Here is a 60,312-nt window from a genome sequence, read left to right on the forward strand (position 1 = left end):
CAGGTGCAGAGATAAGACTTGAACTTATCTATAATGCCTTTAGAATTTCCAGTGATAATCAGATCGTCAACGTAAACTAGAAGATGAATGTGATTGTTGTCTTTTTCGTAAGTGAATAAAGAATAGTCCTTCTCATTCCGGACGAACCCATAATCGACCAAGGCAGTTTCAAGCTTGGCAAACCAACACCGAGGTGATTGCTTAAGTCCGTAGAGGGATTTATGCAAGCGACAAACCTTGTTCTTGTCGTTAGTACGGAAACCAGGTGGAAATTGCATGTACACTTCTTCATCAAGATCACCGTGAAGAAATGCGTTGTGTACGTCCATTTGATAAACTTACCAATCCAACGAAACAGCTTGCTGAAGAAATGTTTGAACGGTAACCATTTTTGCAACAGGAGCGAAGGTTTCTGTGTAGTCAATACCTTCAGTTTGATTATTTCCACATACCACCAGACAAGAGTTGCGTCTTCGTATTGTTCCATATGCATTGAATTTCAACCGAAAGACCCACATACAGTTGAGAGCTTTCTTGTCTGGAGGAAGATCAACAACAGTCCATGTATTACTATCTGCGAGTGCAAAAATTTCATCAGCCACTGAGTCGCGCCAGAGTTCATCTTCAGCAGCCTCTTTGTAGCTCAACGGTTCCCGAGTTGAAGTGATGGCTAAAAGATATGTTTGATAGCCATTGGAGAACCGAGCACTGGAGATATAATTTTCGATAGGATATGGCGTTGGAGAAGGATATGGCTGATGAAGAAGAGTAGTAACGTAATCTGCAAGCTTTGTAGGTGGCTTTTTGATTCGCTGACCTCGTCCTAGAGCTTCAGGCTCAGCTGAGGTTGTCTGTGGTACATGATTATCGATCGAAGTTGATGAATCCATAGTCTGTGAAGAAGAGATATCGTTGTCTTCTTTAGTTAAGGAACAGGAAAGAAAATCAGCTGGATTTTCATTTTTCATTAAGGTTTCAGCAGCTGGTATTGGCGTTTCCATTGTTTGAGGAGTAAAATCAGACGGAGGAAGTGGTTGTGCCGTTGCTGAAACTTCATCATCAAAGAATTCAATATATGAAGCTGCAGGAGACGTAGTAATCTCAGGCGAACTCGACTCCAAAGTTTTAGACATATGAAACTCGGTTTCACAGAAGATCACATCGCGGGAGACAGATATTAGACCAGCTTCCAGATTATACACACGCCAACCTTTCTTCCCAAAAGGATATCCAAGAAAGATAGATTTTGTGGTGCGACTTGCGAACTTGTCTCCTCCATGCTTTTGATTATGGACATAACAGAGACATCCAAAGACTTTGATATGATTCATCGGCGGTGCTTTCTTGTAAAGAAGCTCATATGGTGTTTTCCCGTTAAGTACTGCAGTTGGTGTGTGATTGATCAAATAACCAGCAGCCATTGCACAGTAGCTCCAAAAATCAACAGGGAGAGAGGCTTGGAATCTAAGAGCGCGGGCGACATTGAGCAGATGACGATGTTTACGCTCAACCCTACCATTCTGTTGTGGAGTTCCAACACATGAAGTCTCATGAATGATTCCTTTTTCTCTGAAAAAGTTTGTTAGGCACACGAACTCTGATCCGTTGTCAGTACGTATGGTTTTAACATGAGTGTTGAATTGCCTTTCTACCAAAGCGATGTAATCTTGTAAATGTTTTGGTGCATCTCGCTTAGATGGAAGGAGATAGATCCAAACAGCACGAGAGTAATCGTCGAGAATAGTAAGAAAGTATTTTGAGCCACATGATGTAGTTTTGTAAGGCCCCCAGAGATCACAGTGAAGTAACTCAAAAACCATAGTTGTTTTATTACTGCTTAACGGAAAAGAATCGCGAGTTTGTTTTGCACGAATACAAACTTCACATGTCTTAGAATCAAAAACACCAGTACTGAAATCAAAAAAATTCAATAACTCCAAAGCCTTTGAAGAAGGATGTCCCATACGGCTATGCCAGAGCTTCGACGAAGTTCTATCCTCTTGTGAAACAGCCGCTGCCACATCCATTCCTCTGAAAAAATAAAGCCCATTCAGCTGTTCACCCGCTCCAATCAGCATCTGTGTGATGCGATCCTGAACAACACAAAGATGATCAGATATCTGAAAGATGCACTTCTTATCACGAGTTAGATGAGACACTGAAATCAGATGACAATGCAGGCCATCGACGAAGAAAACGTTTTGTAGTATAAGCGATGAACCAACAGAGACTGATCCATATTTTGTTGATGTGGTGAATCTCCCATCAGGAAGTTTGATCAACATGGGTGCCGTATCACGCAAATCAGACAAAACAGTCATGTGATTGGAAGCTCTTGTGTCAATGATCCAGGACTCGAGAAAAGACGTACCTGAGGAGTGACCATGCGAACTGACTTTGTGATCATTAAGCATGTAAACCAACGTCTTCCATTGACTATCACTTAAACCACTGAAGCCAACTCGATCCGCTGAGGTGATTGTCGAGTTGAGTGAGGCGGGAGAAACTGCAGCAGCTACGTGATTGGCACGCGCAATGTCAGATTTTGGACGAGCGCCTCCATTCCAAGAAGGTGTAGTCGACGAGAAACCTGGTTTGTTCCGCGTACGTTCACCCCACCATGCAGGATACCCGATCTTTTTGAAGCAGTTCTCAGCAAGATGGCCATTTTTTCCACATAGAGTGAAGATCAAGGAACCTCCTCGTGTATCAGTTGACTGGCGAGAGCGAGTCTGCGTCTGAACCGCAAAACTTACACCTTCAGTCTTGTCTTCGTGAAGCTTAGCCAACGATTTTGATTTCTCATCTTGAATAAGAATGTTGTAGGCTTCGTCTAGTGATGGAAGTGGCGTGCGTGATAAGAGTGAAGATTTTACAGCACCATATAGCGAGTTGTCAATTCCCATAAGGAACTGATGAAGTTTGTCTTCCTCACGTTCTCTTGCTATATCTTCCATTGTTTTTGCTTGCTGATAATCAGCCAAGTTTGTCCATAACTTCGTCAGTTTACCGAAGTATGTTTCGATTGGTGTCCCTTGTTGTCTACAGTTAGCTAGCTCAGTTTTGAGCCGTTGAACTCGCTGCGCATTCTTCATTGCAAACCGTTTTTGGATCTGCATCCACAAGCTAGAAGCATCGTCACTGTGAGAGAGAGTTGAACACATAGATTCTTCGATGGTAAGCTTGATCCAGGACACGACTAATGCGTTGTTCGCGCACCAATCTTCATAATCATCAGAGTCTTCAGACGGTTTTGGAAGAGATCCGTCTGCAAAACCAAATTTTTTTCTTGCTTTCAAAGCCAAGCGAATATTTGCAGACCACTCGTATTAGTTTGTTCCACGTAACGCCGGACACGAGATCGTATGACCGGGATTATCACCGGCGGTGAGATCGTACGTCGAGTAAGTTCCGTACGAACCCTAGACTGATCTGAAGTTTCAGAATCAGTTGATTTCAGCATGTTTTTAGAAGAAGCTTTCGATAGAATAATAAGCCAGCTTAGGTCAAAGAGAGAAGAAAAAAATTATAGATGGATCGGTTAACTAGAAAACCTAGAATTTGAAGTTAGGTTTAATGCTCTGATACCATGTCAAGAACTCTTAGTAGTATAAAGATGATTCTTGTTTGATGCGTTGTGAAAGTTGTGCCTTATATACAAGAGGTAACGTAGGTTACATAAAACCTAATTACAACGGTCTAACGACTAGGGTCTCATATGGCCCGATAGCTTTTGATATAATCACTATTAATTGTGGTACTTTATTGTAATTAGAAGAGAAATAAATTCTCTTATATCTTAACTTATTCGTTTTTTTTATTTTTTAGATGTTATTGCCACATTGACTTTCCAACCTTTGAATGTTGTGTGAATTTACTTTTAAAATAGGTTATTTACAAATATATTTTATTCAATATTATATGTAAATATAATAATGAAACATAATATTAAATTCTTATAAAGTATTTCAAATTCGTAAATGATTTCTATAAATAATTTCAAGTAACTCTCAAATAATTATATATTTTACTATGAATGGTTGACTGGTATTATGTAATTACTAGAAATCTATAATTTCTTTTGGTATGAAATTCTAAATAAATTAATCCGATCATGCATGCATCACCGTTAAATAAATGAGATATATTTAGTATGAAATTCTACGTTGGTATGTATTATTACAGTATTGTTATGATATTTTGTGGAGAAAGTTTTTTTTAGTAAACAAAAAGAAAACATAAAAAGGACCAGAAATGTCTTCACTTCTACAAACAATTTATCTTCTGCATATATCGCATATTTCTGTTTATTCAATAAATTGTATGTCGTTGCTTTGGATACGATTCTACACCTCTATTTGTATTTTGGTATATCAATAAAATCTGTTTAGACGTTAAAAAAAAAACAAAAATGTCAAAGAGAGAAAATTTACTAAACTGATCAAATCACATCACGCACGCCATGACCATACTCAAAAGTCAAAATCCATTATGAAAAACTGAAAACAGTATATCACAAGAAAGGTCAAGAAGCTTTGGGTTAACGATCTATTTCCCCACGAGAACTATCATATAGCATCAAATCTCCACCAAACTATGACTTCATGCTAAATCTCCATAAATTAAAAGTTTCAAATCTATTTATCCTCGAAACAATAGTTCGAAACTTAATTATCTATAGACAATGGTTTTAATTGGTTTATTCTAAACCAAACATTCTAAACCAACTAAACCAAAACAAAACCCAATTAACTAACAAATACAATGTCGTGTTCTCCGCCTCTAACCCATCACACATCGCCTTCGAGCATCACCACAATCACTCCTCCTCCGCGCGACTAAACGCAGTTCCTCCGGTGGAATCTCCATCACTGTGAATCATCATCATCATATATATGCTTAGACAACAGTTCTCTCTCCGATTGTATCTTCAAATCTTGCGGCTCAGTTTGTCTATCTGTTCTCGAGCATCCAAAGATGAGAGCTGTTCTAACGCAAGTTGGGTTAACGCAAGCTCGAGTGCTGTTCATCATTATCACCTTCGGCTGACTGCTTGCATGATTGCTGTTCCTCATCATCACATTGCATTGGATTGTTGGAGCCTAAAATTTTTGGATTTTGAGAGAAAGATTCATTACTTGCTTGAGTTCATTGATCTCTCTTCTACGAAGAGGATAGTGTATATTCATATCCGCAGCTTGTCACATTATTGAAAAAGATCATTTTTTAATTAATTTGGTTTTGTTTTGGTTAGTTGGATTAGAATGTTTGGTTAAGAGTAAACCAATTAAAATTATTGTGTATGGGTAATTAAGATTCGAACTATTGTTTCGGAGATAAATAGATTTGAAACTTTTAATTCATGGAGATTTAGCACGAGATCATAGTTTGATGGAGATCTGATGCTATATAAACCCACAAGCTTTTGAAGCTTTACAGCTTACAAAAATACTGTAAGCAAACTCACTCTCTCATTTGCATTTTCACTCCGAAAAAGACATTCTTTATCCATCATAAACTAGGTTAGGTAATTCTAATTGGCAAAAATGATACAATTGAAGTCGATGCCAACAAAATTGTAATGTAATTCGCTACAATCTCATGTAATTGATGTACTTTACCAAATGACTTTCTCTATAATAAAAGCCACAGTTACATTATCCAAATTAGATATTTAAATTAGGAGTACTCAACATAGTGTCGTACTTCCTGTTGGAAAAAAACATTGGGAAAATCCCATGAAAAACTTTCAAAGTGGAACTTACCTCCACTTTAAACCTTCAAGATTTATACTTCCATGATAAAAATTGAAAAATACTCTTAACAAAAACTATGAAAGTGCCTTCCGTGTGTTGTTTTATATTATGGTGGAGTGAGTGAGTTATAAACTCCGTTGATAACGGACAAGTCCAAAAACAGCTAAAATACAACAAAATATTGCAGCATTTTCAAATGCTTCTATATATACATCATGCAAAAAAAAACTGTAATATTTAATCAAACCTTTAACATCATCAATTAGTTTGTTGCCTACAACTACAAATTAAATATTTCCCTATTGCTGATTTTTTGTAGTAATTTCATATTTCATGATAGAATCTTTTTGATTGATTTTGTTTTAGAGGATAATTGTAAATCAAATCGATGTAACTTGCACCCAACGACTAAAAATAAACTCCACAGTAACTTGCAAATCAAATTGTTATAAATTGCAACTAAATTCACTATTGCATTTATTAATATCCCAAGTTAAAAATGATTACAAACTTTAGTACAAAGCAATTTTCAAAAAAAAAAAAACTTTAGTACAAAGCAAAAATCACTTGAAATAATTCAGACGATAATCTTAAGTTTAAGTTTCTTACAAATATTTAATAAAATTTGATTATAGCCTAAGTTCGAGATCTTTCGAACACTGGCCATCTTCCTTAACTTCCATCAACATATCTTTATCACATTCTGGTTTGGGTTGAGCCGGTCGTTGTGACGACTGTCCCTGCTCTAGCTGTTGACCAGGTACAGTCTCTGGCTTCGGAGGATAATGATGACCACCACCAGTTTGGTTAACTTGGTATGGAGCTCTAGCCACAGCTCTGATGAAAAAAATATATGTACGAAAATTGTCATGTGAGTATCTATCGCGGTTTTGATTAATTACTAGGATCATTTAAGGGCACTTAGTTGTCAAATACATAATCTTTTGAACTAGTCAAGTTATGTTTACCTGTCTTTACGTTTAGCAAAGAAGCGATGTAAGGAAGCTCTACGTGCTATACGTTCCACGAGCTGGTTTTGTTGTTGTTGCTGTTGATTGACATCCGCAGTATCTGTGGGCTCGTTGAGATCAGGAAGAACCATGTTGCTTTTGTTGTGGTCCTTTTGGACATTGATTTGTGTCTGAATGTTAATATCAGTCACAGACTTGGCTTCTTTTGCTACCTGTATTATCTCTTTAGCTTTGTCTGAAGGAAACTCATTGTATACTAGAACTTTTCCTCCAAAGAATATTGTTAGCTGAGAACTAACTGGCTCTGATGGTTCACTGTAAACCAAAAGTCGGTTTCAGAAGAGAACCATTTAAAAACCGGAAGAGCAACAAGTATTAATTACTATAGACCTCACCTGAGATTGGTAGCTTTGGCTTTGCCTCCAGATGAGATAGAGGGTTCGCCTAAGACATTAAGGGCTTTGAGTTCCGAATTTGCCTTATGCATCACATTTTGTTTCTCTGAATAAAGAGAATAAAAAACTCTTGTCAGCTTTATTGGAATCATCAAACGAATAAACTCTACAAAAAATAATTATTTTTTTTTTGCGATTCATGAACCGTCTCAGTTTCCAAAATCAACTAAATTCTCTTCTTATTTTTTTCCTGGTTACATATTACAAAAGTAGATTAATTCGAGTTTTAAGGAAGTGACTTGCAAATGAATAAAATAAAAACAGACTTTACTATTACAAGTGGCGGACATGAGAGCTAGGAACATATAAAATACCTTGTTGATCAGAGTTTCCGGGTAACCCGAGATCCGGACCAGGCTTTCGGACCAATCCAAGATCTATGTTACCGAAACTACCCTTCTCCTTCAAGTAACGGCTGAGCAAACTACATCGCCGGGTGAAGTTGGACTTCTCCGGCGGTGGTGCCTTACCATCTTCATTTCTTGACATATTGTGAATAATAAGGAGAGATTCTCCAGAGTTTTGTTTGTTTTTAGTTATGTATTCGGTATCTTTTTCTTTTCTTTTTTGTGCGTCAAATGGAAGAAAGAGTACAAGTGGGATGCGTCGAGCTCGATCATGTGTTTTTATAACTAAATGATATATATATATATATATATTTTTTTTTCTTATTCTTCTTTTTTAGTATGGGGTAATTTTACTTTGAGCAATTTTTATTGATAAATGAAAATTCAGATATGTGGCATAATTCATCATTAATAACAAATAAATATTCCTCGAGTGAAAGAGAGAGGAAATTTCATATATATTAAAGTTAATGGTAGTAATCCATCGTTGATTATTTATTGTTATAAGTTTGGTATAACAAATCCATCGCCTATCTTATTATTTAAATATGCTCACATGTTTTTGTTTAGTTTGTTACAGAATATCTGTTTATGGACGGTCAGATTTTAAATTTAGACTAAACAATTCCTTTTTTCCGATTAGAATTTCCCGCACGTTTTCCTTACGCGTAAAGAGTTACAAACCGACGACCACGTTACCAAACGCCGTTTGCCAATCTGCTGCATATTCGCAAAGGAACCCCAAAGATGTGTGTAACTACAAAACTGCCCTTTCACAAGAACTCAGTCTTCTTGTCGTGGTGGCAGCATCGTAGTTATAACTCACATTCATGGGACTTTTCATGCGTTACAAGAACTTGTTAGTTAGCTTTAACGGAAACTCGGATAGATAGAACGTGGGCCATGTGGGGCTCTGCCTCGTAATTTCCGGAGTTCCGTGTGAAAAAAATTCAAAAGAATGCACTTGTCTGAGACCCGACAGAACATGAAAAAAACACGTGAGTTAAATAGAGTCATCTGTTATGATTAGGACAGGTCGCGCAATATCATACGACGCACTCGCGACAGCAGTAATGTGGGATTTGCATTTTTTTTCCACGAGAGAAGGCAAATCTTTTGATCCCACCTTATACGATTAGTCAAAAAAAACAAAGCTAATGGCTAAAGGGATTAATTGACTGAAATGGCCCTTTCACGGATGCAATAGTCAATACGTTGCTTCGTGATTACGACTCGTTAGAAAAAACGTGTTCTGGTAAAATGATAGTATTTTTCTAAAAAGAGAGAATAAAAGTATGGTTCTTGGGACCTCCGTGATGTGGAGCTTAATCTTTCGATTGTATTTTTGAATTTCTTTCTTCCGGAGATTCCTAGGAAGTTGTGGCTCTCAGAATTTCTTTACGTTTTTGTTAGCAATGTATATAAAATGGGCTTGGGCTGAAACTTCCAGTTCCGTATGTTTGAGATTCTTCGGAAGTGTGTTTTCTAACTTTTTGCCGAAATAGCCCTAACTAACTGTTACGTGTGAATGTGATCAAACTTGTACTAGTCAAATATTCGATTTTAAAGCTTCCGAGAAAGCAAGTCAAAAATTAAACACCAATGTTTTTATGCTAAAGGGATAGTTTAGTTTATGAATTTTATTTTGGTTATTTTAATTAGTGGTATTTTAACTGTAGCAAGCAGTGGTGTATGTGGTTGAAACTAGGACAGACTGGGAAGAATAATCTCACAATTCATTGTTTTATTTTGAAAGCACTTACTACTACTAATCCAAGAAAACAGGGGAAATTATTAAGTGGTTATAGTTTCTCCTCATCATCCTGAGTGAATCTTCATATTTTTTGGTAATTGATCGGGATTTGGGACCTCTAACATTTTTTATGTATATGATATATAATACACCAAGGAGAAACTAGGAGTATTATTCAGTTCAAGATTTGGCTTCTCTTACAAATAACTTAACCAAACGCACAAAGAATGTAGCATTGAAGAAGAAATATTCACCTTTAAAACTTAAGGTTGTCCACCTTAACATTACACAAATGATCACATAAATAGACACATGTATGTATGTTTCAAGAACATGTTTGCCTCTATGGGCCCAAATGCCCACATATCAAATCATGCAAAAAAAAACAAGGTATACATACAAACACGTGCAGATGCATCAAAAAAAATCCTCCAAAATAAGAGACTCATTTCGTTATTTCCTTTACGAGTTTGAATCTGCATAAATGATAAAACAAAACATCTCACATAAGCTTTAGATAAGAGAAACATAGAAGCTTAATAGATTCTCGTGTTATGTCTTAATTACCTGTACGCTGAATAGATTCTTGCAAAGGCTTCAAAAACGAATGTTTGATCAGATCTCAAGAACTATGACTGTAATCAAAACAAGATAGAATCAGCTCTTGTTTCTTTATGAGTTTTTACTAAATTTAATGAGAATCCGATGAAAACTCACAGTCAGAATCTGTTTTGACCCATTTATGTCCATCGCTACTACTTCTTCTTTCGTTGGTTTCTTCTTCTTTTTCTTCACTCTTCAAAGAGAGCTGTTTCTTGCCTTGCAAGCATCTCTGTGTTGTTGATGTTGCTGGTTTCGACGAGGATTGAACATTAATCTTCTTATGTAGCATCATCTTCAACAACTGTAAATTGATATTTGATTAGAGACAACCTAAAAATATTATATTTGAATAAAATTTATATTCTTTTTACCTTCTCCATTCTTGATTCTTGAAGCGTGTCTCTCAAGCTAGGGTTCGGGGGTGTAGAAAACCCATCCGCACATACAAAGATCTTCTTGAAAAGATATGAGACAGACGTCTTGCTTATGTCTGTCTTCTTCTTGTTCTTCTTACTCTCTATAGATATCTCTTTGCATCTACCTAGAATAACGTTAATTGTTCGCTCCATATCATCACTCTCTTCAGATGAATCCACAACAGCACAGAGTGCATTGCTGATTCGCCTCTCCACATTTAAACTCGACGGACAGTTCAAGAATCTATCCAAAGGAAGATTTTTCATGAGCTCTCTATTCACATCAGACTTCCTTTTCTTAGTTCTTGATAAAATCTTCATCAACTCCTTTTGCAACTTCTTGGCCTCCTCTGGAGTAAAATCATCAATATCAGCAGATGAAGAAGGCTCTTCTTCTGGCTCGGAATGCGAGATAGACTTCTTCTCTTCTTCGATCTCTTCATGAACATTGTTGCTCTCTTTTTGGCTCACACCAGTGCTTGTTGAACCAAACGTTCCAATAGCAAGCAAAGCGTGAGGCCAGTCGCTAAACTCCTCTCTTGACTCTTGCTTCACATGATCTAAAAACAATATTCAAGAAACAAAAATTAGATGACCAATCAAATTAGCAGAAGAAAAGACAAGAATCTTTTAAACAATAGGTCCAAAACCAAGATTTAATTAGAACAGAAAATTCTAAAGAGACAAGAATCCTGGTGGATTGGTTGCACATATCCCTAGCAGACAACAGAATCTTGAAGTTAAGATTTATGAAAGTAAAATCTTACGAGAAGAAGCAGAGGAAGTGCTTGTTCTATTATAATCCCCATGTTTTGCATTTTGCTTGTTCAGCATCCATCCTAAGAACTGAATACAACAAGGAAAAAAAATTTAGAAACCATATGAATAAAATAAAATAAAATCAATGAAAACATATCATGTGTTATGTATATACATATATACTAAATGCAAAGGACCACAAAACTGACCTTCATGTTTTTTTTATGATCTTCTGTAACAAAGAGATTGAATGTATATATGTATTAAGTCACTGGTGAATTGCTATTGGTTATTATAGAGTGGGAGAGAGTTTTAGACAAGTTGGGCTAAGATTGGTGAATTTGATGTTGTTCAAGTTCCAAGTTTGACTATTTAAACGAGAGGATTTCAACTTTTAAAAAGAAAACTTTTAAACTGTTCTTTGTAATCTTGTGTTCAGATATTATCTCACTGTTGCTACTTTATACAACTCACAAACTCACTCATATTAAAGCACATATTCCCACGTAAGCAACGAGTCCACCAACATTCTTCTACATTTTACTACAGCCCACAGATTAGTTATACATTAATTCTTTAAAAAAACTTAATTATAGGTTTAAACCCGTGTATTGGAGAGAACGTCACGGCTTTGATCTCGGCTCATCACACACGGTGGGCGTGGAGCAACCTTGACGATATACAGAAGTTAGACTAGTCTCGATATGTTTCACCAGTCAAAGTTCTAAGAACGAGAAATAATTGAATCCCTAGACATGCATTACGTTGAATGGTTAGTACGGTGACACCGAGTGGGTTCTCCTCAAGTTTGTTAATTACTTATAAACTTGTGTTTATTAGTTTACATATAATTGGGCACGTTGCTAGTTCCACCACTGTTGATATGGGTATATGCAAAAAAGTAGATATAAAAGAGAAATAAGCATAGTTATCGAAAGTAGTGTTTCAAAATTAATAACTAACTTAGTTTATAGGTGAGGCAAGAAAATTAACTTATGTTTTCTGGTCCTAAAGATTAAAATTTCATTGACATATAAAAGAGAATTAATCATATATATAGTTATCGAAAGTAGTATTACAAAATTAATAATTAACTCATTTATAGGTGAGGCAAGAAAATTTCTTGTCATAATTGTATGTTCAGTCGATATTATTTATAGGTATGTAAAGTATACATTTTAATTATTTACGTAATGCATTTAGCCATCACATATTTGGACGTGAGCAGGTTGGCAAAGATTTTCCCGAAATCTATCAACGGATAACGCGTCCCGACCAAAACTCAAGTCAAAGTGACTAAATTAATAGCCCATACAAATTACAAAGTATTTGCACACTTTGAAACGTAACTAATTTACTTTCTTGAGGGTAATCGAGACCATTATACCACAACGTACATGACTACGTAATGTTGTTTAATACATATTCAAATCGTATGAAAATTTAAGTTAGCCATGGTTCATTTACAGGCTCGTATCTTTTCGAGCCAGTGCTGGTTACCGAAAGTATATATACTTATAGTAAGCTAGCTGCATTAACCTAGATGATGAAATTGGTGTCAGTTCATTGTCGTAACTCATAGCTTACAAAACAAACGTCAAACAATGTATAATAAAGACAAGCGGCTAAGTCCAAGATTAGACATGTCTGCTATACAATGTATTATTAATCATCAATTATGTATCCACAGTAGTCTTAGATATTATGGGAAAACTATTAAAAATCTGTAAAGTGCTAAAGTTATTTTCAAAAAGTGCATAAAGATCTAATACAAAGAGTCAGAAAGAAAGAAAAAATAACGAAAATCCATGTAAAGAGCTGTGCAATGTCCCCTCAAGTCCTTAACTCTTCTGTGTATAAGGGCAAGTGTCTTAGAGCACCATTAATCCTAGCATCCAAATGAAGTGTTTAATTTTTTTTTTTTAGTTTTTTTGTCTGATTAAAAATAAAAATAAAAATAAATCAATCGCGGGTCGCCATGAGTTAGTGGGATCTGCGAAACAGTGCAAGCCTTGAAAAAACACGGCGCTTAAATAGAACGTAAAGGCGACGGTGTTTAGTTTTTATGTAAGACCCACCCACTATTATAATAATTTTTTTAAGCTCCTCCAACTTAAGCGTTCCGTTGATGCTGCTCTTATAATTTCTTTAGGGCAAGTGTCCTATATTTCTAAACTCTTGCACCAACTCACATAAAAATGTTTTTTTATGTTTGCAGTGAATTCATGTGGAACTGCTCCCACTTATATGGATCAGTAAAAATAGGCTTTCTACTTGCTTAAAGGATATGTAAATAAATAAAATAAAAATGATTGTCAGAGTCCAATAGAATTGCATGTTGCTAAATGAATTAACATCATTGGATTTATGGATTAGCAAACATTTCCTTGGTCTCCATGAAACTTTGTCTTCTACGTCAACTTTCTCTCTCACCTCCTTCTTTTAATTTTTCTAGATATTTTTATTTAATTACCGAGTACTATACTTCAATTTATACTTACTTAGCACTATCTTTAGCAAACCCGAGAATTACTTGATATAAAGTTAGACCAATGTTTTTAAACCCGACCCGGACACTGAACCGGACGATTTACCGGGTTGCTATATCACTGGGTCGACCGCGGACGAACCGCATGTTAATAAATAAATTAATTTTATTACATAATAATATATCAGCTATGTAAATAAAAATATAGAAACTAAGGTTTAATATTTTCTAAATGTTCTTATAAACATAAAATAATAGTTTGGATATGTATATATTTATGTTTAATAACATTTTGAAAATACTTGACTTTAATTTCTATATTTTTATTTTCATTTGACATATAAAATATCAAAAAATAGTTTAGACTATTTATAATTTTGTCTAACAAGGTGAGAGTTATGACATCTAAAAAATCAAGACATAAAATTTATAAATGTTTAATGTGAATAATAAATTAAATTTCAAATACAAAATAAACCAAAAGTAAAAAATCATTATAATAAATTATCAATAACAGAAATAAACTAACACCAAATCACATCAACTAGTTTTGGTTCTCTCTACCATCATTCACTTTATTTTCTTCATTAAAATCTAAAAATCACAAATATAAAAGTAAAAAGGAAAAACCTAACTTTTTTTGTCAGTATATAACTTATTAATTGGAAATTTAGAATATAAAACATAATTAAAAACATAATTAAAATTAAAAAAAAAAAGTAAAAGTTATTTATTGGTTCAACCAGTAGTTCAACCGGTATCGGATGCCGGGTTCTACTGGGTTTTTATGGGTTTTTGCGGGTTTCTAAATATTAGGTTTTTCACAAAATCCAAACTGGATTTTTTCTTGGTTGCCGGGTTTACCGGTTCAACCGCGGGTCCGGGTCGGGTTTCAAAACACCGAGTTAGACTCAAGAGACTAATCCGAATGTTTATAGTGGCATCACACTGACACGCGCACACACACCTGATTAAAAATGTACTTAACTAAGAATGAGTGGTCCGGGACATTGGGAAAAGAATTAGGATTAGGGACCACTCTAAATAGTGATTAATATGTGGTTTATACATTTAATACGTTGTCTTAACTCTTGTTAACTGTGATTAACACAAAATCTAGGGAGTTCTTAAGATGTCTTTGTGATTCTCCAAACAGTACACGTGTTAGACATCTAGATTCTAATTCCCTTTACTTTACAAAAACTTGGAAGTAGAAATTTATATAGTTGAAATTCATCATGTTGTTGTTAATGGATGCTCAATCGTCACGCGATTCGTCAGCATGCGACTAGACGTTAATAGACCGAATAAAGTTATCGGTTAAGTAGCAACAAGATATAAAGAATCAAATTATACAGACATCATGTTGTTGAATAAAGTCATTGGAACGTACACCGGTGGCCACCATTCCTGGCCCATGCAGTCTCTTGGCCCGCAAGCTCCATCTTTATTTAACAGCCAGTGCACTATATTGAAAATTATTTTAAAAAAAAAAAAAATATATATATATATAATCTTTCATCATGCTTTGTAATATGGGCTAGATATCAGAAATGGATTCTTAAACTATAATTATATCCTTAATTTTAAACAAACATTAAATTAATTCTAGACAATTGATAAAAAAAATTTGCACACATTTTAGTGATATAGCGGCCAAAAAAGTCTATAACTTTTTAGATATACTATTATATTTCAGAAATGTATTACAATGAATGATTAGTACAAAGTTCTCAAATGTTACACATCTAAACACTAAAATTTCCCGAGAAAAATGAACTGGTTGTGTATTGGCCTAAACCCAACTCGTCTTTTTTTATTTATTTTAAATAACAGAAGATTTGTGACCGAATTTCGTAATTCTCCTATAGCCGAAACCACAACATGTAATATCAGTTTCCCTACCATTCAAACCCGTAAACCCAACTCGTCACTCAATTCGTTAACTACGTTAAAAAGGTTTAATTTATGATTAGAGAGTGAGGCAAAGAGAGAAAAATATCGAGATGACAAATGCACAAGGACCGAAGAACGATGGAAGAATGGAGAAAGCATGTGAGTAAATTGTTAGGACGAGACTTTTTCTTCTGTTTTGTAACGTTTCCGTAGCTTAGCTAAACTACAGTTTCTTACTCCTACTTGATAAACGATTCAGTACATGGTCTGGTACACCCTAAGCGAGAAATAAGACAGGGAGACCCACTCTCCCCGTACTTATTCATTCTCTGTGGTCAAGTATTATCTGGTCTATGTCAAAAGCCGGAAAGAGACGGTACCTTTCAAGGTATCAAAGTGGCAAGGGGCAGTCCAAGGGTTAATCATCTGCTTTTTGCAGATGATACTAGTCCTGGGAAGCGGGTCGGATCCGTCCCGCCTGACCCGCCCCGCTGCGGGTATGAGTCAAATTTTTTTTTAAAAAAAATTACCCGCTTGACCCGCTAAGAGTTATACAAGACGCCCGCACCCGCCCCGCATTAATCAAGCGGGTCTCGCGGGTAACCCACCAGAATCAAGAAATTTTTTTTTTTTGGCCAAATCACAAAAAAACATGACAACACACATAAAACGTAATATAAGTCTCAAAGTTTCAACAACAAGACATAAATTTAAGTTTCAACAGACACCACGCCATAGGTTTAAGTTCTAAAGAACAGGAAACAGCACAAAAAACATAAGTTCTTATCCATACTGAAATCGAACTTAGATACATAGAGGTCTTCATTCTTGTTTTTGCCACGACCTCAAATTGATCAGTTGCCTAAATGGTAAAATAGTTCAGTATACGATCATCAAATAAATGAATGAAGGCAAATGACTAATAAACTATCACTTACACGTCTATGCAAACGTCACAGACATCAAGATTTCCTCTTGATCACTAGATTCAACAGCCTCTGTTTCTGTCCAAAACCAACATAACATTTCATGAATGAAGACTCTGTTGCTGTACAATATGAGTGCTAAACTATGAATCAAGTAAACTTACAACTGTCATATGGTTCAAAGCCGCCGAGGCAATTACGAGCATAGATCAGTGCTTGAACATTTTGTGGGAGGTGACAGCTAACTTGAATCCTCTGAAATTTCATGAGGTAAGCTCGACCCCTCACTAACAACACTCGGATATGTTGTTATTATTCCACCATCAGCTCTATTTTGTTGGTCTGAATCCATGTTAGTACCTGTTCAGAACAAAAATACAAGAGGAAGACTATGAGAACTCAACAATGAGAGAAACAGAGAGTCAGTAAAGACAGAGATCGACAGAGACAGTGAGTCGAGAGAGAGACAGAGATAGTGAGTCGAGAGAGAGACAGAGAGAGACATAGAGTCGGGAGAAACATAGATCGAGAGAGTGAGAGATATAGACATATAGTTGACTAGTTGAGAGAGAGAAAGATCGGCATATACCTTGTCCTTGAACGAGAGAGAGAGAGAGAGAGATGCAGAGAGTCCAGTCTAGAGACACATAGACATGCTGAGAACTGAGAAGTCGAGACTCAGAATGAGAAACAACGATCAGCAGAGAGTGAGCTTCGATTAGGGTTCGGCAGCGAAACGAGACTGAAGCCAACTAGGGCTTTCAGATTTTAATTTTATTCCCCTGAAAAGTTAAAACATCACACAGTTACAACCTAAGACTAAACAACGACACACATTAACAACCTAAAACGCAAAAACAACACAAACTTAAAACCAAAACCACATGTTTCTCAACATATGCGGGTGCCCGCTAACCCGCTACCAGAATTATTAAGACCCGCGCCCGCCCCGCTATCTTCTGGCACAATCCGCCTGACCCGCATTTTTTAAAACCCAATTTTTTTGGGCCCGCACCCGCCCCGTAGCGGGCCAAATGGGCCGGGTTCCGCGGGTAAAGAGTCAAATTCCCGGCGCTAGATGATACCATGTTCTTCTGCCAAACGTCCCAGACCAGTTGCAATAAGCTGAAGATCGTCCTTGAGAGGTACGAGAAAGCTTCGGGCAGAAAATAAATGTCGACAAATCCTCCATCACGTTCTCATCAAAGACACCACCTGAAATAAAAAGAAGCGTCAAAGAAACTCTAGGAATTGACAAAGAAAGAGGATCAGGAAAGTACTTGGGATTACCTGAACATTTCAGGAGGAGGAAAAAGGACTTATTCACGGCCATAGTGGATCGCATCAGACAACAAGCTTCAAGCCGATCAACGAGACACCTATCCAGAGCTGGGAAGCTCACTCTGTTAAAGGCGGTGCTGACAGCAATCCCCACATACACCATGTCTTGCTTTGAGTTACCTGTCAGTTTGTGCAAAAGAATTCAGTCAATTCTAACTAGATTTTGGTGGGACTCATCGGATAGGACAAGACGAATGTGTTGGGTAGCATGGGACAAGCTGACTAAACCAAAAGACAGAGGAGGACTAGGACTTAGAGACATACAACTGTTCAACCAAGCTCTTCTTGCTAAGCAGGCTTGGCGACTGCTTACGAATCCGGAATGTCTCCTAGCTAGGGTTCTACTAGGAAAATATTGCCACAAGAGGTCATTCTTAGAAGTAGAACTACCGGCAGTGTGCTCTCATGGGTGGAGAAGTATTTTACATGGCATGGACCTACTTAGACGAAGAGTAGGTAAAGCTATTGGTAACGGGGTCAATACTAAGATTTGGAAAGACTCTTGGATTTCTCTAGACTCAGAGCTGAAACCATACGGACCCATACCAGATCATGCTCTAGACCTAACAATGGCTGATCTCCTTACGACAGACATGAAGTGGAATAAGAAGAGAGTGGAAGAACTCTTACCTCAGGTGGCTACAGAAGTTCAACTCCTTCATCCTGGCCATGCAAACACAGAGGATATCTTCATATGGCAACCGCTACAGTCTGGTACCTATACCACAAAGTCAGGTTACTACGCAGTTTCTACAAAAGAGTTAACACCTCTAGATGAGACCATAGAAACATTTGGATGAATCAAAGATGTATGGTCTGCAAAATGCTCACCAAAGATGAAGCTTTTCTTGTGGTCAATCATCAACGAAGCCATACCGCTGGGAGAGCAACTGCAAAAACGTGGAATTAACTCAGATGTGCGGTATATCAAATGTAAAGGTAGTGAAACGGTGATGCACACCTTTTTCTCTTGACCTTTTGCTCAAGAAGTCTGGAAGCTAATCCCCCTGAGACAAGTAGTTCACCTAGCTACGGACATAAACTTCAAGCAAGCTCTAGTTGAATTCAGGACCACAGTCTGTTTGCCTCCATCAGGGATTGCAATGACGGTCCTCCCTTGGGTCCTTTGGGCAATTTGGTCGACTCGCAACTTGCATGTCTTTGAGAATTGGATTCTATCACCTATGGAAACAACGACAAAAGCTCCGAATCTAGGAAGAGAATGGAACAATGCACAACAACAGATTCAATCGGTGAAGAAAGTGATACCTACATCAAGAAGATCGACAGGAAACACTGGTGAAAGCGGCGCCTACACGACATGCAGATCTGATGCGGCATACGATAAGAGATCAAAACGGGCAGGAATCGCTTGGATCTTCTCTAATGGAAACAGAACTCACCTTAGCTATGGTTCAGCTACGCTTGAATCGATCACCTCACCACTAGTAGCGGAAGCAATTGCGCTCCGATCTGGTCTCCTCTCTGCAGTGGAACTTGAGCACCAAAAGCTCAAAGCTTTCTCTGACAACCTAACGCTCATCAGAACCATCAACAACGACATGCAGGTAAAAGAGATCTTTGGTATTGTCAAAGATATCCAAAGGATCTCATATGCTTTTGTCGAGATATCATTCTCTCATCTCTCCCGATCGCTGAATGTGGAAGCGGATCGTTTAGCAAAACTCTCTCTATTTCCTTCTCGTGTATCTGACCCATCCATGGACTAAAACTACTTTGGGCCTGAAGCCTTTTTCTAATTAAAGAGCAAGTGTTACAAAAAAAAAAAAAGCTAAACTAAAGTTTCTATTTCAGGAATGTTTTCCTCTCTTCCCTTTCCACGCTTTTTATTTCTTCTTTGTTAAATTTCTATATTTACAAATTTTATCAAAACTAAAAACTAATAGGCCTTTTGCCCATCTTACCCTAATACCTGAGCGAGGCTTGAGTTATCCAGAACAAAAAGCCCCGGAAAACAAAAATTGTATGCATGCATAAGCATAACGCTTTAAGGGTGTCTATGTAAAGTATACTGATGTGTCTTAGATTGAAATCTGGGTGGTCATAATACCACTGTTCCCAAAATTCATAAAGTTCTCTCGAAGTTAATGAACATTTGTTATGAAACAGTAGATGTGACTATAGATAGATCAAGCAACAGTTACAAGATTGCAAAGAGAACATCTATTGGTGTATCTTATAGTTCATCATGTTGTGGTGAAGCGATGTCACCTGCAAATATCAGAACGGATATGGTTTGGTCAATGATTCTAACTAATAATACTGAATCAAGGAACAAGGGGGATATGAAAAAACTACTAAACCTGAAACTACATCCTCGAAGAAAAAGTTAATTTCTCTCTCACAGTGTTTTTGCGAGTCCTTACCACACAATGCTCTGATGCTGCAAGAAACAAGACAAGAGTTTATAGTATACATGACGGAAGATCAACCTAATGAGTCATAACAAGTCAAAGAATGATCTTTTTTTTTTGTCACGATTCAAAGAATGATCTTTAAATAACCTAATGAGTCATGACTTAGCCTCACAATGTATTTGAATTGGTCTATTATCAAGAGTGTTACAAAAAAAAAAAGGTCTATTATCAAGACGAACCTTTTTCAGTAAAAAGGTTTGCACTTCACGCGACAAGCCCACTAAAGGCCTAAAGCTTTCAGAATTGGCTGCAAAATCGGAAGGGTTGTGTTCTCTTAGCACCTATATAAACAAATTTGTGTAATAGAGATCACTGGAAAAATATCCTCAATCTCTCAATATCGTCTTGTTACTTTATTAACCACCAGAATCGCTGAATGGGGATCACGTCATCCATCTAATTTCCGCCGGCAAAACCGGAGCAAGAGAAACCGGAAGATTATAGTGATTGGCCATATTCTGTGAGAACTAATGGAGATTTGTTGAAAAAGAACATCCATGGCTTGTTCCCACCGAGAGCAGGGGAATCATCAACTGAGGAAGAAGCCGCAGAAGCTAGGTATTTCGAGTTCATGAGAGGAGGCGGTTGCAAAGATGTTTTTAACGCTCTGGAAGATTGTGAAAGACCTCGTAGCACTAAGTGTAAGGAGATCGATGGGATGTTGTTCAATTGTATGTATTCTCACCCTGATTACTATCAACCGGTTATCGCTCTGTGGGAAGCTTTTTACAAACAGTTAGCCAAGGAACTCGATGTCTTTCATGCGAAAAAACAAAGAGAGGAGAGCTTTGAGAAAGCTAATCTCTTTAAGGGCTTTAAGAGATTCTAAGTTTTTTTTTTCTTTTTTAAATAATGTATTTCAACAGTAGCATTAATAGTTTTCCTTGTAATTTTGGTGATGCCTATGAATGCTATTTTTCTTAACATCTGTTTAAGATTTATACTTGGAAGATTGTGAAAGACCTCGTAGCACTAAGTGTAAGGAGATCGCTGGGATGCTGTTCAATTGTATGTATTCTCACCCTGATTACTATCAACCGATTATCGCTCTGTGGGAATTTTTTTACAAACAGTTAGCCAAGGATCTCGAGGTCTTTCCCGTGAAGAAACAAAGAGGGGAGAGCTTTGAGAAAGCTAATCTCTTTAAGGGCTTTAAGAGATTCTTAAAGAATGTATTTCAATAGTAGCATTAATAGTTTTCTTTGTAACTTTGGCGATGCCCATGAATGTTATTTTTTTTAACATCTGTTTAAGATTATACTAGAACTAGCTTATGACCCATCTTTTTCGAAAAGGTATGTATATTTTTTGTTTATTTTTATTTTAGAAATTTTTAATGTTCATATATTTGTTTCTCTTTATAATCACATTTGTGTTTTTATTTGTAATCATATTTGTGTTTAAATCTTAATCAAGATCTATATTATAAAAAATAGATGTTTAAAAGTTGATCCGGCCTATGCTTGGTTCTTTGTAATCATATGCATATATGCCCGTTTCTTTGTAATCATATTTGTCAGTTCTAGATCTTGATCCGCATGTACAATGTTGGTTTGTAATTTTTTGTTTCTATAAATATGTAACATTTTTTGTAATTTTTTCTTATCTGTTAAAGAAATTTAATTTATATGTTTGTCTATAATATTTTTTTAAAAAATTATTAGTAAAAGATTTTGATAATTGTATTGAATTTGTGAGGTTGAATAACTATATAATTGTGACATGACTATTTCATACATTAATTTTGTATTTTTATTCCTAAACAGTGATTAATTTTTAAAAAATAATAATAACAAAGTTATAGTTATAACTTTGTTTAGTAATCAAATAGTAAACGTGAAAACTGTTTTTGGCAAATACGTTACAGCTTAATTGGTGTGATACCATGTATATAAACATTTTATATTCATCTTGGTTCTATAGCATCCGCCATCCGGTATACACATATTTATTAAATATGTTAACTCTTTATCAAACATAACATATGTACACTTCGTTGTTTGATACATTGAAGATGTAATAGGCTAATAGCTAATGAATTATATAGAAACAACTAGTTGATGGTCCGTACCTGTGCGGATTAATATATATATACACCTAAAAATTTTCAATTCTAATGTTTATTTTTTATACAAAATTAATTATTAAATTAGATACAAATTTTTAATTAATATTATAAATTATAAAACTTCAATATTCATATTAATAATCAATGAATTAAATTATATTTTTGTTTTATATTTTTATTTTATAGAATATGGATGTTAGATCTAAAAAAACTATAGTAATAAAATTAGACAACTTGGATTTGAAATTAAAAACTTATTTTTTATATATATTTATTTTATTTGTGGACTGAAAAAAATTCAATGGCACTGAAAGAAAATATTTATAAACAATCACAACCCATAAAACATCAACAAAATAACAATAGCCAACAAACATTATATATTCTCTATAATTTAGATTTTAAAAACATTGAACAAAAACACAAAAATAATTGATTACAAAATACTATCTCTGTATTCTCTTAGATAATATTTATATTATGTTTATTATTTAACAAATTTTTAGTGTTATTTAATGTTTTAATTCTAATTTTTCAAGTTTCTATATGTTTTTAAATATTTTAAGTTAATTTTCATATTAGCATAATTTTATTTGTGATTTTGATGTTTGGTCACGTACAAATACAAATTAATTTATTTTAAGTTAAGAATATTATTGTTTAACTTAATTAGATAATTTATAGTTTACGACGTATTTTTATTGACTTTTTACTTTTAATCTTAACTTTAATATTGTAATATTTATTTGGATCATGTTTTCAATAAGAATCAGAAAATGACTATAATAATAGTTGTTAACACCATAAAATAAAAATAAAATAAACATAATTATGATATTATCGATAGATATTGTTAATATCTATTTATTAATTAAATGTCCCAAATATCATGATAAATATATATATTATTTACGAAAATAAGAGCTCGTGAACAAACATATCATAAATAAGAACTCGTGAACAAACATATCATAAATAAGACACATCAATAAAAATAAAATATGATATAGAAAATATACAGACTAAAAATACATTTTCATATTGACGTCCCTATATTTTTTTAAATTCTTTGAAATCATTATTTGTTGACTTTTTGGAAAATCATTACAGGGTATGATTTTGGTTGTTATATAAAAATTTGTCTTAAAAAGCACAGGAGTATTTTTATATTTTATGGTATAATCACTGAAAGTAAAATTATACAGAATAAAAGAATCCCGTTGAGATAATGTATATAGAAAATTACCAAAAAAAAACAAGTCGCCAAAAGAATATTTTTCAACAGAAGCATGAGTCCTAGTTCCCTACAAATTAAATTTCAAATAAGTGACTCACACCAAATCATATAATTAATGTGAATCAAAAATGAAATAAATTAATATATTTACAATGACACCAATACCAATTCAATTGAAACAAATTTTGACTTTTTCATGATTCTAAAGTAGCAACACCTTTACTCTAATTTTATAGTAATCTTTAACCGACTCATTAACTCTAATAAGAAAAAATGAAATGGGGTTCTTTTTCAAAAAGAGAACATTTGAAAGTGTTTCATATTATTTAAAAATGAAGTTTTGTAAGTTTTGTGTGTATTTCCCTTCAAACGTAGGATGAGAATATATACTATCATAGCATAGTGTTGACAAATAATTATAATACATTATTAAGATGGATACTAAGATAAGATAAATATCACTTATACATTATCTATACTATCATAAAATGATAAAGTATAATAAAAAATAGATTATGTTCCACATCCAGTAACAAATATAATTTTAAATTACCACTAACAAATATGATTTTAAAACAGAATAATAAGAATTGGTTACAAAATTTATTTAAAAATTATATATCTAATTACAAATCTTGAAATGGTTATATTATTTAAATTAATAAATTAATGACTCAGAGAAAACTAATAACAAATTAATGACTTAGCTAAATCCTAATAAAAACATGAAAAATAGCAAAATTAAGTAAAATCATGGAGAACGTGACAAATAAACAAAATCAAAATAATTATATATCTAGTTACAAAGTTTATAGTTATATTATTTAAATTAATAAATTAATTACTCAGCTAAAAACTAATAATAATTTAATGACTATGCTATAACCTAATAAAAATATGACAAATAAGCAAAAATAACTAAAATCGTGGAGAACATGACACATAAGCAATATCAAAATAATTATATACATGGTTTCAAATTTCATAGTTATATTATTTAAATTAATAAATTATTGACTAAGAAAAAAAATATTAATAAATTAATGACTCAGTTTAAACCTAATTAAAACATGACAAATAAGTAAAATTACCTAAAATCATGGAAATAATGACAAATAAACAAAATCACTTCATAAATAATAGTATAGATCCCTGTTCGGAAACTCGCTAGGCGTTCCTCGTACGCTCGGGTTACGTCTAGCGCCGAATGAAAAAATCAAAGATTTTACGGGGATTAATCGGCGATTTGTTTTGGTTATATATAATACATTTGTAAAAGATACAATCATGATTACATAGTTCAGCGGTTCGGAGTTCTCCTAACTTAATATCGAACCCGAGTTCGAAGCAAGAAGGAGACATTTTTGGATGTTTTTCAATGTTTTTAATGTTTAACTTAAATGAAGATAATTTGGTTATTTACTCATTGTCTTCCTCTTTACAGTTTTAGGTTTTCTGCAAATTTACATTCGACGTCTCTTCTTTTTTGACGAGTTTTAGACCAAATTTCTTCATTTTCTGCTGTTTTCTTGCAAACATCATAAATCTTATGAATATTAATCGATTCGTTGGGAAAAACAAGCAATAATTTAGATCTTTTTTTTGAGATCCGATATTATACTATAGATAGATAATCAAATATTATCAAAACTAAAAAATAATAGGCCTTTGCCCATCTTACCCTAATACCTGGTCTAGGCGTGAGTTATCCAGAATAAAAAGCCACGGAAAACAAATATTGTATTCATGCATAACGCTTTGGGGGTGTCTATGTAAAGTATACTGATGTGTCTTAGATTGAAATCTGAGTGGTAATAATACCACTGTTCCCAAAATTCATAAAGTTCTCTCGAAGTTACTGAACATTTGTTATGTATGAAACAGTATATGTGACTATGGCCTGTTCGTTTAGCTATCACGCGACCTGCGACATACGACCTACGACTTATCGCATGTCGCAGGTTGTTGTTTGCTTTGCTGTTGCATAACCTACGATTGGTCGTATGTCGCAGATTGTTGTTCGTTTTGATGTCGCGCGACTAATCTGTTCGTTTAGCTATCACGCGACCTACGACATGCGACTTATCGCACGTCGCAGGTTGTTGTTCATTTTGCTGTCGCATAACATGCGACCTGCGATTGGTCGCATGTCGCAGGTTGTTGTTCGTTTTGATATCGCGCGACTGATCGTACGACCAGTCGCGGGTTCCCATTCAAGTCGCCCGAAAAAACAGCGACTAAAAATTAAGAAAATTTTGATAGGGCGACTGGTCGCAGGTCGCAGATCGCAGGTCGCGCGACACGTAAACAAACATAGTTTTAGTCGCAGATCGCAGGTTTAGTCGCAGGTCGCAAATCGCAGGTCGCGCGACACATAAACGAACGTAATTTTAGTTGCAAGTCGCAGGTCGCGCAACACGTAAACGAACATGCCCTATAGATAGATCAAGCAACAGTTACAAGATTACAAAGAGTATCTTTTGGTGTATCTTATAGTTCATCATGTTGTGAAGCGACGTCACCTGCAAATATCAAAACGGATATGGTTTGGTCAATGATTCTAAGCAAATAATACTGAATCAAGGAACAAGTGAGATGTGAAAAACTACTAAACCTGAAACTAAATCCTTGAAGAAAAACTTGATCTCTCTCTCAGCTGATGGTGTTGAATCAGAGCCGTGCACACAATTTCTCTGAGAGTCCTTACCACATAATGCTCTGATACTGCAAGAAACAAGACAAGAGTTTATAGTATACATGACGGAAGATCAACCAAATGAGTCATAACAAGTCAAAGAATGATCTTCAAATAACCTAATGAGTCATAACTTAGCCTCACAATGTATTTGCAAATTCAAGAAACAAAAAGAGAATAAATAAACTCAGAGAAGGAGGTGTTTGAGAGCAAAATAAATTCAAACCTGTGAGGATGAGAAATCTTAGCCTTTTGCGCATCAGTAGGCCCGATTAAACCACGCCAATCAGAAACAGCGTCTCTCTTCTCCAACACCATCACCACCACAGGACCACTTATCACATACAGTAGTTCACACGCATTAGCGAAAGCAGACAAAAGCAAAGATGCACTTATAGTGTTAGCACCAAAACTCGCTCACCTTGTCATGTAAGAAACAAGATGAGGAAAAAAGCTCCTTGACGAGTGCTCGTCGTAAAACGCAGAGGCTGTCTCCTTGTCCAGCTGAGTAAGCCTCTCCTTGACGATATTGAAACCAGCCTCGACAACGATCCTTTTGATTTCTTCAGTGTAGTTACCAGAGACTCCATCTGGCTTTATCATAGCCAATGTTCTCTCTTTACCTAAACACCTAAACAGTTTTTAGCTCATCAAATCGGATAACAAAAAAGTTCAAACAAGTTAACAAAACACTAATCAGTTGACATTTGGAATAAGCTAACAGCTACGAGATTCATCCAGCGACAAGAGTTTTCAATTGGATCTAAAACCGAACTCGCAGATCGAATCCAACAGAGTTCACAGACCAAACCGATAAAAACCCTAGCTTTCTAGCTCACCTGACCCACGGCGACAAGGAGACAGAGACGAGAACGAGGAGGAGCACTAGGTGAGCTGCGAATCCCGACATCAACTTGATCGGAGTTCAGAAACGGCGCGGTGGATGTCAGGCAATACACGGCGGGAATAAAACTGGAGTTCGGGGTAGCTAACGGCGAGTTGAGTTTTCTCCTCCGGCAAGCGGCAGTTAAACTCTAAAACGCGCTTTTAAAATTACTCGATCACGATTGAATCTTTTTACAATCAATCCGTTTTCTCAATTTGGGCCAATTAAGCTATTTAAAATTAAGCCCACCAACGTATCTCTTTAAATCTATCTATCTATCTATCTATATATATAATAATAAAATAGAGTTTTCTCTTACCTCAGCTCTCCACATCAGCTTTTGTTGACACGTGGCATGATCTTTTCGATCATTAAAAATGTTCTTTTCTGTTTTAGTGGGCTTCGGTTTTTAAGTGTCAATCAGTGGCCCGCTAATTTGTTTCTCATATTGGACCTGGATTTATTTAGCGTTTCTTTCAGTAGATGTTAGAGGAGTATCGCTTTGCGTCTCACCTATCCCAGCAACGTTTCTGTGACGTTTGCAGTTTCCGTTTTCACTTCCATTAATCCGGCGTCTCTTAATCCATTCATCGAAAACCCAGTTTCTAGATCCTCTATACCGACAAGAAAGTCCAAAGGAGTTTAGATCTTGAAGCTTTGATATATAGATTACGATTAAGATTGTAGAGTCAAGAACCAAAAGATGAGTGATACAGAGGGGGCCAGGAATGATCTAAGATGACCTTTCATACACACAAGGAGTTGGTGTCAGATGGGTTCAAGAGAGTCGCGTATGATGGGTTCGTCTCAAGTTATCAGTGACAGCTCTATCTATGTTTTTGCATGTGGTCTGATCGCTACTCTTAGTCATATTCAATTCGGTTTCACTGTAAGAAGAAAGTTCAACCCTTTCAACTTTTTTTTTCCATTTGTAGAGAGTTGTGACTGATTTGTATGGTTTGGGTCCAGTGTGATTATTATTCTCCAACAGAAGTTGCGATCACTAAGGATCTCGGTTTAACTACTGTATCTGAGGTAATTAACCAATTTTTCTGTCTAGAACTGTCTGGTTTATTCTTTGTCTGACTTTGATCTCTTGTCCATGTATTAATACTTTATGTTTGGTTCTCTATCCAATGAGGGTGGTATGGTTGGTGCAATTGCCAGTGGTCAGACCGCATAATACATTGGATGAAAAGGGGTATTGTGTAGTTTCCAGAGTATTAAATTACTCTGTTTTGAATATTGATCCAGCTAATGACAACTTCCTTGCTTGCTTAGTTACTTAGCCCTTTAATTGTGTGTTTTCTTGGACAGTCTCTGATGATTGCTGGTTGGTTTGCATATCATTTGCAAAAGTGAGTGTTTGTTGTTTTCCAGTTTCTTTATTTGACCTCATTCTGAAATTGTTAGATTGGCCTTACATCATACTAGTTTTGTAGGATATTTTTTTTCTTTACAGGGAAGACATTTAGACGGCTTTGGTGTTGGGATCATTTAGTGGATAGTAGTCCTTAGATCTGGCTTACTTAGATCTCAATGGAACATCTATCACTGGCTATAGTTTTTGTATCGCTCTAACACATGTGTTATGTTGGGTTATTACACAGGCGAGAGGTTTAAAGAAGCATATGAAGAGGCTCAATGCTCCTAAATATTGGATGCTTGACAAACTTGGTGGTGCATTTGTTTATCTTCTGCTACGAGAACTTCCGTCTTATCTATGATACCAAAGGACGTTTCCGTCTTCACTCCCATCAGGGACGAGGAATCTAAGGTTTTGATCTCTCTTGCTCTTGTCATAATTTAGAGTAATGCTTGACATGAATGTGTACCACCAAGATTTGTTTCTTTTCTTATCTACGGTTTAAGTTTTGCAAGGTTAGAACTATCCAGTTCGAACAAAAGGGCATCCTTTTCCTGAACACATACGATGGTCGCACATTAGTAATGAAACCATTAAGATCGACTTGGAGGAGAACAAGATTGTTGAGTTCATCAAGTTTGATGTCGGGAATGTTGTGATGGTGGTTGGGGGTAGAAACAGAGGGCGTGTTAGTGGGATTAAAAATAGTGTGAAGCATAAGTGAAGCTTTGAGACTATCCACATCCAAGACTCATCAGGACATGAGTTTCCAACAAGGTTGAGGAATGTGTTCACCCTTGGCAAAGGGTCAAGGCCGTGGGTGTATACGTAAGGGTAAGGGTGTTAAGCTTACCATCATTGAAGCAGCCAGGCAAAGGCTCTCGCTAGCCAACATGCTGCTTAAGTTTGTGACTTTGAGCTATTTATTATGTCTTTTTTAGATGACTTTTATTTCACACTCACTTTGTATCTTTCGGTTTGCTTATAAGTTTGAAACTTGTGTTTTTTTTTTCTTAAATCTATTTCAAGTATTAAAAATGGATCCATGAAAAATCTCTAAATAGACCGACTCTCCATATGTTGGTTTGCTGCTCCGTTTTGAATCTTACTTTATTTTATCAAAAGTTTAAAGGTGTCAAACATTTATGTAATTTAATTGATTTGCAAAATAATCATGTAGCATGTGACATCCAAAGACAACTTATGCTACGCCCGGGTTTTCTTATATAAATTTTAATATATTTAATCTATTATATTACTATTAGAATATATAAAAATCATTTTATTTATTTTTACAAAAATATAAATTATAATTTGAATTTTAAATTATTAGAGTGCAAACGCTAATAATATTGATATATATATATATATATATGTGTATATATATATTATATGACTTAAAAACTATATGTTGTTGATTTATATCTTTAAAATAATTAAACACTGAATTTTTTTTCTTATAAATTTTATTAATGCTTTAGATATACCTTTCAATTAATTTTATTATTCTATTGCGATAAAATCGTGTAGAATTACATGTTTCAATAAAATTAAATTATTTAATTGGTTCGAGAATGTAAATTTTGGGCTTTGTTAATTTATTGTGTTTCAATCTTTTTTGCGGCATCCTTTTGTAGGATACTGACCTCTCACCCAAATGAAATAGGATGTAAATGAATATATTGTATATTTACTTACAGTCACTATTTTGTTGTGAAGAGAAAAGAGTGATTTAATAGATACTAAACTAAATGTTTGAATTTAATTTATGATGTTTCAATTTTTGTTTTTTCAGTAAAAGAATAATAGTTTATTTGAAAAATGTAATTTATTTTTTACTTTTAAGAATATAATTTATTTTTTCTTTTTGAGTTTTCTATATTTCGTTATATCATATTGTAGAAGGCAAATATAGTCTTCATGATTTTAGCTCCAAATATTTTAGTTTCAATATGTTTTTTTGTTGTTCAGTCTCTTAAATTTCTGGTACACAAAAAACAGTCTCTTAGTTATATTTTGCGTAGTAGTAGTCATGTTTGGTTTGGACATGTACTCTGTAGCGATAAGTTTGCAGATATGTTTTTATTTTGAAATTGTGTGGTCCATAACGTTGCACTATGGTTTTGAAGTTATGGTAGTGTTTGCAGATTTTTACCTATGTCCAACTTTATGAACTATTATTTTCTTTGTGTTTTTAGGTTGTATTACTGATTTTGTAAATGTGGAAGCAAAGAAAGTGGTTTTGTTTTATTGATCAATTTTATCCATTATCGACGCGGTAACGTTTTTAGAAGCTTATAACTGTGAAAGAAACTCTTTAGATACATATCTCCACTGTTTATTTCAAAAACCTCAGTCTATGATATTTGCAGCAGAGTCATTTAGGATGATATATCATTACATTCATTTAAAAAATCAATGTTTGGATAATGACAATCCAGAGGCTCAGTACATTAAGGAGTTAAATCAATACTTTTACCACCGCAAATCTATCCATCTTTACCAATCTGCAGATGGAAACTATGACAACGACACATATCTTATGATATATTAATGTTATGCAGAGGCAATTTCGAAGAAGTAAAAAATATGGATAAATTATCCTGAAAAATAGTCAATTCAGGTCCGATCAATGCTAGACCATGATTAAGAATTCACTTAATGGATTCAAAATCATATTGAAGACAGATTATTCAACCAATACATCCACAATAAAGTCCTTAACAGATTACCACATCCATAACTTAAACAAAGCATGCGAAGATTATTACTATTTTAAGAGGATGAATGAATTTATTATCTTCATTCAAAAATATATTCACAAAACAAAAACATGCATTGGTCTATTTTTATTGAATCAATTAGTGAAAATCACTTATGTGATTTCTCTTTGACCTAAGAAACTTCGAAACAAAGTAATACATTACTATTACTAACCACTACCAACTAAATAAAAAAACAATTTTGAACTCATTAGAAAATAAAACATACGAACCCGGCGCGTAGCGCCGGAATACCACTAGTATATATAAAAAGAATGTTTTCTTCTCTCATATAACGCCGCGTCATAAAGTCATTGATTGTGAGTGCGACACTTGTCCTCTTTATCTTAAACTCATCGTTTCATTAACTTTTAATGTGGGCTGCTGCGTTTCATAACTGTTTACAGTTTAGTGGGCTTTTTGTTCAAACCGTGATATTGCCCAAATACAGAGAGATAGCCAATATAATAAAAACATATGTAAAAACTGAAACTTTGGAAACGAGAAGGAAAAGAAGGAGCGTACTGTGAGTTTCTGGATGCTATTGACTTCGCTTTGGTTGGAGGCGATATCAACAGTGACGGTTCATTTCGCCGCCACCTCCGGTAACTAAATAACATTCAAGAGTTTAAAATTATTGGCGATGAGTTTTGCAGAGTGTGAAGAGGCAGAGGGACGAGGATGATTAGCAACAACACTGAAGAGGTTAAAAAAGAAAATCAAGCCAATTAATAAAAACATTCCACAATTTAAGCGGTGGCGAGTAAATCAGATTGGTTTCTCAATTCCGCTATGACTCGATCAAGAGAGAAATATAGTTTTTTTTTTGTTTAAAGAAATATAGATATTATCAAAGCAAAGATTGCTCCGAACGAATCATAAGAAATAAAGGAAGCAATCAAAGGTTTTTATTTCATTTTTTAATTAGTTATTGAGAATTAACATGAATGGAAGTGCCATACACGCGCAGAGACATGAGTGTTGGTGAGATATGAGATATATATTTTAAACTTAAAAGGAAAATAGACAGGAAACAATGCGTTCAATTTCCATTGGGTCTTTTCTTTTGAGCCTTTTGTTTCAAAGAAAAACGACAGAACATAACCGGATTTACTTCGGTTTAGTTTAGATTCGATTCAGCTTAAATGCATGCATGATTTTAAGCTACACAAGTTTCATTTAATAAATAAATCAACGAAAAATTTTATTGTAAGAAATTGGGTTAATTGATATTCATAAGACAGAAAACAATAAATAATTAAAAATAATTTTATAATTATCTAGCTACTTATATTTATATAATATTTATATATCAAAACAACATAAATATATGATTATAATTAATATTTAAATAAAAAACTCCGGACCGATCCTATTAATCTATATTATAATAGTACAGTTTCCTCTTTCTTAAGATGTCCACGTCAGCAAGTTGTGGGTCCCACGTAACTAAATTTTTGCCACTTCCAACTTGAATCGACCTGAATTGAATTTTGAAAAGAAAAATAAACGTGAATCGAAGCGAGTGTGTATTAGTCGTTGGGCCATTTAATCATTACTCATTTTAAACCATGTGAATTAGTGATAGTGGGCTTGGGAGCCCAAACTAAGAAAATATCTTGTTTAGAGCAGCTCCATCGGGGTGACTAAACCCATGGTGCTTAACAAAACTGAATAAAAAATAAATCAAAAAGCCCAAATTAAGTCAGTACCACTCTTAAAATTGAGCTTTTTAGTTTTGGTAGGGAGCCGTGTCGTGGCGCCTTCTCATTGGACCGCCCATCAATGGTCTCTCTCTCCTTCGTCACGACTCGCAAAAAGTCGATTCATTCTCGACTTCTCCGTCTTCTCTCTCTCGAATCTCGACGACTTTGAAGCGAACCTCGTCGTCTGTCTGGAGCCTCGTCGTCTCTATCCCGAGCCTCGTCATCACTCTGTCTAGCCTCGTTGTATCTCTATTGAGCCTCGTCATCTCTCTCTCGAAGCAAGCTCGTCTCTCTCTCGAAAATCTCGACTTCTCCGTCTTCTCTCTCTTGAATCTCGGTGACTCTGAAGCGAACCTCGTCGTCTGTCTGGAGCCTCGTCGTCTCTGTCCTGAGCCTCGTCGTCTCTCTGTCGATCCTCGTCCTATCTCCGTCGAGCCTCGTCGTCTCTCTCTCGAAGCAAGCTCGTCTCTCTCTCGAAAAACTCAGCGTCTCTCTCGAAGCTCGGCGTCTCTCTCGAAGCTCGGCGTCTCTGAATCAAATCTCGTCGTCTCTCTCTCTCGAGTCTCGTCTCTGTCCCGAACCTCGTCGTCTCTCTATCGAACCTCGTCGTCTCTGTCTCGAACCTCGTATGGAATCTCGTCTCGATCTCCTTATCGGTAACAAATCATCCGTTTGATTTGATGTTTATGTTACTGCTGTCTCGATTTTGGTTTATCGCCCATCCCTTGTCTTTTGTAAAATTAATTTTGAGATTTTTATGATTGTTTCATAATATTGAGGACGGTGAAATCTGTTAGATTACTAGTAGAGTTTTGTTCGACTGTTGAATAGATGAAATGATTGTTTCTGGATCTGATATGCTTAATATTTCCTCTATTTTGTATTAATTAGCGATGGTGGGATTGATTGTTTGTGGAATCGATATGCTTACGTTCTGACTTCTTTTGTCTTAATAAAATTGGTTAAGGCTCTGTGGTTCACATGATCATGTGAACTTGGCCTTGTGATCAATGATATTTAGGTATAGATATACTAAAATACATTAACAACAACAACATTAAAACTTCAACAACTTAAAAACTTCTCTTTAAAACTTCAACATTTACAACACATATAAAGCATCCGCGAAAGCTATTAAAAAACTCCATCTACTTTCCTTTTCCAAAGCCATTATGGATCCTTATACTCAACATTGTAGCTTTCAAAACCTGTTAAACAGTCAACAACCAATCACTCAAAACCCTTATCAGCCTGTCCCTCGTGAGCCAACTGTTGAAGTCTCTGCGTCAGATGCCTCTATGTTCGGATCACAAAGGACTGAAGATGGCAACGAAGATGCAGAGATCTTGTCTGACCGTAAAGAGAGAAGAAAATGGTCACCAACAGAAGATGGGGTGCTGATAAGTGCTTGGCTGAACACCTCGAAAGACCCAGTGGTTGGAAATGAGCAGAAAGCAGTTGCGTTTTGGAAACGCATTGCTGCTTATTTTGCTGTGAGTCTAAAGCTGGATGGCGCGCAAAAGAGGAAGCTAACACACTGTAAAGCGAGATGGATTAAGATTAATGAGGGCGTGTGTAAGTTTGTTAGGTGTTATGAAGCGGCAACGAAGCAGAGATCGAGTGGACAGAACGAGGATGACGTTTTGAAGTTGGCTCACATGATTTTCTTCAATGATCACAAGGCCAAGTTCACACTAGAGCATGCCTGGTTAGAGCTACGCTATGATCAGAAATAGATTGCATCGTCTGCTACCAAGGATAAAGTTCAGTCAAAAAGGAGGAAGTTGGATGACCAGTTTTCAACCTCAGTGCATGTAAGCCACGGAGAGGATGAAGCAATGGCTCGGCCAGAAGGTGTTAAAGCAGCAAAGGCAAGAAGAAAGAAGCCAGTGAGGAAGCAAGCGACTTTGGAAGCGGAACAGAAGGAGAAGATGGAGTTTCAAAGCTTTTGGGAGATTAGGCAGAAAGATTTTGCTTTGAAGGCAACTCTTAACAAACAAAAATTGCTTGAGAGCCTAGTTGCCAAGTCTGAGCCATTAAGTGAACTCGAAATGCAATTAAAAAATAAGCTTATTACTGATCTGTTAGCTTGAGTCTTAAGTTGCAAGTCTGTATGTTGTTTCTGTCTTAAGTCTTTAACTTAATTGCATTTGGATGTTTGGATGTTCGAGTCGAGTCTGTATGCTTTACTGTCTTTCTACTATTTATGGTTAATGGATGTTTATGGTTCTGCTTGTTATGTCTCTGTTTTTCATAAATTGAGACTTGTTTTTGCATGGCTTTGTTAGTTTGGACTCATCACGTTTTGCTTGTGTCTATTGCAGGTGGAAAATAAAGCCAAGACTTAACAACTTCTTGTGACAGAAGGAGCCAAGACCGAAGACAACTTGTGACACAATAAACCAAGACATAAACAACTAGCTGTCTCTATTTTTTAATAAATTGTTTTCTATAAGTTGTGAGTCTGTATGTTTTCTACAAGTGTGTGTCGTAAAAACAAGTGGCAAACATATTATTTCTCTTATCTAAGTCTCCCGTTTGGGTTTGTAAAAACAAGTGTCTCATTCTTTCAAACATATCATTTCTGTTTGTTTCTAAGAACAAGTGTCTTCCATTTGTCTCCAAAATCTTTTACCATTTCTCTTTTAATTTCAGAAAATTATATGGCATTTCTAAATTCTGTTTGTCTTACCATTTAACAACAACAACAACTCTCGTTCTCTTACCATTTTAATTTCACAAATCCAAGTCTCCCGTTGTCTTACCATTTCAAAATTTCTTTGGTATTTCTAAATTCAAATTTACATTTCTAAATGGATGCTTCTTCTTCTAATAATTTTGACGACTTTTTGGATGAAAAGTTTGATCAAATTTTCGATCAACAATTCGATAATCTCTTCACTTGGTCACTTGGGCTGAAAATCGTCAAGAAGCATCAAGATCAAAAAAGAAACGAGCTTACATTGAAAGATAACGAGAACAAGGGCACATACAGTTGTGGAACGACTATTTTAGTGAAGATGCAACATATCCTTCTCACATGTTTCGACGCCGTTTTAGAATCAACAAGTCGTTGTTCATGCGTATCGTTGATCGACTCTCCGCTGAAATCTCATACTTTCAACAGAGAAGAGATGCTACTAGAAGTTTCGGTCTCTCTCCGTTACAAAAGGCAACGGCAGCAATTCGTATGATGGCATATGGTTGCCCAGCTGATGCGATCGACGAATACCTCCGTATTGATGAGACTACCGCACTTTTATGCTTAGAACATTTTGTTCAAGGAATCATAAATTTATTTGGAGATGAGTATCTAAGAAGACCCACTCCAGAAGATCTTCAACGACTACTCGATATTGGAGAGCTACGCGGATTTCCCGGGATGATAGGAAGCATTGATTGTATGCATTGGGAGTGTAAGAATTGTCCGACCGCATGGAAAGGACAATATGCACGTGGATCAGGATAGCCAATTGTTCTAGAGGCAGTAGCTTCACCAGACCTCTGGATATGGCACGCGTTTTTCGGACCTTCAGATACATTAAACGATATCAATATTCTTGAACGATCACCAGTTTTTGATGATATATTAGAAGGTCGAGCTCCGAAAGTTAACTACACTGTCAACGGACACGAGTACTGATTGGCTTACTATCTCACAGATGGTATTTATCCAAAATGGGTTACTTTTTTCCAATCTATTCCACTTCCGCAAGGTCCAAAAGCACATTTATTCGCTACACATCAAGACGCTGTACGTAAAGATGTCGAGCGAGCTTTTGGGGTCTTGCAAGCTCGATTTGCCATAGTCAAAAATCCAGCTCTTTTGTGGGATAAAATAAAAATTGGAAAGATAATGAGAGCATGTATCATTCTACATAATATGATCGTAGAAGACGAACGAGATGGGTACACTCAGTTTGATGTTTCAGTTTTCAAAAATTCGGATTCAAACCGAAGTTCAGAAGTGGATTTCTCGTTTTCTACAGATATGCCTTCAAATCTCGATAATTTGATGAGCATTCGGAATCAACTTCGTGGTAGAACAATACATCAACGATTGAAAGCGGATTTGGTTGAGAATATATGGCAAAAATTTGGAACAAATCAAGATTTCAGCTAATCTGTTTTTCTCGTTTACGGTTTGTATTTGTATTTTTAATATGCTTTTATGTCATTTTTAATAAAACATTTATGTATCATTTTCTTTCAAATCATTCAACTTTAATATATATATATATATATATATTTCACTACAAGAAAACAGCGACAACTGAGGGAAAAAATCGTCGGTATGTCGTTATTCCGACGACATTCCGACGAAACAAGTCCTCGGAAATAACTCCTCGGAAATTCAATTTTCCTCGGAAATCCCTCAGAATTTTCCGACGGAATTCCGAGGAAACAAATTTCCGAGGAAATTCCGAGGACAACCAGTCCGTCGGAAAGCTCCTCGGAATATACCGAGGGAGAACTTCGTCGGGATATTTCGATGGAATTTCCGATGGTCCAATCCTCGGAAGTTCCGAAGAAATATTCCTCGGAATTTTCATCGGAAAATTCCGAGGAACGGGGTCCCTCGGTATATTCCGAGGAAGATTTCCCTCGGTATATTCTGAAGGTTCAATTCCTCAGAATGTAAAAAATATTAATTTTTTTTAAAAAAAATAAAATTTTTGAAATTTAAATTCGAAACTATAAAATTAAAATTAAAATTGAAATCATATTAATTAATATTCAAAGTTTCACAAATAAAAATAAAACATTCCGAGTTTTTGGAAAAAAAAAACTACGGGTCTGGCACGTCCGGGAACACCTCGTTCGGGTACATCTCTGCATCATCTCCATCATTTGCTGGTTCAGCCTCCTCTGTGCTTCATAGCCCGCCTGTTGAGCCGCCATCTGGGTCTCCAACAAAGATATGCGATCATCCTTGTCCTTCAACTGAGCCGTAAGTACTTCTGGATCAACAAAGTGCGGTGGTGCAGAAGAAGGAGGAACTGACCGGGTGCGACGACCCAAACCGACCAAACGTCAATTCTTCTTTGGAACCGACTGAAATTGAAAATAGCCAAATTTACAAATTTAAATCAAGAAATAAATAAATTGAACTTTAAAAAAAAAAGAACTTACGGATTCAACGATTTCGTTGATTCGAAACCGGGATAAGTTGGTCGAAGCCGTCGAAGCGTCATCCTCGGTTTCAAGCTGAGACACTTCGTCTTGCACCTGAGTTTGGACCAGGCTGACCACTTCCCTCACAAGACCGTCATCAATCTGGCCGGTCTTCTTGTTGGTATACGCCCTCTTCATTAGGGCGAGATCATCAACCGGCTCGCCATCATTTTCTTCCGCCTTGAAAAAAAAACATAAATTAAAGAAACATTAGAAATTAGAAGAAATAAACAAAAAATAAAATTTTAAAACTTAAATAATTGAAGAAAAAACGGCTGAACTTACCATGCGATCTCCCAGAGAGGCAATAGATTGAGCACCCAAGTTATGCTTGAAGACGCCCTTCCCTTTACGGTCGCTCCTGCGGTTGGTGGAGTTGGTGGAAGAAGTTTTTTTCGTCTCTTCCTTATCCCAATGCGCACATAACTCCGTCCAGACCGTGTTGTTTATCGACTTTGGGACCTTTTAATAAAAAAAGAAAGAAAATAGTTTAATAAATTAAAAAATACTTTAATAAATTAAAAAATTGTTTAATAAATTAAATCGAACCTTATTGATTTCTCACTTCTTCTTCCACTCGTTGATCTGCTTCCCGTAGTTGTCCATAACTTTATGGACGAAGTGGTGATAGATAAAGAGCGTCTCATCGGAATTCCAGGTGAATTCTTGCTGGAAAAAAAAAACACAATTAGTAGAAAATTTATATTAAAGATTAAAAATATAAGTAAAAAATTAGAATACTTACCGCAAACTGACGAAACCACAGATGCTGTTTGTCGGTAGGGAAGTCAGTGAAAGTCGGATGTCCCTTGTCGAGGGCCGAATACATCATACGGTTGATCCATGCGCTGATCCCGTTCCCGGATCGGTTGAACCTAATAAAAAGAACAAACGATTAATAATGAATCAAATTTTAATGAAAAAAAAATATGTTTAATTACCATGTTTGACCCGGTCCATGTGGATATGGAGTGAGATAGGGAAAATGGTCACGACCGGGCTGTCGAACCAACTCCGCAACACTCATCACGACCGGAGGACCCGGAGGAGCAGGAGCGGGTGCAGCAGCAGGAGCGAGAGGAGCAGGAGTGGGTGCAGCAGAGGGAGATGTATGGTAGGAGCTGTGGGGCGAAGGGGAATCCTGAAAATGGCTGGAATCTCGAGACTGGCTCCCCGTACCATCACGACCACGACGCTGTCGAGGCCGGGTCTGATCATCATGCGACCTGTAAATTATAAAAAAAATATTTAATAAATATCGAAATATATAAATTAAATTTTTTTTAAAAAAAAAAATCCCAAATAATAGTTTTTAATCACAAAAAAAGTTTTATAGACATTAAAAATGTTTAATAAATATATAAAAATAGTTCTAATAAACAAAAAATAGTTTTAATAAATAAAAAATAGTTTAATAATTACAAAAAATAGTTTTAATAATATTAAAAATTTTTAATAAATATAGAAATTTATATAATATAAATATAAAAAAATTATTATTTTTCTAAATCCCAAATAATAGTTTTTTTAATCACAAAAAAGTTTTATAGACATTAAAAATGTTTAATAAATATATAAAAATAGTTCTAATAAGCAAAAAATAGATTTAATAAATAAAAAATAGTTTAATAATTACAAAAAAAGTTTTAATAATATTAAAAATGTTTAATAAATATAGAAATTTATATAATATAAATATAAAAAATTATTTTTTTTTCAAAATCCCAAATAATAGTTTTTAATCACAATTGTTTTTTAAAAAATATTAAAAATGTTTTGTAAAATCCAAAAAATCGAATTTATATACAAAAAACGTTTTGTAAAATCGAAAAAAACAAATTTATATACAAAAATCGTTTTGTAAAATAGAAAAATCAAATTTATACAAAAAATCGAATTTATAAATACAAAAAAAATCAAAATTTTATAAAAAAATTCTAAATCAATTCAACAAAAAAAATTATTCAACCAAATCACAATTCTAATCCTATTATACAACCAAATCACAATCCTAACCAATCACCCTAACAAAAATCTATCAAATCTACACAAAAAACCTAACAAATAGAACCTAAGAGAGTGGGATAGGGTCCTTACATGATTTGTGTAAGAGAAATGGGAGATCGCCGAAGAAGAGGTCGGAGAGAAGGGGTAAATCGCCGGAGAAGAGGGAGAGGAGGCGCAGAGGAAGAAGAGAGAAATGGGGATGAAGAAGTGGCTCATGGTTATAAAACCTAGGGTCCGACGGATAGTATCCGTCGGAATTCCAATTTCAATTTTCGCAAAATATTTGCCCGGTTAAATGAAAATATTCCGAGGAAATTCCGACGGATACTTAAATATCCCTCGGAATTCCGTCGGAGTATTCCGAGGGAATTCCGAGGAACTAGTGTTTGGGGTTTCAAAACATCAATTTTTTTTTGCCGTATTTCATTTCTTATACAATTGTAATGCATACCATTGAGGATTCTTTGTATAGATGATCATAAACCATGAAATAACAAATTTCAAAACGAATTGAAAGTATTCCCTTTACCGTTCATTAAATTGTATAAGTGTTTCTCTTACGTTGTGGGGATTTCGTTCATACAATCGGAAAAGTGTTTATTATAGGGTAAGGAACAAATGTTTGACTTCATAATCAGTCTAAGACACTTAATAAGGGTTATATAAGTGTTATTCAAACCGCAAAACGTTGTTTTCGGTTTAAAAACCCTATTTCTTCGGAATTTCCTCGGAATATTCCGAGGAAATTCTGAGGAAACCCTTATTTTCCTCGGAATTCCGTCGGAATATTTCGAGGGAATTCCGAGGAACTAGTGTTTGGGGTTTCATAACATCAATTTTGTTTTGCCGTATTTCATTTCTTATACAATTGTAATGCATACCATTGAGGATTCTTTGTATAGATGATCATAAACCATGAAATAACAAATTTCAAAATGAATTGAAAGTATTCCCTTTACCGTTCATTAAAGTGTATAAGTGTTTCTCTTACGTTGTGGGGATTTCGTTCATACAATCGGAAAAGTGTTTATTATAGGGTAAGAAACAAATGTTTGACTTCATAATCAGTCTAAGACACTTAATAAGGGTTATATAAGTGTTATTCAAACCACAAAACGTTGTTTTCGGTTTAAAAACCCTATTTCCTCGGAATTTCCTCGGAATATTCCGAGGAAATTCCGAGGAAACCCTTATTTTCCTCGGAATTCCGTCGGAATATTCCAAGAGAATTCCGAGGAACTAGTGTTTGGGGTTTCAAAACATCAATTTTTTTTGCCGTATTTTATTTCTTATACAATTGTAATGCATACCATTGAGGATTCTTTGTATAGATGATCATAAACCATGAAATAACAAATTTCAAAACGAATTGAAAGTATTCCTTTTACCGTTCATTAAAGTGTATAAGTGTTTCTCTTACGTTGTGGGAATTTCGTTCATACAATCGGAAAAGTGTTTATTATAGGGTAAGGAACAAATGTTTGACTTTATAATCAGTCTAAGACACTTAATAAGGGTTATATAAGTGTTATTCAAACCGCAAAACGTTGTTTTCAGTTTAAAAACCCTATTTCCTCGGAATTTCCTCGGAATATTCCGAGGAAATTCCGAGGAAACCCTTATTTTCCTCGGAATTCCGTCGGAATATTTCGAGGGAATTCCGAGGAACTAGTGTTTGGGGTTTCAAAACATCAATTGTTTTTTGCCGTATTTTATTTCTTATACAATTGTAATGCATACCATTGAGGATTCTTTGTATAGATGATCATAAACCATGAAATAACAAATTTCAAAACGAATTGAAAGTATTCCCTTTACCGTTCATTAAAGTGTATAAGTGTTTCTCTTACGTTGTGGGGATTTCGTTCATACAATCGGAAAAGTGTTTATTATAGGGTAAGGAACAAATGTTTGACTTCATAATCAGTCTAAGACACTTAATAAGGGTTATATAAGTGTTATTCAAACCGCAAAACGTTGTTTTCGGTTAAAAAACCCTATTTCCTCGGAATTTCCGCGGAATATTCCGAGGAAATTCCGAGGAAACCCTTATTTTCCTCGGAATTCCGTCGGAATATTCCGAGGGAATTCCGAGGAACTAGTGTTTGGGGTTTCAAAACATCAATTTTTTTTGCCGTATTTCATTTCTTATACAATTGTAATGCATACCATTGATGATTCTTTGTATAGATGATCATAAACCATGAAATAACAAATTTCAAAACGAATTGAAAGTATTCCCTTTACCGTTCTTTAAAGTGTATAAGTGTTTCTCTTACGTTGTGGGGATTTCGTTCATACAACCAGAAAAATGTTTATTATAGGGTAAGGAACAAATGTTTGACTTCATAATCAGTCTAAGATACTTAATAAGGGTTATATAAATGTTATTCAAACCGCAAAACGTTGTTTTCGGTTTAGAAACCCTATTTCCTCGGAATTTCCTCGGAATATTCCGAGGAAATTCTGAAGAAACCCTTATCTTCCTCGGAATTCCGTCGGAATATTCCAAAAAAAAAAAAAAAAAAAATCGATGCTAGTCTGTTTCCGAGTCATCATCACCAGATGAATTTGAATCTGGATCTTGGTGAAACTCTCCAATCACTGGTTCATCCTCTACGTGAACGACGGCTTCCTCTCCGAAATCGGTTAAATCGACTACAAGGCCAACTCCAGCTAAATCTTCTGTTGCACTTAAGTTGCCGGATGTGATTGGTTGTAGTGGGTCTTCCAGCTCAGAACTTCTCTGAACTCGGCCTCTCGGGTTGAGTCTTGTAACAGTAACCCATGGATCATCTATGTTCCTTACCCGGGGGTACTTGATATAACAAACCTCTAACATTTAAAAAATTATTAGTAAAATTATAAATTAATACACATGATGATGAATCATTCTAAATAATTAACATTTAATTACCTGATCGGCCTGAGAAGCAAGAATGAAAGGATCATAATATTGCAGCTTTCGCCTCGAATTTACTGATGTAACACCAAATGCATCTGTTCTCACACCTCGATCTAGAGTGTTGTTGTGCCAATCACAATAGAAAACAGTACAGCGCAATCCAACCATGCCCAAATACTTGATTTCCAAAATCTCATGTATGTGTCCGTAGTATACATCATCTCCTGATGCAGAACAAACGCCAGCATCATAAGTCGTACTCGAACGTCTCCTCTTCTGTTTTGTGAATGCATATCCTCGAGTACAAAATCTCGGATATGACTTCACAACAAATTTTTGTCCAACGACCATCTCGCGTATCCAATCGTCAAATGTTTCACCTCTGGCCAAACCAGCAGACACCTATATATCAATAAATGTGAATTATTATAAATATGTGATAAATGATATTTTAATTTGTTTAAAGCACTCACTTAAGTAAACATCCATCCAAAAAATTCTCTATGCTTCATTTCTTCTAGTTCGTCCTCTGTGGCGTATCGATATTCGAACCTCTTTTCTGCCATAAAAATCATGTACATATGATGACAATAATGTAATTAATTAAGATTTAAATTTCAACTTGTTAAAATAAAAATTTGTAAGCTTATTTATTTACCTCTCATATTGAAGAACATCTTCACAGTTGGTGAGCAAATATGTTTGCCAATTACTGCGCTCCTGCTCAGTAAGTCGACGGTCCTTTGGTTTTCCGCTAAGTCGTCCAACATCTGTAAAAATGTCTGGAACCGTAACATGATATGTTGTCTGTTCGCCTCTATCATCATGTCCAGCAGGTCTTCTGTTTTTGGTCTGAACTTCTGCTGGAAAGTAGTACTCGGCAAAGTTTGAAGTTTCTTCATTGATCATCTGTGCGATTATAGCACCTTTCACCCTACTTAAATTTTTCACCATCTTCTTCAAATGGAACATATACCGGTCATACATATACATCCATCTATACTGCACATGACCACCAAGTTCCAATTCTCTTGCCAGGTGAATAACAAGATGCCCCATAACATCAAAAAATGAGGGAGGAAATATCTTCTCAAGGTTGCACTGAATCACGGCTATGTTAGTCTTCAAATTTTCAATACCTTCAAGAGTCACTGATCTCGTGCATAAATCGCAGAAGAAACCACTTATCCCTGCAATTGCTTCATGAACATTTCGTGGTAATAGTTCCTTGAAGGCGAACGGAAGGAGGCGCTGTATCATTACATGGCAATCGTGGCATTTCAAGCCAGTAAACTTTCCTTCCTTTCTGTCGATACAGTTACGCAAATTTGATGCGTAACCGTCTGGAAATTCCACATCGTTTGAAATCCAATCAAAGAACGCATCTTTTCCCTCTGCATCAAGTCGGTATATGGGAAAAGGAGCCCTACCATTCTCATCAACATGAAGTTCTGAACGAGCACATATATCGACTAAATCCAGTCTTGACTTCAAATTATCCTTTGTTTTACCTTGAACATTAAGGATCGTGTTCATGAGATTTTCAAAAAAGTTCTTCTCAATATGCATGACATCTAAATTATGCCTTAGCAGATGATCCTTCCAGTATGGCAGATCCCAGAAAATATTTTTTTTGTGCCAGTTATGTAGTTCTCCAACAGCATCTACCGGAAAACGCTCATGTCCACCGACGTCTGGCGTCCTTTCTGCACCAAAATCTCTTAGTTGTATCTTCAAATCTTTCCCACAAATTTCCGGAGGTGGACTGTCAAACACCCTCTTGTTCTTCGTAAACAAATTCCTACTCCTATGATACGGATGATCAGGTGGTAGGAATCTCCTGTGACAGTCAAACCAACACGTTTTCCTTCCGTGTTTTAGTTGGAAAGCATCAGTGTTATCTTGACAATATGGACATGATAGCCTTCCATGCGTTGTCCATCCAGACAACATACCATATGCTGGAAAATCACTTATTGTCCACATTAGTACTGCCCGCATTTGAAAGTTTTCTTTACACGAAACATCGTATGTTTCAGCACCTTGAGCCCATAGTTGTTGCAACTCATATATTAGTGGCTGAAGAAACACATCAAGTGATCTCTTAGGATGCTCTGGTCCGGGAACGAGAATCGAGAGAAACAAAAACTCTCGTCGCAAGCACAAGTTTGGGGGTAGGTTGTATGGTGTAAGAATGACGGGCCATAGAGAATATTGTCTTCCAATCTTGCCAAACGGACTGAAACCATCAGTACATAATCCAAGGTAGACATTTCTTCTCTCATACGCAAAGTCGGGATACTTTGATTGGAAATGCTTCCACGCTTTTGCATCTGAAGGATGTCTGATCTCACCATCTGTTGAGTGCTCCGCATGCCATCTCATTGGTTGTGCTGTGCGTTCAGACAGATACAACCTCTGCAACCTTTCCGTCAAAGGTAAATACCACATCCTTTTATATGGCACTGGAACTCTTCCACTCGTATCTTTATAACGAGGTTTTCCACAAAATTTGCATGTAACCCGCTGTTCATCCGCCCTCCAATAAATCATGCAGTTGTCGCTGCATACATCTATTACCTGATACGATAAACCAAGACCAGCTACGAGTTTCTGAACCTCGTAGTATGAACCAGGAGCTACATTATCCTCGGGTAGAATACCTTTTACAAAATCAGCAATCGCATCCACACAGTCTTCAGCCAAATTATAATCTGTTTTAATGCCCATCAATCTTGTAGCAGATGATAAAGCTGAATGACCATCTCTGCAACCTTCGTACAATGGTTGCTTTCCAGCATCCAACATATCATAAAATCTCCTAGCTTCTGCATTGGGTAAATCTTCCCCTCTAAAATGATCATTTACCATCTGCTCAGTACCTACACCATAATCTACATCCGTTCTAATTGGTTCTTCTAATCTAACCGCTAGCTGAGGTTCGCTAGTACTACCATGTTCATAATCAGTTTCCCCATGATGATATCAAATTTTGTAACTTCGTGTAAACCCACTCAAATATAGATGAGTCCAAACATCCCACTCTTTAATAACCTTTCTATTTTTACAATTAGAGCAAGGACATCTTAACATACCTGTTTTTGCTTCCGGTTGTCGGTGAACTAACCCCATGAATGCGGTTATACCTCGTTGGTATTCTTCCGTAAGCAATCTCGTGTTCGGATCCAAATGAGGTCGATCGATCCAAGAACGGAAATAATTTGAAGAAGACATGTTTTTTATGAATCAAATTCGTGTGTAAAGAGAGTAAGAGGGAGGATGAAGATATGGAGTGAATGAAGAGGAAGAGGGGTGCTTGTATTTATAGTTGAAATCCTGCCGACAGACCGAGGAAATTCCGACGGAATTCCGACGGTAACGGCTAGTTCGTCGAAATTTCCTCAGAATTTTTAAAATCCCCCAACGGCTCTCTAACGGCTATAATATATCCTCGGAATTCCTCGATTTTTTCCGAGGAATACATTTTTCCTCGGTATTCCATAAGAATATTCCGATGGATTAATATTTCCTCGGAATTCCGTCGGTATATTCCGAGGAAATTCCGAGGAAACCAAATTTTGTGTTTCCTCGGAATATCCTCGGAAATTCCTCGGGATATTCCGAGGATTTCATTTTCCGTCGGAATGTCCGTCAGAATACCGTTGTTTTCTCGTAGTGTTTCTACCAATGGAGGATGAAAAAATTAATTAGATTAATAGAGGTACTTAAACTTTCAAATCACTACATTATACACTAATTTAATTTTAAGTATCCATTAGGAGTCCTAATGGATGGAGGTGGTCTTATAGGTTGTAGTCGATTAGGCTGAACTAGGTTACCTTCTCTGTCTCTAGTTGGACCCCTGCAAACAATATCTACTCCACTTAACTCTCCATCTCCCCCTCCATGAAGAGCCGTAACTCTGTCAACTATTGCAATAGTGTGCCATTCAAATTAAACTCCCCCATCTCTCTGTCTCCCTAGCTTTGCTCTTAAAACCTGAAGCGTTAATAACCGTAAACCACTCGCTGTGAACTACGCCACTGTCCATGATCTTCGTCCGCTCTTCACAAAAAAATGTTGGTCTCCTTCTCCGCTTTAGGTTCACGTAATATCACGTAGAACACGGGCATCACCCTCTTTCTGCTAGATGACAAGCTAGATGGCAAGGTAACAAGCTCTTTTTCTTTTCCTTCCTTCTTCCACATCTCATTGACTCTTCAGAGGGCTGTAACTAAACACTGCTCTCTTATTTTACGCAGAACTATGTCGTTCATGGTGGCAAACACCGGAGGAACACGTACATCCACATGGTCAGATAACAACAATTGTACAACAACGACAGAATAGATGCAAACGAAGGTGGATAAGTGTGAAGGTTAAAGATTGAAACTGTTCACAATTATTTTGTAAACTAGGATCCACTTGAAATATAGACGTAATTTCATACCTTATGATATGCTAGGAAGGACGGTGATGTTTTCTGGTGGCTGTCTCCTATACCCTAGACGTATTTGGAAGGGGGCAGCTGAGAGGAGGGTAGCAAATGGCCCGATGACGTTGCGATCAGGGGAAAAAGGAAGTTGTCGATACAGGTTAGTGTGTTGAAGACGTTTCGAGCTCCTCAGTTATATATTTCTAAATATTTTATTTGATATGTCTGTGATACATATTTCAGAAGAGGGAGTCATAAGTATGCACCATGTGCTGCAAAAGTTAGAGAAAAATATACTTCTTGGACCATTCTTTCACCAGCCTGCAAAGCGTTAATTCTTGATGGAATGATGGGTACTAGCGATGGTTGCGATGTACTTATTGAACTGTAAACTTTTTGGTTTTAGCATCTTTTTAAAACAAGTTTGTTTGGTAAAAAACAAGGTACTATTTGTTCCCTTAAATTATTTATTTACGGTAATGAGAATGTGCTTGACATTTTCCTAAAATTATCAGACATAAAGACACAGAGAAGGGCTGGAGGGTTCATAGCAAGAAAAAAAGTAGCAGTTTCAGAGAATGTTCATGGAGAGTTTGTGCGATAAAGAAGTCAAGTTTTGGTAAAATGCCTTGATAATTTTTGATGGGCAACAATACTCAGTAAGATGGTATCACCGGCTTATGTCTTTCTCCATATTGGCATTTATGGATAGGATTCATTACTATGTGATACTTTACCTATCCAGTTTGGTACTAATTAAATACCTAGGCTACTACTAAACTATTATTTTCATGTTGAATAACATATATTGGGCGGAAGAAACTAAGCTCTGTTGGGGATATTTGGATCACTAGGAATCATTACGATACTCCTTTGGCTCACAGCAGAAGAGCCTATTTTCGAACGGGGTCAAGATCAGAGGCCTGAGTTGTTATGTTTCTTCTGGGCGGCCAAGAGCAATGTGAACTTAAAGTATGATTAAAATCAAATACTTACTTGACTGGAGAGACAATACTGAACACGGTTAGTGATTAATTAATTTCAACATCAAGGCAATGTATACGCGGGGATATGATCCCTAGTAAATAACAAGACTATAGTATCATATGCATTTTCTTGCGCTTCTTAAAAAAAGATTAAATAAAAATGTATAGTAAAAAAACTCGTCAAATCAATTACATTATCTTTTAATCTTTTTTTAACGATTATCCTTTAATCTTAATATTATTTATTTAGTGTAAAAATTTAAACCACTAAATCTTCGTGCTTCCACAAAATATACAAATTTATACCACCTTCTAAATTCAACAACAAGTTATTACAAAACTAGGTGTTTACATACGGGCGTATATTTTTATGAATATTTAATTAGTTTATGTTTTATTAATTAAAAAATCAATGATAAGTTTTTATTTATGCTTTCAAAATATTTAAAGAAAACATCAATTTATTTATACATAACAAAGTTTTTCATTAAAATATATTTGCTTATTTTTGTGTTGAAATTTAAAAAACACTGAAATATTTTTTTTTATGTTTTCAAAAATTAAAATCATACATCAAATTATTTATATATGACAAATTATTTATATAAATTAAACACAATATATAAGAATTATTTTATTTTTAAAAATTTAACATTATTAATAATAAAATGTTTTTAATTATATATAAAAATTCATTAAGAGCATAAACTATGTTAGTCAGTATAACTTTTAACGTAAGAACTCTCTTACGAAAAATCACTCGTAAATAAATAATAGTACATATAGATAATAGAATAAACTTAAAATTACAAAGCACCACTCACACAATGAAAGTACACCTCAAGAAGACAACGAGAACTTAATACCTGTTGTGTGGAATGAAAGATGCAATTCCTCATCATTTGATGGACTTCAGAGAGGAGAGAGGCCATAGGAGAAATGGCTAAGGTGAAAGATGAGTCTAACACCAAAACCCTTAAGCGAACGAGCCAAAGTGCGATCACTAGAGAAGAACGAAAGCAACCGAATGGAGTACCATAAGGTTGTGAGAAACCAAACTCAGCTAGATTTTAGTTCAGAGTAGTTAAGTTGAAGTGCTAAAAATTAACTAATATGAAAAGGTAAAAAATGTTAAATGAAACTTGGACGGTGGTAGACGCACATGACCCCTAGATTGGATGCATTAATGGGCCGAAATTTGCACAGACGTCTTATTCGGTGTAGCATTCAAATTCAAAAGATCCACCAAAATCTCACAATTTAGGCTTTTAAAAATAAACCAATAAAATGATATCGACATGTAACTATAATTTACTTGGATTCGTTGACGCTTGACAAAAACATCTCTTGATCGAATTCTTATTTCTGTCCGATACCCAAGTCACATACATTTGTTTGTTGGACGGCGCAAATACGTATTAACTAAAAAGATCAGTTTTCTTGTATACCATATAACTAGTTAGAGATCCGCGCCTTGCCCGGGGTAAGAGTGTCGGGTAAATAATTTTATTTAGTAAACATTGTTGTGCTAATTAGTTTGAAAAAAAAAAATACATTACTAACATGTATAATATGTTCATTGTTTGAGCTTTGTGGATTGTTCCTTTATTGTTTTTATCTGTGTTAATTACTTTCTATTCAAATTAATGAAACTCATGTGTTCAAAAAACATGTATAATATGTGATGTTCAACCCATAAGCATTTTTTTGTAACGTTCAATCATTAATATATTGTACGTTGTTAAAATAAAAATTATTATATTCTCGTGCAAACTCGTCGTTCTTAAACGATATGGACCTGGCCTGGTGACACATGTAATGGGCAGAAGAAATGATTGGCTCTTTTGATATGAAGAAGAAATTATTAGTTCCAACCAATATTAAACCCTAAATTTCTTATAAATTTAGGGTTGTCAATTACTCCAGAATTTATTAAGTTGGCGAATATATCTATCATACAATAAAATTCGAATTTGCAATATCTGCTCATGGTTATCTACGGATTTTGATCTATGATGGCAATAAACGTATATATTTCATATATTTGCGTGATAGATAATGTTGCTTGCGCTGGAAGTACTCGAAAAATTAACTGCTTACAGAAATAGAAATGGAAAATCGGACAATATGTCCAATCATATATTAAATATGCAATAAATATGCTAATAAAGTTTCTAAATGCAACATAAAGTGAAATTAAATGTATTTTCCTTACAATGAATATATAAATATTATGATAGATATGTATATTCTTCATTAGACATTTACAAACTTGAATAACACTTCATTTCAAATTTTTTTGCGGGCATTAGCGATTTAGATATTTTAATTAGATATTTAGGTATTTTTGCTCCTCTCGTATTATTTTCTTTTAGAGTACTAACAAAATCGACGATTCAATTGATGGTACGATTCAATTGATAAACCGACACAACATTAACGTATATGACATTCTCCATGTTTTAATTGTTTTGTAGGACATGCATCTACACAAACGAAATTGTATGATCCATAATACATTCATAGATGCCTATTGTAATCCACTGAAACAACAAACGTATAAATTGTATGATCCATAATAGATCCCTTCATTTGAATCTGTAATGCACTCCAAAAAAAACATCGAGATGAGATGACTGCTAAACACCAAGAAATTTTGATCCATAATAGATCCCTTCATTTGATTAAAATCAACCTATATTTCGAACCCACCATCATACACTTTAGTATAACAAATTGAATCTCAGTGAAGTAACGTGATTATCACATTGTGTAAACCACAGCCCATATCTGTTTTTAAAATGTTCGGTTACATTGGGTTTAATTACATTGGGTTTAATACAAACCGTAAAAAAAAACACAATGAACCAATATTAATTACAGATTTCGTCGACTTATATGTATACATTAAAACACTAATACACTAATGGTTTTTAATAGGCATTCTTTATATTTCTCTAGTCACGTTGGTCCACTTTAAAAAAAGGCTGTGAGAAGAGCTGTGATGACGACACATCAGCATTAAAACTTAAGTTACAACTTAAAAATATTTCACAAATAATATATAGGGGATATCATATAATTTATACCGCTCGATGTTAGAATGCAGAGCTTATATTCTAGAATTTTACTAGAGCTTGAATAAATACGTAAATATAAGTACTATATAAGTGTTTTAAACTGGAAGGCAAAAGTAATTGATTTTGTGGATTTTTATTTTGTTTATAGATCGCATCGCCTACATTATTGTCACTAAATACAAGCTGACAATAAAGTTGAAGTCTTTTTTGTTTTTGAGAAAATAAAGCTGAAGTTATGACATGTTCATTTCATAACCTGTTGGTAAATTTAATTTTTTTTATAAAAAAAAAGTAACCATAAAATATCAGTTATAAATCACTCTGATCGATCTCTTAGAGCAACATCAACCGTGAATATGCACAAAAGAGGTTATAAATAACATAACAATAGTATTTTAATACTTTTTAGTTATGTCATTAGAATTTATTTTGTTAAAAAAATATAAACCACTAGAAATTAAACACTTGTCATTTTAATTAGAAAACCGATTCGTCAAACTCTAGATAAAAGACCGATTTTCAACTGTTCACATATTTTTTCTTTTCTGAATTATTTTATTTTCTCTATAACTCTTCTGGGTCAGAGATGCTCTTAGGCACTACATTTTTAATTATTAAAATAAAAATAATAGAAAGGAAGGAAATTCAAGGAAATTCGTGAGAATCTCCTCTAGTACAGAATATAGATTTATAAGAAACTGGTTCTACGGTAATCATATTGCGAGTGATTAATACTTAGTCATTAAACAGTTTTCACACAGTTAGGGGTGGGCGTTCGGGTACCCGTTCGGGTTCAGATCGGGTTTGGATATTTTTAGTTTGGGTTCAGTTATTTCGGATCGGGTTCGGATATTTAGATTTTGAAAAAAAATATTAAATTTTTCATTTCTCAAATTTCTTGTATTTAAAAATTTAACTTTCACTTAACTAATTTTTTATTTTTAATAGATTAAATGATTAATAAATTTGGACATAACATTTTGAAACTAAATAAAGACATTAATTTGGTCATTATTTTTAAATTTTGGATGTAACTTTTTGTTAATTCTTGAAATAAAAAGTTTGCAATGCATTTTAAGTGAGTGGCAAATCATTTTTTCCGTAATTCTATATATATCATATGAACTTAAAATATGTGTAGTATCAATATAAATATTTTATATAAAATGGAAGATGTAAACTAGAAATATATGGTTAATTATGCGTATGTTCGGTTATCTTTGGATATCCATTCGGGTTCGGATATTACTCGTTCGGGTTCGGATATCCAATCTCTTCTAATTCAATACCCGTTCGAATATTTTGCTACTTCGGTTTGGATTTCGGTTCGGGTTTTTCGGATCAAGTTTTTCGGATCGGGTTCGGGTGCGGCTTCGGATATCGGATAAAGTGCCCACCCCTACACACAGCTGTCCTTTTAATATTAAAGTATATAGTTTAAGAAACTCATCTGAGTTTTTGAATGATGACAATGCTCTTAGATATCCAAAATATTGAACATTTTGCAATTTAAGGTGTATCGACAGCTAAAACTACGATCATTATGAAAAAAATATTATAATTCAGCTCATAATAAATCTTGGATTATTATTTTTCCGTTTGTATCTCTACATTTACTTATTTGTTTAAGCGGTAATCTTGTTGGACGGTGCAAAATATAAAGGAGTTGGCTGGATATATAATCCGTCAAGAAACTGCGTTATTAACTTTTCTGCCCATCAAAATAGACCTGAAATTGGTCATAGATACGTTTTCTGATCGTTCCCATTATGAATGTTGCACTCAGTTTCTCCTGACGTCTACCTTTTGTATTTCAAAAGTAATTAGGGTTACCATTTTAATAATAACACTTGTCATTGGAAATCGCTACAAAGAAAATATTATTTTAACGGGGTTAAGAGTATGATTAATCTCGGTCTCTTAGCCGGAGTTCTTAACTCATAATTTCCCTTTTTTTTTCTTTTTTACACTTTTCGGCTAAAAGACGGCTCTTATATCTATTATTTAAGAGACGGTTCTTAGATTTTCTTAGATTTTAACTAAGAAAAGGTAAGAACCGTCTTTTAGCCGAAGTTAAAATTCTCAGTTAAGAAACTAGAGTTAATCATGGTTTTAGAGCACGATTAGAGTGGGGTTCTTAGCGGAATATAAGAAACCGCCTCTTAACTTTTAACTAAAAAGCTAAAAACTGGTTCTTAAATACGGTTTTTTATCTTTTAATTAAAAGTTAATAGACAGTTTCTTATATTCCGCTAAAAACTTCGTTCTAATAACTCTCCGCTAATCATGCTCTTAAGCTACATAGTATATAACTGACAGCCTTATTATTTATACGCACAGAAACAGCAAGTGACACAAAAGATCAAATCTAAGTTATTCTATAATTTAAAAACAAATTATTGTTAATAAATGTATGCCACAGTGTTTCAAATAATATAACAGCATGAGGTTGAGGTTATGATAAAAAATGATTATCAGATATATGCATGCTCCACGTTGTTTACGTACATCCACGTTGTTTACGTACCTCCACGTTGAAAGTTAGACCAACTCAACTCAATAATGTCAAAACGAGTCTCACTAAATCAAAACCTACTTGGTACTATCTAATCTATTAATTTATGATTTTTTTATCTATTTATAAATAGTTTAAATTGGACCATTACATTTAACTACTTTTTCTAATTATTTATATTTATGTCTAACTTAATTATTATTAAATATATACACTAACCTAAAATTAAAGAACTAAATAACTAATCTATTTTTTTTTTAATAATGACTTCAATTTATATTAACACAACTGTTAAGTAAATAATCAATTCTATTTTATTTATTAATATGAAAAAAATTATATATGAATACTAATTCATATATACAACTGTACTTTAATTCAAATGCAAGAAACAAATTCTTTAAAACCTTCACAAATATATAATAATATAATTCTTATAGATAGAGTATTAAAATTAGATATATATGATAAACTAAATAGTAATAATTATTAATATTTAATGATATGCTGGAACATTTATTATTGATATTTTTTATGAGTATAATTGTACGGGTTATTCCAGCAAACATATAAAATATTTATCAAATATGAAACTAATTGAACAAAACATAAAATATATTTTAAGTTAGGCTTGGACGTTCATGTTCACGTTGGGATACATGTTGGGTATTTGGAAATTCAGTTCTAATTTATATCACATCCTAGGTCTCATTCTGACAAATTTGTAAGTACAGATCGGTTATAATTTGTATCATATCCAAAAATCTATAAAATTACCATATATTGTTCCGATTCAGGTTATGTGGGTTTGGTTCGGATATATCCAAAGTTAAATTCAAAATTTAAAAGCAAAACATAAAAAATAAAATTATTTATATATAATTGGATATTTAAGGTACTTATTAAAAATTTAAATACTTATTTTAGATATAATTTCAAAATAAATATAGAACTGAATATTTGAAGTAGATATTTATGTTTCAAATATTTATATTTGTGATTAATTTGGACTTTCGGATCGGTTTTTCAGATTTTTCTGGTTTCTTGTGTTGCATGTTCGGGTTCGGCTAATAACACGTTGAATTCGATATGTGGTCAACTACTCTACAAGACTTATTCTGGGATTTTTTATATTTTGGACCAGGTACAGATCAGATTTTTTGGTTTGAGTTTGATACGGACTTTGGGTTACAGATTCATGGCAAAACCTATTTTAAATAAAGAAAAATGCAATTATATAAAGTTTTTAAGAGTGTTTCAAAAAAATATATATATAAAGTTTTTAAGGAAAAAATTATTTTGCGCTTTAGTGCGGGTCATAATAATCTAGTAGTTAATTATACACAGCTTATAAAATTGTGTTGAATACTTGAATATCTATTTGACTTTTTATTTTACATAGTTTAGTTTCTTTGACGAATATGGTCAGTTTGACGTGTTATTGATAAATCTGAAACGAATTAAAATACCAAAAAAATCTTGACGTGTTACCAACTTAATTAAACAATTTTACCAAAAACCCTTGATTAAACAAAATTTTCAAGGTAGAAACATGTTCGCAAATTTCATAATGATTCCCAACCCACTACAAGAAAACAGCAAGGATTCTGAGGGAAAAGATCGTCGGAATTTCGTCGGAATTTCGTTATTCCGACGACATAACGACGAAACAAGTCATCGGAAATAATTCCTCGGAATTTCTTCTTTCCTCGGAAATCCCTCGGAAATTTCCGACGGAATTCCGAGGAACCAAATTTCCGAGGAAATTCCGAGGATCACTAGTTTGTCGGAAATCTCCTCGGAATATACCGAGAGAGAACTTCGTCGGGATATTTCCTCGGAATTCATCGATCGATGCGTTTTTGGACATATATACATCGATCGATCGGAATATACCGAGGGACCGTTCCCTCGGTACCTCGGTATATTCCGAGGAAAGGTGTCCCTCGGTATATTCCGAACGTTTTTTTATAAACAGATCGATCGATGGACTTATGTCCAAAAACGCATCGATCGATCGAGTAAAAAATGTAATGAATTTCCTCGGAATGTAAAAAATATTAATTTTTTTAAAAAAATAAATTTTTTGAAATTTAAATTCGAAAATATAAAATTAAAATTAAAATTGAAATCATATTAATTAATATTCAAAGTTTCACAAATAAAAATAAAACATTCCGAGTTTTTGGAAAAAAAAAAACTACGGGTCTGGCACGTCCGGGAACACCTCGTTCGGGTACATCCTCTGCATCATCTCCATCATTTGCTGGTTCAGCCTCCTCTGTGCCTCATAGCCCGCCTGTTGAGCCGCCATCTGGGTCTCCAACAAAGATATGCGATCATCCTTGTCCTTCAACTGAGCCGTAAGTACTTCTGGATCAACAAAGGGCGGTGGTGCAGAAGAAGGAGGAACCGACCGGGTGCGACGACCCAAACCGACCAAACGTCCCTTCTTCTTTGGAACCGACTGAATAGAAAATAGCCAAATTTACAAATTTAAACCAAGAAATAAATGAATTGAACTTTAAAAAAAAAAAGAACTTACGGATTCAACGATTTCGTTGATTCGAAACCGGGACAAGTTGGTCGAAGCCGTCGAAGCGTCATCCTCGGTTTGAAGCTGAGACACTTCGTCTACCACCTGAGTTTGGACCAGGTCGACCACGTCCCTCACAAGACCGTCATCAATCTGGCCGGTCTTCTTGTTGGTATACGCCCTCCTCATTAGGGCGAGATCATCAACCGGCTCGCCATCATTTTCTTCCGCCTTGAAAAAAACATAAATTAAAGAAACATTAGAAATTAGAAGAAATGCACAATAAATTAAAATTCTGAAACTCAAATAATTGAAGAAAAAACGGTTGAACTTACCATGCGATCTCCCAGAGTGGCAATAGATTGAGCACCCAAGTTATGCTTGTAGATGCCCTTCCCTTTACGGTCGCTCCTGCGGTTGGTGGAGTTGGTGGAAGAAGTTTCTTTCGTCTCTTCCTTATCCCAATGCGCACACAACTCCTTCCAGACCGTGTCGTTCATCGACTTTGGGACCTTTTAATAAAAAAAAAAGAAAATAGTTTAATAAATTAAAAAATAGTTTAATAAATTAAAAAATTGTTTAATAAATTAAATCGAACCTTATTGATTTCCCACTTCTTCTTCCACTCGTGGATCTGCTTCCCATAGTTGTCCATAACTTTATGGACGAAGTGGTGATAGATAAAGAGCGTCTCATCGGAATTCCAGTTGAACTCTTGCTGAAAAAAAAACACAATTAGTAGAAAATTTATATTAAAGATTAAAAATATAAGTAAAAAATTAGAATACTTACCGCAAACTGACGAAACCACAGAACCTGCTTGTCGGTAGGGAAGTGAGTGAAAGTCGGATGTCCCCTGTCGAGGGCCGAGTACATCATACGGTTGATCCATGCGCTGATCCCGTTCCCGGATCGGTTGAACCTAATAAAAAGAACAAACGGTTAATAATGAATCCAAATTTAAAGAAAAAAAAATGTTTAATTACCATGTTTGACCCCGTCCATGTGGATACGGAGTGAGATACGGAAGATGGTCACGACCGGGCTGTTGAACCAACTCCACAACACTCATCACTCCCGGAGGACCCGGAGGAACAGGAGCGGATGCAGCAGCGGGAGCGAGAGGAGCAGGAGCGGGTGCAGCAGAGGGAGATGTATGGTTGGAGCTGTGGGGCGAAGAGGAATCCTGAAAATGGCTGGAATCCCGAGACTGGCTCCTCGTACCACCACGACCACGACGACGTCGAGGCCGGGTCTGATCATCATGAGACCTGTAAATTAAAAAAATATATTTAATAAATACAGAAATATATAAATTAATTTTAAAAAAAAAAATCCCAAATAATTTAATCACAAAAAAAGATTTATATATATTAAAAATATTTAATAAATATATAAAAATAGTTCTAATAAACAAAAAATAGTTTTAATAAATAAAAAATAGATTAATAATTACAAAAAATAGTTTTAATAATAAATATATATATTAAAAATATTTTTAAATCCCAAATAATAGTTTTTTAATCACAAAAAAAGTTTTATAGATATTTAAAATGTTTTGTAAAATCCAAAAAATCGAATTTATATACAAAAAAGATTTTGTAAAATCCAAAAAAACGAATTTATATAGAAAAATCATTTTGTAAAATACAAACATCGATTTTATATACAAAAATCGATTTTATATACAAAAATCGATTTTATAAATACAAGAAAATAAAAAAATTATAAAAAAATTCTAAATCAATTCAACAAAACAAATTATTCAACCAAATCACAATTCTAAACCTATTATACAACCAAATCACAATCCTAACCAATCACCCTAACAAAAATCTATCAAAACTACACAAAAACCTAACAAATAGAACTTAAGAGAGTGGGATAGGGTCCTTACATGATTTGTGTAAGAGAAGGGGGAGATCGCCGGAGATATCGTCGGATTTCAGGGGGAAATCGCCGGAGAGAAGAGAGGAGTCGCGCAGAGAAAGAAGAGAGAAATAGGGAAGAAGAAGGGGCTCGTGGTTATAAAACCTAGGGTCCGACGGACATTTCCGTCGGAATTCCGTCGGAATTCTAATTTCAATTTTCGCGAAATATTTGCCCGGTAAAATGAAAATATTCCGAGGAAATTCTGACGGATACATAAATATCCGTCGGAATTCCCTCGGAATATTCCGAGGAAATACCGAGGAACTAGTGTTTGGGGTTTCAAAACATCAATTTTTTTTGCCGTATTTCATTTCTTATACAATTGTAATGCATACCATTGAGGATTCTTTGTATAGATGAGCATAAACCATGAAATAACAAATTTCAAAACTAATTGAAAGTATTCCCTTTACCGTTCATTAAAAGGTATAAGTGTTTCTCTTATGTTGTGGGATTTCGTTCATACAATCGGAAAAGTGTAAATTATACGGTAAGGAACAAATTTTTGACTTCATAATGAACGTAAGACACTTAATAAGGGTTATATAGGTGTTATTCAACCCCCAAAACGTTGTTTTCGGTTTAAAAACCCTATTTCCTCAGAATTTCCTCGGATTATTCCTCGGAATTCCGAGGAAACCCTCTACTTCCTCGGAATTCCGTCGGAATATTCCGAGGAACTAGTGTTTGGGGTTTCAATACGTCAATTCTTTTTATAAACGGATCGATCGATGTATATATATCCAAAAACGCATCGATCGATCACTAAGATGGACCAAAGCGTAACAATGTGATCGATCGATTGGACTATCCCATCGATCGATCGAGAATCTCAAGCTTTCCTCGGAATGTCCTCGGAAAATCTCGTGCTTTTTTTTTAAACGGATCGATCGATGTGTATATATACAAAAACGCATCGATCGATCACTAAGATGGACCAAAGCGTAACAATGTGATCGATCGATTGGATTATCCCATCGATCGATCGAGAATCTCAAACGTTCCTCGGAATGTCCTCGGAAAATCGTGTAAGTTTTTTTATAAACGGATCGATCGATGAATATATATCCGAAAACGCATCGATCGATCACTAAGATGGACCAAAGCGTAACAATGTGATCGATCGATTAGATTATCCCATCGATGGATCGAACAAAATCTCCGGAGCCTTTTTATAAACGCATCGATCGATCCGTATTTGTTCAAAAACGCATCGATCGATGCGTGTGCGGGAAACAAAATTATAAGGCAAAACCCGAACTTTTTGGATCAAAACCTCAGAACTCTCATCCCCTCTGATTTCCCCTATAATTCGCCCCCCCCCTTTTTCTCTCTCTATAATCATCCGATTTGAACAATTTTGGGCTCTATTCCCCTTGATTTTTCGAGCTCTACCTGATTCCTACACTCGTTTTCACCCTAAGACAGGTATACTCCGCGAATCTCCACATTCTGAAATCGTGTTCTTGAGGAATTTTTTGGGTTTTGTGAATTTCTTATTTTCGTGTTGATTCCTTGATCAAATATGCATGAAACAGATGTTTAAACATGGAATAGAACACAATTGTCTGTGATCAACGAGTTTGGAACAGGATTTGAGATGATTTAGGGATTGAGAATTTTTTTCAATTTGGTTTTTTTATCACAACTCGATTTCGCCTTTCATTTTCATGTTGCTTTGAGTTCTTAATTGATTATAACCATGTTGAGAGCAATGATTCTATTTTGTAGAGAATGAAGCGCACGAAAACATCAGCAAAGAAGAACACACAAGAAGAGGGTTCGTCTCAGCGAGAGAAGCAAAGGCCAAAGAAGTGGGATAAGTCTGATACCACCCACTACAACAACATGAAGAAGGTAGCCGTTCCGGCT

General features: G+C 35.0%; 5 protein-coding genes across 8 annotated transcripts; 2 read left to right on the forward strand and 3 right to left on the reverse strand.

Annotated features, from left to right (window-relative positions):
* Positions 1–6,199: 6,199 nt before the first annotated feature.
* LOC106358572 (protein TIFY 11A) lies at positions 6,200–7,797 on the reverse strand. The gene is made up of 5 exons (XM_048766427.1): positions 7,497–7,797; positions 7,123–7,228; positions 6,725–7,042; positions 6,301–6,593; positions 6,200–6,266 (listed from the first exon to the last, which is right to left on the reverse strand). Exons 1-4 carry the CDS (start codon positions 7,669–7,671, stop codon positions 6,386–6,388), a joined length of 807 nt encoding a protein of 268 aa, XP_048622384.1. The 5' UTR covers positions 7,672–7,797; the 3' UTR covers positions 6,200–6,266; positions 6,301–6,385.
* A 1,641-nt stretch (positions 7,798–9,438) lies between these two features.
* Positions 9,439–12,547, reverse strand: LOC106356583 (protein LAZY 2). Its single transcript, XM_013796314.3, has 6 exons — positions 11,270–12,547; positions 11,069–11,147; positions 10,257–10,861; positions 10,000–10,186; positions 9,850–9,917; positions 9,439–9,758 (listed from the first exon to the last, which is right to left on the reverse strand). Exons 1-5 carry the CDS (start codon positions 11,273–11,275, stop codon positions 9,898–9,900), a joined length of 897 nt encoding a protein of 298 aa, XP_013651768.2. The 5' UTR covers positions 11,276–12,547; the 3' UTR covers positions 9,439–9,758; positions 9,850–9,897.
* Positions 12,548–18,814: 6,267 nt separating this feature from the next.
* On the forward strand, positions 18,815–19,441 carry LOC125591960. Its single transcript, XM_048766901.1, has one exon. It carries the CDS (start codon positions 18,815–18,817, stop codon positions 19,439–19,441), a length of 627 nt encoding a protein of 208 aa, XP_048622858.1.
* Positions 19,442–19,864: 423 nt separating this feature from the next.
* Positions 19,865–27,245, reverse strand: LOC106358573 (probable nucleoside diphosphate kinase 5). Of its 4 annotated transcripts, none has more exons than XM_048766428.1 (5): positions 26,989–27,245; positions 26,571–26,780; positions 26,376–26,483; positions 26,069–26,178; positions 19,865–19,943 (listed from the first exon to the last, which is right to left on the reverse strand). In XM_048766428.1, exons 1-5 carry the CDS (start codon positions 27,057–27,059, stop codon positions 19,909–19,911), a joined length of 534 nt encoding a protein of 177 aa, XP_048622385.1. In that variant the 5' UTR covers positions 27,060–27,245; the 3' UTR covers positions 19,865–19,908. The 4 variants fall into 4 exon arrangements, with proteins under 4 accessions (XP_048622385.1, XP_048622386.1, XP_013653847.2 ...); XM_048766429.1 differs by having other exon boundaries at positions 19,894–19,943; positions 26,571–26,772; positions 26,989–27,224; XM_013798393.3 differs by lacking the exon at positions 19,865–19,943 and adding an exon at positions 25,830–25,976.
* Positions 27,246–34,041: 6,796 nt separating this feature from the next.
* LOC125591961 (glutathione S-transferase T3-like) lies at positions 34,042–34,605 on the forward strand. The gene has a single exon (XM_048766902.1). The coding sequence runs from the start codon at positions 34,042–34,044 to the stop codon at positions 34,603–34,605; it is 564 nt and encodes a 187-aa protein (XP_048622859.1).
* Positions 34,606–60,312: the final 25,707 nt, after the last annotated feature.

The sequence above is a fragment of the Brassica napus genome, chromosome C8 (assembly GCF_020379485.1).
Source record: "Brassica napus cultivar Da-Ae chromosome C8, Da-Ae, whole genome shotgun sequence".
In the NCBI taxonomy this organism is placed as follows: domain Eukaryota; kingdom Viridiplantae; phylum Streptophyta; class Magnoliopsida; order Brassicales; family Brassicaceae; genus Brassica; species Brassica napus.

Bases quoted from the DNA above. Each gene is read 5' to 3' on its own strand.
- LOC125591961 (XM_048766902.1), top strand. From the start codon at position 34,042: ATGGATCCTTATACTCAACATTGTAGCTTTCAAAACCTGTTAAACAGT.
- LOC106356583 (XM_013796314.3), bottom strand. The intron at 10,187-10,256 runs GTAAAAAGAATA...ATCAATTTACAG, and splicing joins AAGAATCAAGAATGGAGAAG to TTGTTGAAGATGATGCTACA. The intron at 9,918-9,999 runs GTGAGTTTTCAT...TTTTGATTACAG, and splicing joins GGTCAAAACAGATTCTGACT to TCATAGTTCTTGAGATCTGA.
- LOC125591960 (XM_048766901.1), top strand. From the start codon at position 18,815: ATGACGGTCCTCCCTTGGGTCCTTTGGGCAATTTGGTCGACTCGCAAC.
- LOC106358572 (XM_048766427.1), bottom strand. From the start codon at position 7,671: ATGTCAAGAAATGAAGATGGTAAGGCACCACCGCCGGAGAAGTCCAAC. The intron at 7,229-7,496 runs GTATTTTATATG...CTCTTTATTCAG, and splicing joins CGGAAACTCTGATCAACAAG to AGAAACAAAATGTGATGCAT. The intron at 7,043-7,122 runs GTGAGGTCTATA...TTTGGTTTACAG, and splicing joins GCCAAAGCTACCAATCTCAG to TGAACCATCAGAGCCAGTTA.
- LOC106358573 (XM_048766428.1), bottom strand. From the start codon at position 27,059: ATGTCGGGATTCGCAGCTCACCTAGTGCTCCTCCTCGTTCTCGTCTCT. The intron at 26,484-26,570 runs GTGAGCGAGTTT...GTATGTGATAAG, and splicing joins CTTGTTTCTTACATGACAAG to TGGTCCTGTGGTGGTGATGG. The intron at 26,179-26,375 runs GTTTGAATTTAT...TGTTTCTTGCAG, and splicing joins AAGATTTCTCATCCTCACAG to TATCAGAGCATTATGTGGTA.